Source organism: Hydra vulgaris, chromosome 14, assembly GCF_038396675.1.
Source record: "Hydra vulgaris chromosome 14, alternate assembly HydraT2T_AEP".
Classification (NCBI taxonomy): Eukaryota; Metazoa; Cnidaria; class Hydrozoa; order Anthoathecata; family Hydridae; genus Hydra; species Hydra vulgaris.
Window position 1 is genome coordinate 2441133 of NC_088933.1, and position 60948 is coordinate 2502080.

At 28.4% G+C, this 60948-nt stretch overlaps 1 protein-coding gene and 2 long non-coding RNA genes across 3 annotated transcripts; 1 reads left to right on the plus strand and 2 right to left on the minus strand.

Moving 5' to 3' along the window:
* Window positions 1–11037: 11037 nt before the first annotated feature.
* Window positions 11038–11517, minus strand: LOC136090821 (zinc finger MYM-type protein 5-like). The gene has a single exon (XM_065817796.1). It carries the CDS (start codon window positions 11515–11517, stop codon window positions 11038–11040), a length of 480 nt encoding a protein of 159 aa, XP_065673868.1.
* A 22157-nt stretch (window positions 11518–33674) lies between these two features.
* Window positions 33675–54579, minus strand: LOC136090744 (uncharacterized). Its single transcript, XR_010643682.1, has 2 exons — window positions 54486–54579; window positions 33675–34069 (listed from the first exon to the last, which is right to left on the minus strand). It is a non-coding gene; the product is annotated as an uncharacterized LOC136090744 (long non-coding RNA).
* A 1884-nt stretch (window positions 54580–56463) lies between these two features.
* Window positions 56464–57282, plus strand: LOC136090745 (uncharacterized). The gene is made up of 2 exons (XR_010643683.1): window positions 56464–56769; window positions 56898–57282. It is a non-coding gene; the product is annotated as an uncharacterized LOC136090745 (long non-coding RNA).
* The last annotated feature ends 3666 nt before the right edge of the window (window positions 57283–60948 follow it).

The window sequence follows — 60948 nt, forward strand, 5'->3', positions numbered from 1 at the left end:
TGCATAAAAAGGGGGGTCAATCGAATCCATTGAATCCCCCCCCCCAATGCTTTTCGGTACGGGCCTGCATTTACTATCGGACCTAAAAAAATAAATAAATTACAAATTTTGGGTTATAAGTTTTGAAAATAATGCCGAGAGAAAAAAACCAAAACAAGTACCAATGTCAGGAAATTATGTGTAATGCCTTAGTTCGTTCTGATAAATGGAAAAGTCACTCCAAAAAGAAACACGCATAGAAATTTGAGAGGTTAGTAATAATTAATATTTTTAATATATTCCATACAATTGTTCAACATTATAAATAGATTGTCAGTACTGGGTTAAATCCTAAATAAAGTTTCCCAAGTTAGCAAAATGAGAATAAAAAATTTGTATTGTTTTTTAAAAAAGAAACTTGGAAGTCAAATTCAAAGTAATTGGATCTAGGCAAAATGACGGAGAATGAGTTAAATATAGAGATGCTGTCAAAAATCCTTTGCTTGATGAGGTTGTTGTTAGTAAACCAGTTGCAGAAAATTTAACTGATGTGATTGTGGAATCCATCATACCCAATCAAGGTTTCCTTCCTGCAGTTTTAGAATTATCATCTCCAAATTCTATCGAACAAGGTCATGAGTCTGTAATAACAACTGAAGATAATGTTTACGGATAGAATCTGATATTGAAATAGTCAATTCATATGAAATTGAAAATAGCGTTGAAATATCATCTGTAAAATCTCAGAACGATATTGATATTGCAATGTTTTTAAATTTTCGTATTCTGTAATAAATCAATTGTTTTTTACAAACTATTTGCCCAAAAAAACGTATTTCCACGAAAAGGTGACCGAGCTTGTTCGCAACCTTTGTTTATAAAAAAATTACCTGACTGAGAGAAAAATATCAGAAAATGGCTTCGTTATAGTTTTTCGAAAGATGGTTTGTGTTGTGCGGGTTGTCTTCTATTTGGCGGACCATCAGCATCATTGAATTGGGTAAAAAAGGGAATAAAATATTGGAACAATGCATCAAGAGATATCGTAAATCAGGAGTACACTCGAAAACATCTACATCTTGCCGTTTAACAATAATTACAATAACAAAGTAAATAAATAAAAATATACATGATAGGTGCAAAAAGAAGACTATAGTTGTTTTATCACTAAGCCCCGTAATATATGCCATACATTGGGGTCATTCCACTCAAAGTGGTCCAGAGGTCCCCGCGCTACCATCTCCGATTTTAATAAAATTTTGACATATGTTGTTTAACATGTTTCATAAACATTACCAAAATTTCAGATCAAAATAATTATTATTTCGGATTTTGTGGTACTTTTTGTAAAGCTTACCCAAGCTTCAATATCTGTCAGTAGCTAAAAATTGAATTTTTGGGGTCCTCTATTTTTGCAATGAAAAGGTAATATATCTTAAAAACGTGGTTTCTTAGTAAACTGAAGGTGCAGATCACAACTAATTTATTACAAGTTTTATATTATGCCTACATTTTAGTCTATGGTTCGCCAAATATCGTCACAAACGCAACACTATAAATATTTTTTAGTTATTTGTAGGGTCATATATCTTAAACTAAAGGTTTTAAATATTGCTATTTTGTCTAAAGGTTCTATATACTATCATAATGATATGGATTCAAAATTTGCTATTTTAAAAATTTCTCTGCTGAGTTATTCTGAAAACAATATGGCGAAAAAAGTGAAAAACCCTAAAACAACGTGTGTTTGAACCCCTAAAACTTAATGCGGGCAAATTTTTTTTGTTTTTTTAATTGTGTTATTGAAAAGACCTTATTTCAAAATTTTAGAAACAATAAAAACTGTCTTAGAGAGATCTTTCTTATGAACAAAAAAAACTTGGTCAATATATAAATTTTTTGAATTTTACAATTTCGTCCTAAACATAAAGATTTATCATACTGCATCAAAACCAAAGCTTATTGTGTAAAAAATCAAAATATTTTAATGTTCAAAAAATATTTTTTAACATTTACTTGAGTTATTTCTAGGGATTTTTGGGTCTGGGTACCCAGACACGGCGAGTCTGTGGCTGAATACCCGGTCTATAACTCGGCGAGTCTCGTGATTTGAATGCCTGGACTTGTTTCGAACGCATCAGGGTGCTTTTTGAATCCCTAACCTCTCTAGTCATCTGTATGTGATGCATAATAACATGCTTAGATAATGCTGTAATTATATTATTGCTAGGGCAACCCACGGTAAAAAAAGTTCCTAAAATTAACGGTTGGATCAAAACTGTCAATTACAAAATAGTTGGGTAAATCTAATCCAGAAAGAGGCAAAATATGAATTGTAATATTTTCTAATGTATTTAAAAAAATTTTTGTATCATTTAAGAAACTCTTCAAGGTATTGGAAGTGTGCACTTTAAGAAAATATTAATATGGAACATGAGTTGACAATACGCTAAAGCCTATTAAATTAAATGTTGAAGCTTTTAGTAGAAACGCTGCTAATCTTGCAAAAGCCCGATTAGCAATTGATTTAATGTTTAAGAGAGCTATTAATGACAATAAAAACTAGAATATATAGCCATTAAATTCAAGATTTAGAAGAGCTATTTTAATCTCTTGAAAATGGTATTACGCCAAGGTAAAGAAAAAAACTTACAACAGGTTTATTGAAGAGATTATCTTATTATCTATAAAATACTGCCTATAAATGCATGTTATTGGCAATTTAAAATACTAGAGAAGTTGAAGCAACTGACTATGGGCACCAACCAAAAAGGGGCGCTTGTTTTTTTGTTATATATGTATTTTTTTAAATTTTATTACGAAATTTTAGGCGACGATTATTCAAATGCCTAAGAGCACCATCAATCCAACACGTCACAAATGCGGTCCTGGTTATAGATGGAAAATCTAGTTAAACGATACAGCTTTTACAACACATTTTCTGCAATAAAAAACTAAAAACAAATATTTTTATGTTAATATATTGTTTCTTATCTACAAAAAAAAAAATTTGTGATAGAAAAAATTCAGTTGTACGAAACTATAATCAACTTGATTCCAAATTACATATTTAAAATAGCTTCAAATTTGGAATTAATGTCTGAAACAACAATTGACGGTAAATTGTAATATCGACCTGTTGCAGAACTGATTGGATTTGGAATGACTGCAATAACATGCTGCTCAGGAACCCAACAATTGTCCTAGGTGTTAGGCTAGTAAAATGACTGAGCCATACCATGATGATGCATAAAATCAATGAAAATATCTTCCTGTTCTCTGAAATTTCACAAACATGTCCAATCCACCGATGTGCATCGTAAATACATGCAACAAAATTTCCAGGACTAAGATCAGACAGTGAAATTAATTTGGTTGAGTTTTTGTTGTAACTCTCATTAACGTTTGCAATAAAAGATGTATTGTCATTTGAAATACGACTGACACAAACCTGATTTTCATTTACAGGTACAAATTTGTAATTATCGCGAGTACCTTCAACTGTGTTTCCAGTACTAAATTGTTTCTCTTAATTGTCTTTAATATTGTCTTCTTTATCACTACCAACATAAATAAATGAAATACCCGTGATACTTTCCTTGCAAAAATAATATAAATTTAAGGACGTTAAAATTTGATTATCAATTGGCCGTTGAAGACTGGCACGTGCTGCTAAACGCTTCACAGTTCCTCCAATTCCATCACAGGGAAATTTTCCATGACTAGTTGCAAAAAAATTTCATTCTGCTCTAATACTATAGTCAGTATAATGGTGACATAAATTCATAAAATTTTTGAAGTTTTTGTACTGTGCAGCTGAACCGTCACTGAAATAAAAAATAAATTCAAAAGATAAAAATGTTTTAAGTTCAGTTAATAATTTACTAAGAAATACATGAATAGAAATAGTATCGTGATGCATGCAATTACTGATAACACAATAACATTTATTTTTAAGTATGTCATTAAGTTTGTAGTAAACAACAAAAGGTTTCAAAGTTGTTAGGCTGTTTTCCCAGTGAAACCCTTGAACAGCATCTTGCACAACAAATGAATAGTTTTCAGAAAAATCCATCAAAATGATCAACTCATTTGATTTCAGTTTATTTTTCAATAATTGCAAATAGTTGTTTTGGTTTTTAGCAATAAAATGATGCTTAGATAAAATAGATACTTTTGAAATTAAATCATCTATGAAGTCGTCTACTGGTAATTGCAAAGATTCTAAAGTTTCACGATCTACTTTTATCCATTGCTTGAATGTTATAGTTTCATCAGATTCAAAGTCTTTAAATTGCTCTTCAAGATAAGCCTTTAACATTTCATTCCCTGGACATTTATCGAAATGATGAAGCATACATTCTTTAGATTCAATATCACAAACTATTTTTTCAATTAGACATTTATAGTCTACTGTAACTGGGCTACTTGCAAGCATTAATTTTATATTCTGGTGAATAGTAGATACAAAAATACGATGGGTACCTGAAGATCTAACAGTTATACACCATTTTGGACGTAACTCGCAGAATTTAGAAAATCCGACTTCAGCTCCATTTTCTTTTTTAATGTCCAAAAAAAGTTCCTTTAAATTAACTAACAGTAATTTTTTTTGCATATGCACTTTTTTTGCACCAATGCGTACAGATACAAAATCCTTTTTCCCTGGACATGTTCTGCTAAAAGCTTCGTGTTCATAAAATTTCAAAATTTTTTCTTTAACATGTTCTGGCAATTTCATTGATGCATTTCTTTCTGGAAGTGCTAAGATTCCACTTTTTGCTTTTAACTTTTTTGCTGCTTTAGCCATTCTGTCTGATACTTTAGCCATTCTGTCTGATACTTTAAACTCACTACATATTTTTGTTCTTGACCTAGTTTGGTATAAGAGTTGAACTTATATTATAAAGTATAAAACTTGAACTTTTTCACGGGGATTACTGATTGTAGATATTTTATCTTTCAATTCTAATATCAAATCTGACCAGTCAATGCAATTCTCACACTCTACACTTGCACTGCTTAGTGGTAGGACACTATTATCTGGTGATAAACCACTAACAACAGCTATTTTTTATGCAACTGTTATTTGCACTTTCGAAATTTTGCTTTTTACATAACTAGCATGATCTCTCTTACTAACACGTTTTCTTACAGGTGAAATTCCAAGCTCAGACAGGCTAGTATTAATAGTGTTAGTTGACCAAAATATATCAATGATATATATCATCTATGCAGCGCTGGATTTAGGGGAGGGCTGAGTGGGCTGCAGCCCAGGGGCCCCCACAAATTCGGGGCCCCCACAATTTTATGATATTTAAATTAGAATACAGAAAAAATATTTTATTTATATTTACACATATTTAATTAAATAATATTGAACTTTTTTTGGACATTTAAAAATTTTTTATTTTACTTACTAATAATAGATGTATTTACGTTTATTGACAATGAATGGTCTCTAAAAATCAAGATAAGATAGTTTATGCCGTTCGCGATCGGTGTGCACCATCGATTGTAATAATATTAGTAAATGTGATTCTAAATATACACATGAAGGTTTTCGGAAATATAAAATACACATTACAGACTATCTGTCTGTAGATAAATTATCGTTATTTGTTCGTTGCGTTTATTGCATGTCAGACGTCAGTTAACAACAGTTGCATACACAATAGACAATAGTTACAGACTTTATTTGTTTCTTAAATTATAAGTTAACCAGTGAATAGTTTTTATCAACAATTATAAAAGTTGTGCAGAACTCATCAGCAGCTGACGAACGTCGAAGAACAAACTGCCTTCGTAGCGTCTCCACTTTGGATGACCTTTAGACAGAGTAGAAAAAAATAGGCTTTACCTTGAGTAAGAGTGGTTTGTACCTTCGTCGTTTACCACGACGTGGAAACACTTCTAAAGGAAAAAAACATGTCAACACGGTTCCAGTGAAGCTATTACGTCCAGAAAACTCAATGCGAAAAAAAAACAACAATAGAACGTTTGCAAAGTCATTTATTGACGACATGTTTGAAGTTTGCAAATTATTTGCACCAAAAGCTGTGTTTTCATTTCCAAAGATGGGTTCCATTGAGTCTTGCTGCAGCAAGACTTCAGGCGCTGTTGCTGATGCATATGGAATACAAGGTAAAACTCATGGATCACGACTTTGTCGTTGGCCCACAGCACAAATTGATCCCATCAGTGTATGGCATATGCGAAGTTAACAAAACTGGAAATGTATCTTACAGTGGGGACACTTTCATACGCATAAAAAGTGGGAAACACAATACATCAAATGCTTTTACACATGCTTTTGATGTTAGAGAGCTTTTTAAAACCAAATTGGTTGAACGTAGACCAATTATGTTAATTGAGACTGATGGAGCTTAGGATGAAGCACCGCGCTTCCCTAAAACCTTTGCAACTGCTGTTGATCTCTTCCGCTTGCTTGATTTAGATGCCCTTCTTCATGGTGTAAATGCAGCTGGGCTTTCAGCCTTTAACATCGTCGAAAGAAGAATGGCACCTCTTTCTCATGATTTGGGTGGAATAATTCTTCCTCATGATTATTTTGGCAACCAGCTTGATTCTTCAGGAAAAACAATCGACCAAAAATTGGAGCTAGAGGACTTTCAAAAAGCGGCTACCGTTTTAGCCTAAGTTTGGGAGAAAACAGTCATTGATGGGTATCCTGTTCATTGCCAGGCTGTACCAGTTGGAAAAGCATATGAACCACCTACTCCTGATCCTGTTTGGGTAGAAAAATATTGTCAGCAATCGCGATATAGCCTTCAAATTGTAAAATGCCAAGACAAGTCATGCTGCACACCATTTCAAACAAACTGGATAAAAAACCTCTCCCAACGTTTCATTTCATTTCCAGCCATTTACAAATACTGCGAGAATGGCTATAAAGCAATAGAGCCATCTAGATATTTTAAAAACGTATCAAACCAATTAACATTTGCACCACTGACACATCGCTTTTTGCTACATAATATACCTACAGAAGGATTAAAATACAATATAATACCATTTTATCTGTATTGCCCACTGCAATAAATACTGACCAAGTGAGGCTGCAATAAAACAGCATAAAAAAACAAATAAAAAATAAAAAAAAACAGTTGAATTGGAGTGTGAGGAGAGTGTAAGTGAAAGTGAATATATTAATAAAAGTGAAGATGTCAGAGAGGAGGTTGTCGATAATAGTGTGGAAGCTGAATTTCATGCCTGTATTTGATAATATGTTTGAGTTATTTAAGTCACCATTTGTGGAAATATAAAATATAACATTCTCGCAAGAATTCTTTTTTATAATATTATTCTTTATTTTTATTATTAACTTCTTGGTTTTTAATTAAGTACAGAGAAATGTCGAAATAGCAGCCGTCACGCAGTGGTTAGAACATTGGACTCGTAACCCAAGGGTTGCGGGTTCGTTCCACGCTCGAAGCAAATAAACGTTATCGGTGAAGTTGGAAACTGAGAGCTAACTTAATAAATGATATTCTTCTTGTGGCGGTGCTCCGTGATAAGACCATTAGGACATCTTAGAGCACCTAAATAACTAAAAAAAAAAGTTATGCATTCAGGAAGGGTGGCTTTATTTTGGAATAAATAATGCGTACGTACGCAAGGGGGAGGGGGTCGTCGAAAGCGTACAAGTGCGTACAAGGGGGAAGAGGGGGGTTCAAAATCAGTACTTTTACTGCGTACGTACTTAATGGATGGCCCCTTGCATATATTCTGGGATAAATATTGAAGTGGCAGGAGCAAATTGTGTTTGTTTTGGTTATTCAGTTTCAAGTTATTATTTTGGATTGCATATATATTTCGTATTCCGCATAAAAATAATGAATATAGCATAAAATAAAAGCATCAACTGTTGATAAATGTAGTTACGTGACAGAGGTTGTAGTGGTATAAATATGCATATTCAAACCATATAGCTTATATCATATAAGCATTTAAGTTATATGCTATATGAAAATATGTTATAGATGCAAACATTTCATCGACTGTATAACTTGATGGATGTATATGGGGTGTATAAATGCTCAGTATCATATATTCAGAGTATATTGATTTAAAATGTTAGCTATAGAGCTTAATAAACTCTATATTCTATATAAAGTTTACTTAGCTGGATTAGTTGATAATTTATATATCACTCTTTACATTATGTTAGTGTCTTTTCTGGAAACAAAAAAAAATCAGGTACAATTTTATCATTTTAGACTATTTAAAAGCACTTATTATTGTATTAAATTGAGTTACAGAATTTTATTTCAAATCTTGATTTTAAGTTTAAGCTACGATTTATCTATTTTGTTGAATGCAGAAAAATAATAAGGTTATTTTTAACTAAAATAAGATATTTCATGTTAATTATCTAGTTTCAAAGTCAGCTGTAGTGTATGATGATATACTTGACTAATCTAGCTGACTTTTACAACTGGTGCCACTGCATGACAAACGTTTCTTTTGCTTTAGAAAGCAATCAAAATTTGTAAACTAAATTTCTTAAAAGTTGTTGCTTGTAACTTGCAATGATGTTTCTGCAAATCGCAAGTTGTTGAAAAGGCATTTTAAATAATTCCTTTTTACCTAATCCACCACATTAAAATAAGACGTCTTGTTACTGTCTTACTTAAATATGATTTATCCAACTTAAAACATACGGGGAAAAAAATAATATATTTAAGGATGGTAAGTTTTTATTGTGGAACTATATTGCTTATATATTCTATGAAGACAGAGAATGTGGCTTTTGAATTTTACCTAAACTTTTGAGCATATAACGTCGACAAAATATTTATTAAAAAATATTAAACTTGCTGCATAAGTAATAAGTTTTTGCTGTATTAAAAATGTTATTACATGGAATAGCTTATTTGAAAATTATTTCGGACACTATCACTTAGTGCTTGCAAACATAACCCATCTGTTAATGACTTTGGCTTCAATAATAACAAAATAAAAAAACTAAAAATTTTTTTTAGTAGCTGGAAATGTAATGTATTTAGCTACATTGGTAATTTTAAGTGGTAGTAATATGGTACTAAGTCATGCCAAAAATAAAACGATGTTATTAGATTTATTCAAAACTAAATACCTTCTATATTTGTAAAATATAGGTAAAATAGTAGTGTTGTCATTTTTATTTTAAAATTAAAAAGACAATTATATTATTTTTATTATTCAATCTTCTATTGCTTTTTTATTATAAATGTACATCACAAAATTATTAAATATTCATGAGGTATTTATTTTACTACTCCAGGAGCTAATTATATACCAATAATATTTTTAAAAAATATGTGGCTATGAAAATAGCCGTTTTAGTAGGTTCAAGTCATCTCACTTTTTCTTTAATGTTCTTGTTCCAAAATAGGTGTTTTTTAAATGATGTTCTTTATATGTCAATTTAGTTTGACTTTTTTAAATCTTGAAAACTTTCAGGTTATCCTTCGCAATGTAAGATTCTTAATGCAATACAAGTATTGGGGAATATTTCTTTAAGATCACGTGTAAATGTAAATGTTAGAACATCTAGTGGATTTTTTTATCTGTTTTTCGTGACAACAAACAAAGTCATCAATTCTTTACCAGAAATATCATTTTCGTCTTTGTCGGTTAAAGTTTCTTCCAACAAATTACAATTATCTCTCAATATACCTTCTTTCATGTTTGAAATATTCGGAATTTCAAATAAGAACTGAAAAGGAGACTAGGTTGTTCTAAAGTCTTCAAAACGCTCCTTCATAGATTTAATGGCACGACTGAAAAGTATATCAAAGAAATTTTTTTTGAATTTTGATCTGGAATCTAAAACAAGAACTTGGTTTGTTTCAACTTCGTCGAAAAAATTTTTTTTCTTTCTGACTCTTTTAGTTGACAGATCGGTAAACTCGAATGTTAGACTCGAAGTTGCTGCCTAAATTTTTGCTGTGGTAACGTATTTATCAAATTTAGTCTCATTGTAACTGAATTCCAAAAATGCAATCAATGGAAATTTTGACATTTGATGAACTTGACTGAATAATTTTGTTTGTGCAGTTTATTTCGTTCAATACATCATGCCAAATAATAATTCCACATATGAATTCCAAAGTATCCATTTTAGCAGCAATGGATTCAGCTGATAATTTGGTGGTTCCATCACAATCACTTTTGGCAACTTCACGCAACGCTTCATAAATCTTTTGCATATTTTCCATTAGAGCTTTTACAGCTCTAATGTGACTCTCCCACTTCGATTCTAAAATACTCCAACGTTTTGTGGAACCGGAAAAAAAGTTATAAAGGTGTTGAATAATTCCGAAAAATGTCACAATTTTCCATCCAACTTTTACAGAATCAACAGCAACAAGATTAAGTGAATGTGCTGTACAAGAGACAAAGAGTGCTCGTTTATTTCTATCTAAAATTTTCTTTTGTTAGCCCTTGTTTTTGCTTCTCATATTTGCACCATTGTCGTATGCCTGACCTCTCATATCTTCAAGTGGAAGTTTATTTTCATTCAATGAAGCCACAATTTTTTGCTCCAATCCATGACCTGTAAAATTAAATTTTGTGTATATACGTTTCTTAACTTTTAACATATATTACATCAAAAAAATCAGGAAAATTTCAAAAATTTACAAACATGTGGTATCAATAATAATAAAATTTAAGAAACTCTCTCGGATGACGACAACCACTGAATCGTTATGTTTTCTATGACTACATATCGTATAATAAGAGTTAATTGTTACTGCTGACTGGCATCTGGTGTGCAATCCGCAATAATGGAGTAGTATTTGACTTTCCAAATTTTTTTAAGGATTTCCTCTCTTGTAGCACGAGCCACTAACGGAACAATTTCTTCTTGGTTATTTTTGCTTAAGTAATGAGTTTTGTTTGGATTTTCCGCTGCTTTAGAGACATGATATTCCATAATTGGGTCGAATTCTGCCATAAGTTCAACTATTTTTAGGAAATTCCCATTGTTTTCTTCATACAGTTTATCAGATGATCCTCTAAATGCTATGTTTTGTGATGCCATCATAATGATTATGGAAATTTTCTTTTTAAAGCATTATTCCATCGATCAATTTCATTCAAAAGTTGCTTTTCCGTTGAACAATCAACAGTTTTTGAACTTTGAAGTCTTCTTTTCAACTCAATCCGATTCCCAAAGTTTTCAATATGATCAACACTAACTTTATGCCTCGTTAAATTTTGTGATAAATGTCTCCAGTCAGCAGATCCTGTTCTCGCAAGGGAAGTATCTGTAATGTTAAATAGTTTACAACAAAAACAGAATATTTTATTTACTTTTTCTGAATAAATTAGCCATGATCTAGGATGACTTTCACCATTCGAAATTTTTCGGCAAAAAAAGCTTAAGCTGAAGGAACGATTATCATAATTTCTTGGGTAACTGTTTAATTGACGGTTTACAGGGCCATTTATAACTATTTCTTGAATATTATGGTTTGTAAGAGTCTGAGGCCAATCAGAAATTTCTTCCCATGTACAAAAAGGGAGCATGCCAGTTAAATTATCTTATTATATTTATTGGTACTAAAATATGCTGAATAAGCAAAAAAGAGTTCTGGAACTTTCTTCAGAGACATTTTTATAAGCAAATTGTTTACAAAATTTTAAATATTGAAATATCGATGTAATTATTTACATATATATACATAATAATAATTTTTATCAGAGCAAAGAATTTTTTTTAGCAAATTTTCATTTAACGTTGATCTTAAAATTTGCCGCCCCTAGAAATTTGCCGCCTGTGTGCATTGCTTTCGAGTCTATTCTGTAAGCGCACATTTCGAAATGCTCCTTTCGTGAAGAACTGTTTCGCAAGTATTCATTCGAAATGATTTGTTTCGCAAGTTTCTTTTCGTAAATAGTTTTTACGGAATTATTATTTTTTTTTTCGCATAATTCGCATTACGCATAATTTTCGCATAATTTGCATAATTCGCATTACAAAAGGTGAATTTACGCAAGTACAACTTCCGCAATAGCAACCTGAAATACGGAAGATAAAAATGCGAAATTTTCGTAAGTTTTTGTTTACGGCGAACAACCCTAGTTTATACTTAAATATTATTGGCGAACCGTAAAAATACTATATTGTTAAACTATTATAAGCGAACCTAGTTGCGTCAACGTATGAAGGTTAAGCATTTAAGTGCAGCTTGATGTCGTTTTCTTATTGTTTACAAAACAAAAGGTTACAAGCATAGTCCTAAAGAATTTAAATGCAGCTGAAATTTCATTTGTTTTATACTTCATTGGTCAAACCAACAGGATAAACTCTTATTGAGACTGTTAAGTAGCAGCAATCTGCGGTTTGTTATTATTAGCTTATCCATTCATTGAGTTAATATTTATTTTAAGAATCAAGAAAGTTAATTTATATATCTAAAAAAGACTAAGACCATTTAGGCTTCTAGACCAATACCAAGACCAAAATAGTTAAATATGAGTCTCGAGGCGTCTCAACGAGACTTTTGTCTCGAGACCTTCATCTCTGATTCTAACTACAAAAAAACATTTAGCGTTGTACTTTTAGCAACCGTATAATGCAAAATATGAATTCATTTTGGTTGATATAGGTGGCTCCGGGCGTCAAAGCAACAGTGTTATCTACAATAACAGCAAAGTTGGACTTGCAATCGACAATAATCTATTAAAATTTCCTGATCCATCATATATAAGGGCTTGTTCAGAATCCATAATATTTCTTTACACCTTTTTAGCCGACAAACCATTCGCATTTAAACCGCGTATGATGAGGCCCTATCCTCGAAGGACTAATCTCGATAAAACAGAAATTGTGTTTAATTATCGCTTATCAAGAGGTAGAACGGTAATTGAGAACTGTTTTGGCGTATTAGCTAGCAAGTTCTGTATATTTAAAAGACCAATCATATCAAAAGTTGAAAATGTAAAACTTTTTGGGAAAACAACTATGGCTCTGCCCAATTTTTCCATGAAGATACAAATAAAAACAGACAATTTTTTATATTGTTCAAATGATAATGTTAATCATGAAACACCAAATGAGAGTATACCTGGTCATTGTAGAAAAGAAATAAATAATTATCAAGGACTTAAACCAATTCAATTTTATAATAAAAGCAAAATCTTTTTGAAATAATTATAAAAATTACTTTAATTTGGAGATAGGTTCAATAATATGGAAAGATAGAACAGTTATTAGTACATCTAATCTTTTTGACGAAAAATATTAGAGATTTTTTACAATTATATCTGTAAGGCCAACAAAGTTTTTTTATAGACTTCAAAACGTCGTTTAGCGAAAGAGCTCATTTCGCAAGTGCGACTTCCGTAAGCGCTACTTTCGTATATATCAAAATAGTTTTCAACTTGCGAAAGGCTACATTTCGTAAGTAGCATTTGCGAAATGAACATCGACGGTTTTTTTGTTTCGTAAAATTCGGTACGAAAAAAAAAATTTCCTGATTCTCAATATATCTTTCCGAAAGAATTTTATTTTTCCGGAATTGTACGAAACCTTCCGGTTAACAACTCTAACCTAAACATTTATAACATTTTACAATTAAATTATTACAATTAAAATTGACGTAATTAGTAAACTAATTATCCGTTTACTATATCTAATTGAGCATTAATATTTTCATTAAATTTATATTTTATTTATATTATTATATTTTCATACTTGTGAACTAATATATTTGTATCCAAGTTTACTTGTTGATTTTATAATTTAAAAACTTTTGTAAACAAATTTTATATTCTCTAAGCATGTGATAGTTTTCAATTTTTCCATTAGATAATACTGTAAAGCAAAAAACTTTCCGCTAAGAAGCTCAACTTGTTGAGCTTTTATTTCCGCCAACTTTTATCATAATTTTCAGCTAGCTTTTTTTATTAACATTGTATGCGCATGCTCAACGAACTTTTACGCGCGGAAATTTCCTCCGAAGCGCAAAAAAATTATGAATGGAGAACGGACTTTATGCTTTGAGAACGGGCTTTATGCTTAATTGAAAGTCATTATTTTTTATTGCTTCAGCTTCTAAAATAGCTTGCAAGCTCTCATGATTAGTACTAACTTCTTCAATTATGTTTAAAAGTTCTGATATTTTCATGTTTATTCAACAACAAAGAAAGCTCTTGAATAATCTTGCAAACAAAGTACACTTTACAACAAATATTTTCAAAAATAAATCAACTTTAACTTCCTTTACAGAAAAGATTTTTATTTTTTTGAGTTATCATATTTGTAAAAAAAAATTGCTTTAAGTTTACTTTCTACTTAAAGAAAAATCGGAAAAAAACTTTGGCCACTTTTTCGCGATTTAGACTCACAGTGGTTTGTCTTAATAAAAGAAGTACTGGAAATTTTTCTTTATTTATGTATATTTATTCGACAGTTCGTGAAAACTTTTTGATCTGACGTCATTATATTTAAATAATCAGGGCCGGCGCAATGGCCATGCCAATTATGCCGTCGCATAGGGCGCCAGCGTGGCTGGGACGCCGCGCTTGCGTAGCCGACGTTACTTTTCTTTCTTGTTTTTTTTTAATCATGATGTTGGTTTAAAAAAAATAAACTTAGATAAAATTTTTGGCGTCCATAACGTATTTAAGTTCTAAGTTGATTATATATTAGGGGCGCCAAGTTTTATATGTTGCACTATTGGTTTCGAACATTTTTGCTTAGGACTTCAATAAAAAAATAATTAGATTAGGAAGTAGTAATTAGTTAATGTTTAAAGAATAAGTTTGTGAGTTAATTGTTTATTTAAATCGTGTTTTTTCTATGTTAAATGTTTATTCTAATCGTAAATTTACATTTAAGGGCGCCATAGTTAATTTTTTAAATTATTGATTTTGTATGTATTTGCTCTTAACTTCAATGAAAAAATAGTCACAACAAAAAGTTGTGGTTAGTTAATTATTTGAGAGAATAAGTTTATGAGTCATCATCGTGACAAAAAAAAACCTTCGGATTTTTTTATACAAAACAAAAATTAGATATTGAGAGAACACAAAAACAGGCAAAGACATAGAAACAATAATCAGTATCAATTGCAGGTAAGATTTGATGTAAGAGTGTATTTATTACTATCAAGTTGTTTAATAAACGCAAAATATTAATAATTTAGAGGGCTAATAAATTACCATTATTTTTGCCTTAACAACCATTGTGTTTTATTTTTATAGTTTTTTTTTTGATGTTGGGTGTTTGCTTTATATTTAATTATTTTATAAATCATAACAAACAAAAACTAAAACAACTTGTACTCTAGGAGCAGAAGACGTCAGGGAAAAGTTCACAATCTCAAGATTTAAAAGATATTCTCGATGAAGCAGTTGAAGCTGAATTTTTTTCTGTGTAAGAGCGAATTAATTTGCAACTAAGTACCAGTGCGAGTACGTCAAGTTCACCATTTTCATTTAAGGTTTAGACTTTTTCTTTAAAAAAAATTGAATACAAATACAGTAAAATGTCTTGTTTTAAAACAAAACCTTCACCTTTAAATCCTCTCTTTGTATTGTGTGATTCTTTGGTACTCGAGGTTTTCGTGGAACAGGTGTAACAGTTTTCAAAGAAAAAAACAACTTTTTAAAACTTGTTGAACACATTTTAAAATTTGACACTGTTTTTTTGAACATCTTCATCGGGTAACTGTCAAAGAAGCTCATGTATATTTTTAAGCAAAAAAATTCAAAATAAGTTTATTAGTCTTTGTTCTTGTAAAGTTACTGAGTTTATCTTGTGTGAACTGCAGTAAGCAGTTCACACAAGAAATACAAAATAACAAATCTTGTGTGAACTGCAGTAAGCTTGGTATTATTCTATAATTCTTGACTGCACTGCCAACGTAAGTTGTAAAGAACAAATGATACTTGTTGTTTTGTTTGTCTATGCAGTTCCAGGAGATAAAGTAAACGTGAGGAAACATTTTCTTGGATTTGTTCAAGTCTTAGATACATCTGGGCAAGGGCTAATAGCTTGCTTGTTAGACGAGGTTTTTAAAAAAAGGAATATCCTTTCATAATATACGTGACCAAGTTTATGATAATGAATCAAACATGAAGGGAAAGAATATAGGGGTACAAAAAAGGATCCTTGACCTTAATCTACGAATATTTTTTGTTCCTTGTGAACTAAACTTAAAATAACTTATTAACTTAATCATTTAGTAAACATAAAATAACTTAAGACAAAAAAATGTTTTATATATATTGACAAAAACTTTTAAATTTATAGCGGTAATAAATATTATTGATATTATGGCAGTTACACTTGTGGAAATTAAAAAAATGATAAAAGACTTGTTTACAAAATACAAAATAGAGACGAAAGCTGCACTAAAGCAACAAGAAAGCAACTTTATAAGTATTGTTTGTGCAAACACCAAAAACTTAAACGAAAGATTAGACAAAGAAGAAAAAAATATTTTAGAGAACGCTAAAAAAATATTAACACTTGTCATGAGGAACTTAATGAAAAAAAAAAAAAAATGCGTTAGATGTTTTCATAAAAAATAAATCTAACCATAATGAAATACAAAATAACAATACTGATCTCAAAAAAATTGACAGTATGGTAAGAGAAATTGAGAATAAAACAAGGAGGAACAATTTAAGAGTTAACGGAGTTAAAGAATATGTTAATGAAACCTGGCTGGAAAGCGAACAAATAGTAAAAGAAATATTTAATGAGTACTTGGGTGTAGAAAATGTAAAAATTGAAAGAACACATAGAGCTGGTAAAAAAGGCGTGAAAGAGAACAGAACAATTGTTCTGAAATTATTGGACTTTAAAGATGAGGAGGAAATTTTAAGAAATGCCTCAAAGTTAAAGAGAAAAAACATATTTATTAACGAAGATTACTGCACGAAGACGAATAAATATGAAATAAATTGCGTGAAAAAATGAAAATTGAAAGTAAATCGGGAAAATTTGCTTACATATCATACAAAAAGCTTATTGTACGCGAATGGAAGACAAATAAAAAGTAATTTTTTACTTATTTTATTTACGGTTTATTTAATTTTTATTTATTTTTTGAATATTTTTATTGATAATATATCAATAACGAAACCCTTTAAAATGAATCCGACAACGTTTGAATATGAAAGTCTTTTTGAAAACATTTCAGATAAGGTTTTTAAAATAAATGATCAAAATACTGTTGATAAACATGACCTTGACAAAAACTTTATGGATAACTTTTCATTAATGAATATGGATACACCTTACGTGTTTCCAGATGAAATAAATAAGTATTTAAAAGATGTTAAACCTTATGAGAGCCTTTCTCTTGTTCATCTTAATATTAAAAGTGCTGAAGCAAATTTTGAAAACTTTAAAAGATTTTTAGAGGAAACGCAATTTTATTTTTAATATTATTTGTTTAAGCGAAACATGGTTAACTGATGACGAATTTAACGAAAGCACGCTTTTTCAATTAAATAAATATGAAGGAGGAAATCGAAAAAAAGAGGCGGCGGTGTTGTAATTTACATCAAAAATAGTTTGCGGTATAAATTACGACCTATGCATATCTGATTACGACAGGGAATTTGTTTTTATTGAAATCATTAACAATGGCTCTAAAAATACCTTAATATCATGCTTTTATAAACCTCCACAAACATCAACAGAAATATTCTCGAATCGTCTTCAAAATATTATTTTGAAAAGCTTCCAAGAAAAAAAAAGCTTATTTATCCTAGAAGATTTTAATCTTAATGCTCTTAATTATGAAAATAATAAAGAAACACAAAGTTTTTACAATAATTTATTTCGATTTGGTGTAATTCCTCTTATAAATAAACCAACGCGAATTACAAAAAATTCAGCAACACTAATAGATAATATACTTACAAATTCTTTATTTAAAATCTCCTTAAAGAAAGGAGTAATTAAAACATCTATATCGGATCACTTTCTGATATTTATTTCAATAAATACCTCAAATAAAATTAAAATAAATTAAAAAAAAAAAATCACAAGGCGGCATTTTTCTTTGATAGCCCGGTTAACTTTAGAAGTGAGTTAGCCAATATTGATTGGTCAGATTTAGAATTCTCAAATGATTTAGAATTTTCAAATGATACCAATTTAATGTATAATACCTTTATATATATTTTTTTATTTCTTTATGATAAACATTTCCCCAAAGTAGTAAAAACAATTAAATTTAAAGACATAAATTCACCTTGGTTGAGTAAAGGTCTTAAAAAATCATCTAAGCGGAAACAACGACTATATATAAAGTACCTTAAAAAAAAAATACGATAAAACAAAATCGGAATACAAGAATTATGCAAGTCTCTTTGAGAAAATTATAAAACCGCTAAAGCTAGTTATAATAATAAACTACTTGAAACGTGTAAAACAGATTCTAGGAAAACAACACTCAGGTTTTTAATACCCACTTAAACATAGAGTCAATCTTTATCACTATGAATCGTGAGCTCGACAACCTCAATGAATGGTTGAAAGTCAACAAACTATCTCTAAATAAAACTCCCAAATATTTCAATAGAAAAAACTACAACGGGCATTCTGCATTAAATTTTTAGGTTTTTACTTGACGAACAAATAAGTTGGAAAGACCACATTAATTTAATAGAAAATAAAATTTCAAAGAGTATTGGAATTATGTACAAGACAAGACATATGTTGGATAAAAACTGCTTAAAACTTATCTACTTTTTATTTATCCATAGCTATATCAGTTATTGCAACATTGCGTGGGCCAGCATTTTATGTGTAATATTGCGTGGGCCAGCAAAATTAAAGCGTATCTTAAATAAACAAAAACAAACAAGCCGCCTTATATTAAATGCTAATAAATTTACCAGTGCCAATCCACTGCTTTGAAAGCTTGGAGTGCTTAATGTTTATCAATTAAATATTTACAGTATTCTTTTATTCATGTTTAGATTTAAATATCGTATGCTGCCAAATATTTTTGACGACCTTTTTGTTATTATAAATCATAAATATCAAACAAAGCATTCATTGCATAACTATCAGGTACCAAAAACCTTATTAAAACAGTCTGATTTCTCAATAACATACCGAGGGCCACATTTGTGGTACTCATTCCTTCCAATTGAAAGTAAAACTATAATTTCACTTCAAACTTTCAAAGTTATTTTAAAAAAACAGTTACTCGATTATGACATATCTCAAATTCTATTTTATTTTCAATATCTTCTTTTTTAATTCTTAACTTTTCTTTTGTTTGCTTAAAAGCAAAACTTTTTTTTGCTTATTTATCTAAACTTGTTTTTATTTCCTTTTTTTTATACATATATATTTTTATGTATATGAAAATATATTTTTTTTCATGTATACAAAAATGTAAAATGTTTATTTAAAAGTATTGATATTATTTTATTGATATTGTAAAATTTTGTGATAGGTTCATGATAGTGTAAACGATACAACGGGGCTAGATGATAAGACTTTTGTCTTCTGCCTGCTCCGGTCATACCTTAACTCAAAATATTTTGTAAATAGTTTATTATGAAAATTACGAAGTAAATTATAAAAAAAAAATGGCAATTACTAAATGAAATTATTGGTAAACCTAAAATTAACAAACCGTGCTTTCCTAAAACAATAAAAATCAACCACAAGACAATTGATGATGAAAACTTTATTGCAAATGAGTTTAACAACTTCTTTGTTAATATAGGATCTAAACTTACATCCCAAATTTCTTGTGTAAATAAATCTCTTGATAAATATTTAGATCGTAATAAAAATGAATTGAATAACAAAAAACTAACCATGTAAGAATTTGACAATGCTTTTAAAAGCCTAAAAAGAAACAAAGCAACTGGAATCGACGATATTAATAGCAACATAGTAATTAACAGCCAAAACGAGCTTAAAGTTCCTTCATTTAAAATATTTAAACACTCCTTAAAGGAAGGTATCTTTCCTGAAAAACTGAAAATAAAACCTATTTTTAAATCAGAAGATACAAGTGAAATAGGCAATTACAGACCAATATCAATACTTTCTACTTTCTCTAAGATACTTGAGAGAATTATGTACAAAAGAGTATATATTTTTTTTGAAGAAAGTAGTTTTATTTACTCCGAGCAATTCGGTTTTCAAAAAAATACATCAACTGAATACGCAATCCTTCACCTAGTTGATGAAATAAAAAGCTCTTTTACAAACAGAGAAGTTACACTAGGTGTATTCATAGATCTCTCTAAGGCTTTTGATACAGTCGACCACAAAATATTATTATCAAAGCTTAAAATGTATGGCATAAGAGGTAGAACGAACAAATCGATAGAAAGCTACTTTGATAAATGTGTGCAATCTATTTACTATGGAGATAATAAACTCTCTAATCCTTCTTTATTACAGTATGATGCTCCTCAGGGTTCAATACTTGGGCCTTTGCTTTTTTAATCCATGTTAACGATCTCTATCGAGCATCAAAAAGAATTTCAACTGCAATGTTTGCTGGTGATAGCAACTTTTTCATCTCTGGAAAAATTATAAACGAACTGTGCGTAGAAATGAATCAAGAATTAGAAAAAATTTCTGGATGGTTTAGGGCAAATAAACTTTCTATTAACTCAAGTAAAACAAAGTTTTCTTTATTTCATCCTTCTTATAAAAAATAAAATGTCGAATCTTCTCTTCCAACATTGTTTATTGAAAATAGAGAAATAAGTAGGGATAATAATACTAAATTTTTAGGTGTTTTTATTGACGAAAATCTAAATTGGAATAAACATATCGCCTATTTAGGTAGTAAAATATCTAAAAGTATCGGAATAATATACCAATCACGCTAACTATTGAAAAAGCCGCTACTCAAACAAATCTACTATAGCTGTTCAAAGTTGTTTAAATTACGGTAATACAGCATGGGGTAGTACCTATAAAAAAGCAAACTAGAGCCTCTCTATCATAAACAGAAGCATGCTGTACAAGTAATTAATTTTAAAAACAAAAAAGAACACACAAAGCTTTTTTTTGAACAGATGTCTTTGCTAACATTGTTTGAACTCAATATATATAATGTTTTAAGTCTTATGTATTATAGCAAAATGCAAAACCTCCTTCGATTTTGTATAGTCTTTATAAACAAAAGCCAGAGTATAAATACCTGTTGCGTACAAATAGTACCCTTTTAAAGCCTTCATGCAAAACTAAGCTTGAGCAACTTAAAATTACTTATTGTGCACCTCATATCTGGAATAAGATTTTATTACTTAATCAAAATATGAATGACTTTGAAAACTTAAATGGCTTTAAAAACACTATTAAAAAAACTATTAACATTTACTTATTGATTTTTTCTAAATTTGTTCACTGTTAGATTCTTATATAAACTCTTATTTTTTTATATACTTAAATATATTTTTCAAACATTGCGTTAGCAATAAACGTGGTAATATTAAGAAAAAGTAGCGATATATATTTGTATTATTAGTACCTTACATTTTAATACAATTTTAATGTAACTATTTAACGTAAAAATTTTGTAAATATTTTTATTTTTATTTATGTATATATATATATATATATATATATATATATATATATATATATATATATATATATATATATATATATATATATATATATATATATATATATATATATATATATATATATATATATATATATATATATATATGCATGACAATGTAAAGCGGTTCTTGATGATAAGACCTTTTGGGCCTTCTCACAGTTCGCATTACAGAAGTTTGTTTAATATTTATGTTTGTGATTTTTTATATTTATATGTATATTCAATATTAACGAATTTTTATTATGTAATCACGAAAATCTATACTATGGAACAAAAATAAATTAAAAAAAAAAAAACATGTTGTCAATAATACAGCACTTCCTGCACTATAGCTCTTAACTTTTTCAGCAATATTCAGGAGGTTTTGATATTTTTTTCCGGATCAACCCATAGATGGAGTATATTAACAAATCATGTAAATTATTTGACTGTAAAACCTCTAAGTGACATCCGTTGTGAGAGCAGGATAGACACTTTTGACCCTTTGCAATACCATATTGATGTGGTTTACAACGATGTCTATGAATCCAAGTTAGATTTTAATATTGATGCTTTTAAAAATTGTACTGCTACGAAAGAAAACTACAGATTTCAAATTCCTTTGCTGTTTGGTTACTTGATATGATGTCTAGCTCAAAGGAGTATGTCCTACTTTGATATCTTTTGGCCCATACCCACTAAATGTCTTGACTGGATTTCAGCGGAAATCAATTTTTAATTTTAAATTTTGAATAATATAATTTTCATTTTTATTTAAATGTTCTGCTAGATATCTTTTACCTGATAGCTAACAAATGTGATGTATTTTCGCGTATCATCTATAGAAAACTTTAGGAAATCATTTGTATCAAATGCATCGATTAGTTCAAATAGTTTTTTACTTTTGCTTTTTGTATTCAACATGAATGATTCTAATTCGTTTTTTAAAATAATTTTATTTTTCATTAGAATTGCGATATCTTTACCGTTTTTTTTTAATCTTCTATATAGTTTAGATAAAAACAGTTAATCAAAGAAACAGTTATTCTAACATCAGTCATTATATGAGGAAGAATTGCATTCCTTATTTTTTCCATAGATTTGAAAGATTGTTTGAATGTACCATTAACTGCCTCAACAACCCATCTGCATTTTGTAACAAACCTAGTATGGTTAGCTTGTAAACTAGCCCAGTAAACACACAAAAGTCTATTAAACGTCAAAACAACGTTTTGACAAAACATTCAGATTTGGTCGATTATCCGTTTAGAATAAAATTCAAATTAACGTTTAGAACAAACGTCCGTAAAACGTCTATACTCAAACGTATTTTAGACGTCTATTATGGAATTATTATACGTATATAAAGCGTTTAGATTTTGTCTAATTTATTTTTAAATCTAGTCTAATTAACGCATATAAAGCGTTTAGATTTAGTCTAAGTAAACGTACATTAAACTTGTCTATTAGTTTCTTTAATTTTGTTAACGTAAATTTAATTTATTTAAGTTTTAAAACTAATACAATTTAAAATTACGTCATAACTTATTAACTTTATATAAGTAATAAGAGCTATATAGGTCGTGAAATTTATAAATAGGACATAGTTGTTATGAAATTTATAAATAAGATATAGTTATAAATGACCTGGTCTTATTTTTTATATTTTTTATAACTATTATGATATATTCATAAACTTTTATACTATACTACGTTTACTATACTTTTATTTTATAAAACTATTTATAAAGATATAAACTTATATAAAACATTTTCAGATAGTGGGGATTTAGATAATAAATGTTTGTGCACTATGCTTGTTCATGTTTCAATAACTGAAAAAACTTAAATGATCAAGCATTTGGCTGTGGAAATATTATAGTAACAATTTCTATCAAACATTTAATCTCATTAGCAGAAAATAAAAGTCAAAGATTACTAATAAAATTAATACACTATAAACAAATATTTTGGATCACTGGTTTATGTATTATCAAAAATCTTCCTAGAATACCGTCTACCAATTGTTTATCATGCACCTGTTTGTGCAAAATCATCTTCTACATTCTTATCCTGATCGTCTGATTTCGTAACCTGATTTATATCCTCAAAAAACTTGGGTAAAATAGTTTGCATTAATTTTAATTTTAATTAAAATAATTTAAATGTACATTCATAAATTAAATTTTGGAATTAAACATAAGATCTATATATAGAGGATTTTCTGAAAGGAAGTTTGCAAAATTCTCTGTACCATCCATGTTTATTTTTGACAAAAATAAACATGAAAAATTTCGTAACGTCGCGTCATATTATATGCAGTGGCTTTTACCAGCTCTGTTCTACCAATTTTCTTTAGCAAATGTAACTAAATTAAGCTAAAAGGCATCTAAAATAAAAAATAAAAAAATTTATTTATTAAACCTCTTGAATAATGCAATGATGAATACCTACTGTTACACTATCATACTAGCGTTTGCAAAATGAATTTAAGCTGCTTTTAAAACTTACGAATAAAGTTCTTGCAGCAGGACTTTCATAACGAGAAACCAGCAACTCATATTATTTAACTGTGTCAATGTTGCAACCAATAATTTCTATAACATCTGAGTCCATTTAGTTGTTGGCATTTAGGAAGGTAGATTGTCGCGATAAGAGATTTTTAACTTTTTAGCTCCCGACACCCGTTTATTATTTATTAATCAGTCGTTTTACTTGCAGTTGTTGTTAGGAAGTGAATCTTGTAAACGCATCTAAATTAACTATTTGGCCAATGAATAGTAATTTTTTAATAATTTTTTTATTTCGTTTTAATTATGCCTATATAAACCACGTGACTTAAGCTGTTATGTGGCTATATTACTATATTGTAATATAATAAACGTTTTTAAACGCCGATCAAACGTTTAGAATAACAACTTATATTAGTCAATATTGTAAACGTTTGATTGACGTTTAATAAGCGTATAAATTAAAAGATTTAAAGCGTAGATTTTAAATCTAGAAATGTTTATATTTAACTAAGGTCGATCAAAGGTTTACAGTAATGACTAATGTAAGTCGATATTCTAAACGTTAGATCGAGGTTTAGTAAACGTATATATAAAAAAGTTTGAAATATACATTTCATATCAAACGTCAATGTTTAGTCAATAATAGATTGCTAAACGTTTTATCAATTTTTCGACCGATTTCGATTAAATATTGACCGACTCTGAACCAATCTGTGTTTACTGGGAGTTAACCGACTTTTAGAACAAATTAACATCATGGTAAATACTTTGTATGTAGTTTTCAATTCATCAACGACATCTCTAAAACCTCTAAATAAATAAATCATTGAACGGAACTAGTTCTCTTAAATCGTTTTTTTTTTTTTAAATATTACTTTATATAGTTGCGTCATTATTAGTTGCAGTAAAAGGTCTGTAAACATCAATAATAAAACCATTTGCAGTGCATACTACAAAAGGCTTAACTAATTTTTTTTGCTCACTGTACAGTTTTCGTTGTAGAGAATTATTTGAACTTTTTTACAGAACAAATAAGTACTATCGGCTATAATTGGTAGCTGTTCGTCTTTTAAGTCAAACAAATCTTTGATAATGCCTGAGTTATTTAATCTTTTAGTGATCGTGATTTTTCACCTAAAATTTTCCCAACAAAATCAGCATTAAACGAGGCTCTTATCTAATGGCAATATTTCTGAACTTTCAACCGACATGACAAACCAAAATAACAAGCAATTGAACTTTGATCAAGACCAGTCTTTAACCAAAAGAGATAAACTGCAAGAGCTTGTTCTTTCGAACATTTGAAAGAGTTTTTTATTGTTTTTAATTCGTGCACCAAGTATAGAAATTCATCTTTGGTAAATCAGTTTTGTTTCCGAAAAACCAGTATTTTGGAAACAAAACTTAGTTGTTACGTTATTTATATCACTAAATTTTGCGAATATAGATGCTGTTTTTGAATCTTTAGACCAAAACTTTTAAATAAATCTTGTATCATTGTTTGATTTACACTACCGACAAAAAGTTTGAGGCAGGCTAGGAATTTTTAGAAATAAGTGAATCAACAAACTTTTTAAAGTCTAATTTATAATTTAAATAATATTTTTACAAAAACTAAATATTATTGTATATTTTTGATCAATAATTTATAATTTTAACTAGCGTTTTAATTAAACTTTTGATTCGTCAAAATAACCACCTTTATTCTGTTTTACAGCTGTTCAGATCCTCGGCATACCATCAATCAATTTAGACAGTTTTTCAGGTTGTATTGCGTCCCATTTTACTTGCAATATGTGCCAAAGGTCTTTCACAGAAGATGGCTGTTCTTCTCGCACATTCCTATCAAGTTCTTCCCACAACAACTCGATCGGATATGTTGATTGTGGTGGTCATTCGATTATTTTTAATATTTTCTGGCTTTGAAGATCTGCTAAATAAGTTTTGCAGATTTTGCTGGTATGTTTCGGATCATTATTGTGCATAAAAACATACTGATCGGAAAATGACCTCTCACCAGAAGGCAGCATTTGATGTTCTAAAATGTCTTTGTACACCTCTTTAGTCATAATTCCTTCAATTTTGTGAAGGTTTCCAACATTCCCCCCACCAAAACATCCCCAAAGGACCACAGATTCACCCCCATGTTTTACAGTGGGTATTAAACATTTTTCCCAATACCTTTTCGCTGCAAATCTTCGCACGAAAACACGACGTTTCGAACCAAAAACTTCAAACTTGGATTTATCTGTCCAAAGGACGTTTTTCCATTCTTCAATTGACCAATGTTGATAATTTTTAGCCCAATTTAGCCTTTCTGTCTTATTAATTGGTCTTAATAATGGTTTTCTGAGCAGCTACACGCCCATGCAAGCCAAATTTATTCAATCGATTCTTCACAGTCAAAGTGCTAATTTTAAGATCATTAAATTGATTGTACACAGACCTGATTTTTTAGGCGGTGTACCATCTATTTGATAAACAAATCTTTTTTATTTCTCTATCTTTTAATTTATTAGTTTTTTTAGGCCTTCCAGTACGTTTTCTAGTTGCATTGTTACCAGTTTCTTTGTGTCATTGTAATGTCCTTTGAACATAACATCTTGAAATTTTCATTTTTTTTTGAAATTTCGACTTGTCAATAACCTTCTTCATGATAAAATTGAATTATTTCTCTTTCAGCAATATTTAATTCCTTTCATTTATCCTTTTTTTCACCTTTTTTACAATTTTTAGACAATTTTTGCCAAATTATAAATCAAATTTCTGTGCTCGTTATTTTTCTTTTACTACAAAAAAGTATACCACACACAAAGTTTATTAATTGTCACTTTAGTAAAGGTATTAAAAACACTATTTCTTAACAGCTATTTACTGAATAAATGATTATTTTGGCAAATCAAAACTGCTACAAGTACAACTAGAAAACACAAGTTAAAATTGGAAATTATTGATCAAAAATGAGAATAATATTTAGTTTTTGTAAACATATTAATTAAAGTATAAATTAGACTTGAAAATGTTTGTTTATTCGCTTATTTCTAAAAATTCCTAGCCTGCCTTAAACTTTTTGTCGGTAGTGTATGTTTACAATTTATATATTATCTTAATATTCATCTTTAAGCCACTTACTACCCAGCCAGCATTGTGACACGAATACCGTGTGAAAACCGAACGGGTTGTCAACTGGGCCCCATGTGGGTAGCTCTCCGGGACTGTCAATGAAACTGAAATCACCTATTATTAATTGGTATAAACATGTGTGCTTTAACAAAAACATCGATTATCCTTTCATTTGTTATTTTGCTAAATGGAGTTGAACCTGATTCACATTTATAAATAAAACAGATACGATGCGAATTTGCAACTCTATTGATTTTTATACTGATTGTATTTTCTTCAATAGTTTGATCGAAATAATCACTGTCATCGTCATCATCAACATAATCGTACTCTTCAGAATCATTATCACTCCTCCTAGCATTAAAATATTCATAATTTTCAAGAATAATATTCGGATTTGATTCATCAATAGAACTATCTTCAGCAAGTGTATTTTTCGAAATAACATTATTATTTCTATCATTCGTATCAAGCACGGTTTAAACGGCTTTATTCAAATATTTTAAATGCTTGAAACAAATGATCTGATCCTGTATAAGATTTAATCGATAGAGTTTAAAATTATCAACAACTTCATTCATCATACTTCCATTTTTAATTTCAACAATGTTTTTTGTACCTATACTATCTCCTCTCTTTTGACAAACACAACAATATCTATTTCTTAAATTTTTTTGATACCATTTTGTAATATCATCTCATTTTTAATAAATTGTAATATTATCTCATTTTTTCCATTTCCAGTGATATAAAAATCTTTAAATTATTTAATTCAAACGTAATAAAAAACAAAAATTGTATAACTTTTCTTTCCAGGAAATATTAGGATGTAATAAAAAACCAACAATGAATATTTTAAGCTTTTATTATATAAGCTCATATAAAATAATTCCATTTTAATTTTGAGGTGAATAATTTTTGTTATATTTCTCTTTAAATCATTTTAAAGTGCGGGTTTTAACCATACCAGATCAATTCTATCCTCTACAATTGTATATTAAATAGTTAAATAAACAGTAAATTAAGTATAAAGAAAAATTTGGAAGATTTTGAGACCCTAATGACACGTCTTTTTTTTTTTTGAGGAAGAGGGGGGGGGGGGGGAAGGGGGGACACTAACCCATTAACTACGGACCTGGTAAAACCTGTTTTTTATCAACTCAAAAAAAAGGCAGCCTGAAATATGTCGTACTCAGGGCCAGTATATAAGGGGTGGCATGTGTGCATGAGCACCTGCTGAATTTTTTAATGTTCCAGATAGTACACTTTCACACATCATGCACACTCCAAACTTAAGTATGTTTATACCTATGCCAAATAAGAAGGCCTTGCACAAAAGTGGGATGGCGGAGGCCTAGGAATAAAAAATCCTAAAACGCTTGCACTTCCTGCCCATACATGAGTACACTGATGTAGTAAAATTTTCCACATTACCATGTAAAACTAAATTTAAATTTATTAACAGATTTTAATTTTTATAGAAAAATATTGTAAACTACAAGAGTTATGACCATGTAAATTTTCCAAACCCCCAAAATAAGGGGGGTTTAAATTTTGCATGGTCATAACTTTTGTACTTTACAATATTTTTTTACAAAAATTAAAATCTGACAAAAAATTTAAATTTAGTGTCAGATGGTAAGTTGAAATTTTCACTACATTAGTGCCCTCACGTATGGGCAGGGAGGGAGGGGGTGGGGGGCAAGCGTTTTATTAACTTACGCGTTTTAATGATTTCCTATTAATAATTTTCTCTATGCACACACATGCATGGCGCCTGAGGGCGCCATGCATGTGTGTGCACAGAGGGAAATTATGCCCTCTACTCCCTATACCATACATCTTTTTATGTTGGTAAACTAGAATCTTTAGTCAGAATTTTAACTTTTATATTGATTAGCTGGTTTATTGTGATAAATTAGAAAATTGAAGTACATACTTTTAAATTGAACCCTAATCTCCCCCCCCCCCCCCCCATGCGCTTACGTGCGCTAATTGAAGACCTCCCCCCTCCCCTCTTTGAAAGAACGTATTTTATGGACGACCCCATATAGTTCCATATATGTTTTTATATATTTATATATATTTTTTCTTATACTTTTCTGCAATTAATACGCAGTAAACACAGATTGTTTCAGAATTGGTCAATATTTAGTCGAAATTGGTCGAAAAATGGATAAAACGTATAGCGACCTATTATTGACTAAAAATCGACGCTTGATTTGAAATGTTTAATTCCAACATTTTTTTATATACGTTTACTAAACTTCGTTTATCTAACGTTTAGAATATCCACATACATTAGTCAGTATTGTAAACCGTTAATCGACCTAAATTAAACGTAAATATTTATAGATTTAATCCTACGCTTTATCAGGTCTATAAGCATGAAGTGAGCGTCGAGTTACAAATGTATTGATAGAGAACATTTGTTGTGAACGGACCTTAATTTTGTTGCTATGACATCTGTCAAACATATTTAGTAAACATCAAGTCATTGTATAAACAACATCATATTTTTTAATCGTGTTAAAAATGTCGAATTTTGTACTAGAAAATGATGATTTGCGAAAAGCCCTAAATTTTTGTTTTCATTTGAAGAAAAGTGCTGCAGAATCGCATCGAATGCTTGTCAAAGCTTATGGTGATCATGCTCTATCGGAAGCAACATGCAAAAGATGGTTTCAACGGTTCAGAGATAATGATTTTGATGTGCGAAATGAAGAACGTGGAAGTCCACCAAAAAAGTTTGAAGATACAGAATTGCAAGCAATACTGGATGAAGATGACACTTTAAGTCAAAAACAAATGGCAGAAATGTTAAATGTTTCACAACCAGCAATTTTTGACCGTTTAAAAGCTATGGGAAAGATCCAAAAGTGTGGGAAATGGGTGCTAAATGAATTGAATGACAGGCAGATGGAAAAGCGAAAAAACACATGTGAAATGTTGCTGTTACGACACGAAAGGAAGTCAGTATTGCATCGAATTGTGACTGGTGATGAAAAATAGATTTATTTTAAGAATCCCAAACGCAAAAGATTATAGGTTAATCCAGGAGAAGCATCAGCATCGATTGCAAAGCCTGATCGGTTCGGAAAAAAGACAATGCTCTGTGTTTGGTGAGACCAGAAGGAAGTGGTGTATCATGAACTTCTAAAACCTGGCAAAACTATTGATACGCAACGCTACCGACATCAAATGATTAATTTGAACCATGCATTGATTGAAAAACGACCAGAATGGGTCAGAAAACACGGAAAGGTAACTTTGTTGCATGATAATGCTCCGAGTCATACAACAAAAACGGTCAAGGAAACGATAACATCACTTGGCTGGGAAGAGTAACCTCACCCGCCGTATTCACCAGACTTAGCTCCTTCCGACTACCATTTGTTTTCATCGATAGGAAACGCATTAAATGAGAAATACTTCAATTCCTACGAAGAAGTCGAAAAATGGGTCTCCGAATGGTTTGCCTCAAAAAACGATCAGTTTTATTGGCATGGTATCCACAAATTGCCAGAAAGGCGGTCAAAACGTGTAGAAAGCAATTGCAAATACTTTGAATAAAATATTTTTTACTTTTCCATTAGAAAATAGTGTTTTATTTTGAAAAAAAAACGTTTATTTCATACTTATAGACCTGGGGCCGTATTCTCATCTCTCCGTTAAGCTTAACGGAGCGTTAGTCAAAAATTTCTCTTAAATTACATTAATAAAAAATTTATTTAAAATTATTATTTTTTAAGCATAAATGTTTTATTTTGGTATAAGTTTTATTTTAACGAATTTATATAAATTTTCGTCATTTCTTTACTTAGAAATATTGTAATGAAATTTCAGACAAAAGCTCCGTTAAGCTTAACGGAGAGATGAGAATACGGCCCCTGGTAAATATTTTAATGTATACTTTTATTAAAAGTCGATCAAGCGTTTACAATATTGACTAATATAAGTCGTTATTCTAAACGTTTGATCGACGTTTAATAAATCTTTCTTAAATTAATATAGTAATACAGTCATTGGTCAGAAAACTCACATAACAGCTTATGTCACGTGGTTTAAATAGGCATAATTAAATTGAAATAAAAAAACTTATTAAAAAATTGTTTTTATTGGCTAAATAATTAAATTAGACTTAAATGCGTTTTCAAGATTCACTTCCTCACAACAAGGCGAAACCACTGATAAATAAATAATAAACGAGTGTCGGATGCGCCATTTTAATTCATAAAAGTTAAAAAGCTCGTATCAATCTACCTTCCGAGAGGGTAACAAATTAATGGACTCCGATGTTTTTGAAATTATTGATGGCGACGTTGATACAGTTAAAAAATATGAGTTGTTGGTCTCTCATTATGAAAATCCTGTCACAAGTTTTTTTTTCGTAAGTTTTAAAAATAGTTTAAGTTTTGTAAACGCTAGTATGATTGTGTAACAGTTGGTGATCATCTTTATAATAACCAAGAGGTTTATAAGCAAAATATTTTTTTTTTTTTTTAAATGCATTTTAGCTTAATTGAGTTACATTTGCTAAAGAAAATTGGTGGAACAGAGCTGGTAAAAACCATTGCACATGTTATGTCGCGACATTACTAATTTTTTAATGTCAAAAATAAACATGGATGGTACAGAAAATTTCGGAAATTTCCATTCAGAAAATCCTCTATATGTAAAGTTGTTCTGCATAATTCCAATTTTGATTTAATTTTGATTTTTGATAATGCATAAACCAGAGAAAACAGTGATCCAAAATATTTGTTTGAGAGTTTATTAATTTTATTAGTAATCTTTGACTTAGAATCTTAATGTAAACTTTTATTTTCTGCTAATGAGATTAAATGTTTAATAGAAATTGTTACTACAATTTTTCCTCAGCAAAAAGCTTGTTTATTTATTTATTTTTAATTATTGAAATATAAACGAGTATAGTGCACAAACATTTTTTCTCTAAACCCCAACTGTATGAAAATCCACACTGTATGAAAATGTTTTATATAAGTTTAGTAACTTTATATATAGTTTTATAAAATAAAAGTATATTACAAGTAGTATAGTATAAAAGTTTATAAACATATTATAATATTTATAAAAAATATAAATTATCAGACCAGGTCTTTTATGACTATATCTTATTTATAAATTTCGAGACCTATATAGCTCTTATTACCTATATAAAGCATAAAAGTAATAAAGTAATTTTAATTTATAGTAGTTTTAAAACTTAAATAAATTGAAATTATGTTAACTAAATCAAAGAAATTATTAGACAAGATCTAAATGTTTATTATACGTTTACTTAGACTAAATCTAAACGCTCTATATACGTTAATTAGACCAGATTTAAACGTAAGTTAGACAAAATCTAAACGCTTTATATGCGTATAATAATCCTATAATAGACGTCTAAAATGCGTTTGAATATAGGCGTTTTATGGACGTTTATTCTAAACGTTAATTTTGATTTTATTCTAAACGAATAATCGACCAAATCTGAACGTTTTGTGAAAACGTTATTTTGATGTTCAATAGACTTTGTGTGTTTACTGAGAGCAACTCCGTTTGATGTTGTGCAGACAATATTTTACAAAGCCATATTAAACTCTTTTAGCCTCTTTTCAATTAGTTCTGCGCTTTTATCAGTAAGTGCAGATCCATGAATCCGACTCAATCCAAGATTGCAAAAATTACTGTCGTTTCCATGAATAACGATATTTATTTACCGGCGGTTTCAACTGGATGCCCATTTATCTGTCGTAAGGTTAAGCGCTTTTTTATTTAGCATATTCTGTAATATTTCATTTACAAAACACTACTTTCCTTATTATATTGGCATAATCCATTATTATTTGTCATGGATTATGCCAATAATACTGTTTTTTGGGCGATTTAGTATCTCTATGTTAAAATTTGTTAGAAAAGAATCTTTTGCAACCATTCTTGAAAGTAAAGCTTCATGAGACTCGTCAAAAAATGAAGTAATTTTTGATGCTAAAGTAATTGCTGGTTTTTTTGAGCGTTCTTTTATATTTCTTTTTAATACATTAATTTTAAGTTGACTCTTTTGATGGCCATGTAAACTACAAGTACTTTCACCTGCTGTTTTAATTCTTTTTGAGCATTGTTTACTTACGCCTATATCTCTCGTTTCTTCACAATGATAGTAATTCCAAATTAAACTTTTATCCTTTAAAAGGTATCAAGAATTTTTGGTGAGGAGATGTTGAAATATTTTTGTATTTTGTACCACATTTGCGTCTCCTAAAAGAAAAAAAAGTCCTCATTTCTATAATATTTTAAGACTTTCAGATTTTGGATGGGGGTATGGATGCATAACACCCATCCCCGCCCCCCTGGATCCGTCACTATTCACAGGGTATGTTGTGTAAGCACAATTATACTAATACTTGCATATGTAGATTTAAAAAAACGTAATCTTGGATTAAAAAAAGTAATAATTAATCAAATTTGTGAAACAATACAACAAATATTCAAAGTTTTTTTAATATTATCATCTCATTCATAAATTTACTATCATTTTTTTGTGCATGGGTCTACTTCCTTTTTCGCAAAAGCAGTATTTGCCTTCGTTTTGTAAAAATCTTTGCCATGCTTAGTGTTGTTGCACGATTTACAGATTGGGGCAATATAATAATATTTTTTTGAAAGCTTTTTTCGCCATAAATGCCCTCCTACTTCAGCATCACTTGAGCAGTTCAACATCGAACATATTGTAGGGGTTCTTCTAGTTACTTTCTTCCAAGTTCTTAGCCACCCACCAGGAGTTTGAGATTTATCACATGCAGACTTTTTAACATTTTGGACATAAGCGTGACCTTTAAATACCACTTTTTTCATTTCCAAAATTTTTTTCACTTTTTTCATCTGCAAATGCAAAGTTTGTTTCTTTATTTAATTTCAAGGATGTATATATATATATATATATATATATATATATATATATATATATATATATATATATATATATATATATATATATATATATATATATATATATATATATATATATATATATATATATATATATATATATAGATATATATATATATATATATATTTATATATGTATATATATATATATATATATATATATATATATATATATATATATATGTATGTATATATGAATATATATATATATATATATATATATATATATGTATATATATATATATATATAACTATATGTAATTTAAGTGGCATCTTTAAAAGTACGGGTAATAATATTATAAGCATTATATATATATATATATATATGTATGTATATATGAATATATATATGAATATATACATATATATATATATATACATATATATATATATATATATATATATATATATATATATACATATATATATATATATATATATATATATATATATATATATATATATATATATATATATATATATATATATATATATATAACTATATGTAATTTAAGTGGCATCTTTAAAAGTACGGGTAATAAAACATCATATACAGTTTTTGTTTCTTTTTTTATGTGAGCTTTCGGCTCATATACTGACACAAGAAAAATTCGTGAGGCCATTGAAATACAACGCGTACAATGTTCAAAACCGAAAAAAAACCGTTTTAAATGTGACAATGGCAGTTTGGTGACAACTCACAATTTTACAGTGGGAAATCAGATGGCCAAAAATCAAAAAAGTGCCTAAATTTAAACATTATGTCTGATAGTGGGTTTTGTTACTAATGCCCTTACTAAAAATTTTCAAATTTATGAAATTCTAAATTCGACAGGCTAAACGAATGTGGTTTCTTGAAGTTAGATTTTTATAGAATTTTTGATAAAAATTCTCAAGATGCTTGAATTTAGTAATTATTATTTTTTTAATATATAGATCATTGAAAATATGACAATAATTATTATTTTTTTAATATATACATCATTGGAAAGGTTATAATATAGACTGTTAAAATTAAAAATGAAAATTTCTTGAAAAAGTTAGTACCACTATTTTTAGCATATAAAGTAAAAAATTTATCAAAAAAGTACTAAATTTTAACTTTTATGAAGAATTAAAAAATTTATATTGGTACCTTTTCCGTATTTTGATATTTTTTAGTCTATAGTGTCTACTAACTTTCCTGAGAAGCGTGGCTGCGATCATCCGTTATCTTGAGCGCTTAATAATTTTTGAAAATTTGATGCTTTTTTGAACAAATAAAAAACTTCTTCGAATAAAGACAATTTTTTCCATTAATTACGAAAAGTAAAAAAAAAAAACTACTTTAAGGCATGAAAGACTAAAGTAAATTTGTTTCGTGTTGTTCTTAAAAGGAAAAAAGTTATTTTTTATTTTAATTTCATGTGTTTATGGTTTTAAAATATATAATTAATATAAGAAAAAATGGGGTAATTTTGCCACTTAAGAAATTTCGTCTCCAGTTGGTGTATATCTACTTTTATAACTATAACTTTACTCAGGAATGAGATTTTTTTATAATTCAAATTTCTATTTAAAGAATAACAAATTTCTCATCAAATTATGTAAAATAAAGCTTCTATTTGTGAAAACTTGATAAGAAAATTAATTGACAAAAATAATCTATAAAAAAACAGGAAATTTAAAATTCTCATAAAAATCAAATTATTTATTTCCATTCAAAATATAAAAGACTAAAATGTTGGAAATTTTTCAAAGAATCTTTGTATTGTTTTTTTCTTTCTAACTTTGACCGATTCCAAAGTTATTACTAAATGGGGGAATTTCGCCACTTATTTATATTATATAGAAATGCGCTTTGATTGGATAATTAATATTATGTTCCTTCCTCTTGTTTTGGTAATTAATTTTTCAGGTCATGTTGGTCTTATCATCGATTCAAATTAATAAAATCGATCAGTTATCAGCAAAACTACAAGAGAAAATCCGTCACCGATTATAGCGAAGAGCTAATGGAAAAAGCCGTTGCAATAGTTAAAGTTGACGAACTGAGTTGCAAGCGAGCTGCAGATTTATACTGTATAGTATAGTTCTTCTCCTAGTTTCCTTGAAGGACACTAGGAGAAGATCTCAGTATCCAGAAAAGATTGCTGGGGCTGGTGCAGTAACAAATCTCCTAAAGTATCCTACATTTCTAAAAAAAAAAAAGAAAAAAAAGGTAAAAAAGGATTTAACAAAATTGAATAAGCGGGAACATGCCCTGATACCTCTCGGTATCAATGCGCATGCCCCCACTTATTGAATATTGTTAAATTTCTTTTATTTAACTGATTGTTAATGTGTTTTTAAGGTTTATAACGGGTGATGCGGAAGTTATCGGACAAAATAAAAACGTCAAAAACATATTTATAAATAAAAAAACAAACTACTATTATATTTTTTTTAAATAAAGCATTTATCTTTTAATAAAAATATATTATTTTTTATATGAAAAAACACCACCATCTGCAGTTGATCTCAATTTTGCTCTGACGCCTTTCATATGCGACTGTAAAAAATTTAAATCAATTTCTTGTAGTTTTAGTTTAATGCGATCAATCAAAACTTGCTCTGTTGAAGCTTGCCAATCTCCCTCGTAAACCTTCTGTGCCAAATGTCCCCAAAAATTTTCAATTGGTTGTGCTTTAGGCACATTTGGGGGATTGGATTCTTTATCAACGCAATAGACATATTGGTCCATCCAATTTAGAGAATCTTTAGAATAATGAGAGCTAAATCTGGCCAAAATAAATAGTTAAAGTCTCCATGATACTTGTGAATAAATGGAAGAAGTTGTTTTTCTAAACATTCATTAATATAGATTGATGAATTGATCGCTACAGCCTTGGAAGTGCGAAACAATGGCTCGGACATACCACGGTCAGATATGGCTATTCACATTATTAATTTTTTTGGAAATTTCTCTTTTCCTATAAAACGAACACTTTCTGGGCATGTCTTTTTTTTTTTGTGTAGTATCCAGAATTTCCAGGCATGTTGTCTCCTGCAAAACAAAAGTATTTTTCGTCATCGATGGCTAGAAGCGATTTTGTGTTATAGAGTTGGTTAACTAGTTTCCTGCTTCTTTTCTTTGCCTTTATTTGTTGTTCAATAGTGTGTTTTGGAGTCTTTTCACGTTTTCTATATTTAGTATTCATTTTTTTTAACTGACGACCAATTGTCGATTGATTTACACCGAATTTAATACATATTTTTCTCTGACTTGTCAATTTTCGATTGTTGAACAGTTTCAAGTCTTTTTAGGTTATCATATATTGTACTTCGAGCAAATCCTTCCTTTTCAAAATGATTTACGATTTTTTTTATTTTTATTTTATATTAGGTTTATTTCCAAAAAACATTTTTAGTCGCTTTCGAAAAGATTCTCGTTCAGCTGCATTTAACCTCATTTTAAATAATTGTGTTTCAAATAATAAAGTTTATATTTTATAGAACGTTTATGCTTACGCATAAAACCACAAAAACTAATTATTATGCTCAAATAATGAAATTAGGATTTGTCCGATAACTTCCGCATCACCCGTTAAATTAAAATAAAAAATTTATGTTGTAAATAACATAGAAATTCGCCAAATTAAATTTTATTTTATTTACATAATTTCCACCACATTTTTTCTGTTCTAACTATTTTTAAAAAAAGTATGTAAAGTTTATAAAAATATGTTAGCAATAAAAAAAACTGAATTCTTGATTTCAAAAAAACTTTTTGATTTCGAAAAAACTGAATTCTTGATTTCAGGTAAAGCACAAATACAAACCAATACGATAACGATATCTAGTAATAAAATAAATCTTCAGAATAAACTTAGACATCTGGGATTCACATGGGATACTAAACATTCAACTTTTGCTTCACTCAATAATACAAATGTTGATGAAAAAATTTCAAACTTTAGAGTTGTTGTTCAAACTCTTATTCAATCTGGAATCCGGTTTGCCCACCCAAGTTCTATTTCTTATATATATAAATTATTGGCAGTCCCTACCTTAACTTATGGTATGGAGATATGTGAAAATAATTCTGATTTGATGAAAAAGCTAGATGTAATTGGAAGGAGTGCACTAAAATCGCTTTTAAATGTTTCAAAACACAGTAAGAACTATACAAATTCGCTATTTAAAATCCAGGAAATTTCAAAAAGTATTCAACAAAATAAATTAAACTTGTTCCTTCGTCTTCTTAATAATAAAACAACTTCAGACATTATCTTTTCACAACTGAAACACCCCTTATTTAAACATTCGTTTGTTGGCGATATTCAGGACCTATGCCGTTTTCGGATGCTAAATTTTCAAAACTTAATTCAAAATAAAAAGAAGATAAAAATAGCACTACAAGTGAAATTCCCTCCGAAGTTGAACAAACTTTGAAACATGCAATAGAGTGCTGGAATGCGAAAGAGCAAAGAGGAATTTTTAAACAAATTCTGGAAGAAAAAATTCTTAAGTGAAAATCACGAGAAATAACTTTCTTATTTTTCTTTTTTACCTTGTAAATTACATTAGGTGTTAAATAAATGAAATAATAATAATAATAAAAAATAAATTCCATTTTCATTTTTAGTTCTCAAGTTATTTAAAATGACAGACTTTAATGATCTTTTTTTTTTGTTTTTTTTTGTTTTTTTTTTGTTTTTTCTGTTTAACAATAAATAATCAACATATATATATATACAAGAAAAAAATAAAAATATGTCCGTAGATACAAAGACAGTACGTCATCGCAATCTTTTCATAGAGCCCCTTTATACATTTTTAATAGAATATAGATATTAAATTAAAAAACCATAATGGGCATAAAACTGCTGCGCTAATCAGTAAATCAAAAAAAAGATCAAATAAAATAAATACTAAAATAATTAAAATTACTTGGTGATCCTTTTAAGCACAATTGATTCTCAAATTTTAAAAATTTCCTTTTTTATTAGAAACTTAAATGAACTTAATGATTTTGCCATACATTTGAACCTTTTTTGATAACTATTCTTTTTTGATAACTATTCCTCGATATGCAATGCTATATTCAGCATATTTATAGAAGTTTTGAGGCAGTTTATATGAGTTAATAATATTTGCTCATAGTTAATAGTTTTCATTTATGTTTATTTCAAACTTGTAATTAAAGTTTGCAGGAGAGAGATTATTATTGAATCGATACATAAAAATTAAATGCTGATAGATATTTATTTCATAAACATCCATCATTTTCATATCTTTCATTATAAGTTTGGCGTGTTCACGCTTATTTTTAGAGTAAATGATTCTGCTAGCATGTTTTTGTAGATTATAATTTTTTTTAAGTTTTGATGGTTGCGTACTCGCCCATGCTATGTTAGCATAGCTGATGAAGCAATGAATCAGTCCAAAATATATTAGTTTGAGACTTTGTTTATTGATATATGAGCGAACTCGATACATCATACCAATTATATTAGTGATTTTAGATTGAATATATCTTATTTGAGGAAGCCAGGATAAGTTCTCATCAACAAAAACTCCTAAGAACCTAATACTGGCTTGTTTTTTAATTAAGTTATCATTTAAGATAAGGTCAGGCAACTTAAGAGGAAGGTTTTCTTCTCGTGTTTTTTTATGGAATAATATATAGTTTGTTTTCTCTGAGTTAAGTGAGAGTTTGTTAGCCCTAAACCAATTATTTACTTTATTTAGTTCAATATTCATATCTAAGTATAATTTCTTGATATCATTGTTAGTAAGAAAGATATTTGTATCACCAGCAAACGTGACTGAATTAAGTTTTAAATATGCATTGCAAAAATCATTTATATAAATTAAAAATAGGAGTGGACCAACGATAGATCCTTGGGGGACTCCACATAAAACATTTAAAACTCCAGATTGTATGTGTGTAATAACACACATATTGTTTTCTATTGGTAAGATAACTTTTAATCCAATTGTAAATTTTATTAATTATACCATAGTGTTTTAGTTTAACTAATAGGATGCAATGGTCAACTGGGTCAAAAGCTTTTGATAATTCAATAAATACTCCAAGAGTAAATTTGTTTTGTTTAAAACCATCAGTTATTTGATTAACTAATTCAATGATTGCATGCTCTGTTGAGAGGTTTTTTTGAAATCCAAACTGGTTTGGGTAAAATAATTTGTTTTTAGTGAGATGATTATAGATTCTATTATAAATTACATGTTCGAAAAGTTTTGAAAATACAGAAAGTATTGATATAGGTCTATAATTGGTTATGTCTGAATGTTCATTGCATTTAAAAATAGGAATTACTTTTACTAATTTAAGTACATCAGGGAAATCCCCGATGTTATTGATAGCTTAAGTATATGGATCAGAGGTCTGCTTACTTATTTTATTGAAGATAACTAAATCAGATTTGCATTTAATGATTTGATTACTGTAGTATTATTTTTAGCCTTTTTGATAAGATTTTGGTAAAAATATTTATAATTTTTGTAGTTTATCTCATTTTTAGTGTTTTTATATTTTTTGAATTTATTAAAGATTTTTTGCTTCATTTTTGAGCATTTTATCAGTGATTTATCCATCCACGGATTGGCAACTGCTTTTGTCTTAATTTGTATGTACTCTTTAGGACAGGTTTCATTAAAGCAATCTAGGAATATATCTAAAAAATTATTAAAAGCTTCGTTAGTGTCATGACATCTATACACGTTGGACCACGTTTCTTGTTTTAGTCTAATCGATAATTCATTAGTATTAGTCGTTTTAAGAATGCGTTTTTTCAAATTTATATTTTTTGGTTCACAATCAGACATGGCTTTTAAATTTCTTACTTTTATAAATATCGGAAAGTGATAGCTAATATCAGACATAAATATCCCGGTTTCAAATTCCATTTCCAGGTAATTATTAATTAAAATATTGTCTTTTGCCGTTGCCAAGGTTTTTGACACTCGTGTTGGCTTATTAATTGCTGACAAGACATTAAATTTAAGAAGCATATCAAAAAAGGATTTTGTTTTCGGAGACTTAAAATAAGTAAGAGAATCAAGGTTCATGTCTCCAATAACGTATAAAGTTTATTTTCTTTATTTATTTTTTCAATCGTATTTTTGATAAAAGTTTGAAATGATTTGATTTTGCCTCTTGGTGGACGATAAACGCATCCAATTAAAATATTTCGAAGTTTTTTATTTACAATTTCAATGAAAAGGCTTTCATAATTATCGTTTGAGAAGCATAGTATGTTTTTTACCTTATAATCATGCTTTTTTGAGACATAAAGCCCTAACCCTCCACCTTTTTTTCGACTTCCTCTTGTTTAACTAATAAGTTTATAAGATGGCAAATTAAAAGTAGAATTTAATTCAAGAGAATTTTCAAAATCATGCCAAGTCTCTGAAATAGCTATGACGTCGAACGTGTAATTTATAATATTTAAAAATTCTTTTAGTTTCTCAAAATTTAAAGTTCAAAAGATATAATTGTAGTAACTATAATAAAGTTTTCACCCTCCCCAAAATGAGGGTGTTGTAAACGTTCCATGATCATATTTTTCAGAGAATAATAGATTGTTTAATAAAAGTTAAAACCTGTCAATGAATTTATTTTTAGAATGAGATAGCAGAAAAAATCTCTTTTTGGACTCATTGCCCTCATTTATTGGAGGAGGAGGGGTAATTTTTATATTTTAACTTGAGCATAAACATAACAAGCTTGGAGCATTTGAAAATTTTCCATTATTTAAACAATGCCCAAAAGTATCACATATAAAAAATCCAACTGGGCCCCTAGCACTCATGTGGATACTTCCCCCTCCCCCCTCATAGCTGCGCCTATGATCTCGTTAAACAAAAAAATAAAAAATATTATCTTAAATATCAATTTTACTCAATAAAGGCTTAATATCCACATAAATACAACGGTTATATTTTTTGCAACCTATTTCAGTGGAATGTTCCGATGGTGCATTCGAAACCATTTTTTAGACAAAATTAAAAAATGTTGAATATCTAACGTTGCAATGACATCATTTTGTTACGTTCATAACTTTTTTAATGGTTTGTTTAACGATTTTATTAGTTTGATAATAGGCCGGGTGAATAAAAAAACAATTGCTCACAAGCAATTGCTATAAGTAAAAATAAAAGCTAAAATGCGAATGCTCATAGCAAAAGCAATTAGTAAAAAATACGTTATAAAGTTTTGCTTTTTTGTTTAAAAATGACTGTTTTAGTGTGTGTATATATATATATATATATATATATATATATATATATATATATATATATATATATATATATATATATATATATATATATACCAACCGAAGAAAAAACAAAATATTAGCTAATCACCGGTGTCAAAATAAGATAAGTGGAATTTATTTTTGTGCCTGCATTTTGAAATCAGCTCATTTCGTTTATTTTACAAATTATCACCTTTATATGTTAAAATAAGGAATTTTTCGTACGATGTTCTTCGATTGTTCATGGGACAGATGGATTTGTTGACACAGTTGCATGTTTTTCCCTCATCTTTACCTTGGCTATATAATATCCTGTGGTTGTGCGAATTAATGATGGACTTGATGTTTGGCATACATAAGTAGCTTATTTTAATGGTATTTCGATTAAATATCTTACAAAGTTTGTGACCAATCGAAAGGGCAGGTCTACCATGTTCAAAAATCGACTGCCTATTTTTGTTGCAACATTGGTACTGAAAGGTAGGTTGTACCAGATTATGTTTCGGTTGTGATTTTTGAATGGGATCGGATTTTTATTTGAATGATAATTGAATGGTAATTTAAATAATTTGATGAAAAATGAATAGTTTGAATGATAACTGAATGGTAAGCGAATTTGCAAATAAAACCTGATTTTAATAGTGCACCTCGATAAGGAGGAATGGATTGTTTAAAAATATTTTCGTTAGAAGAATTGGTTGACAATCTTAGTTCGATAGTTTGAGGAAGGCTTTTTAGTATACTAGGAGAGTGGATAGAGTCAGCATTTATATAACTGATGGAATTACTAGGCTTACAGTAAGGTTGGAAAGAACTGTCATTAAGATTTTACGTTAGATCCAGATATTTAACAATTTAAATGGATATAAGATATGGATATAAGAATGATGGATAAACACAGATCATTACTTTTAAAAATTTTACAAAGTGCTTTTTAATTTTTTCCATCTGTTGGTCACTCCGGTTCTTAAACACTGCTAGACCATCATCTCTATACAATCCGAGTTCATCTTTATTGTAAGACTGTGATAATAATTGAAACAAGATAAATATTCCAACTGACTTACAAACTTCTGCACCATCAAAGGCTCCCATGGTGAAATCATATAAAGCTCCACTTTTTTTAATCCAGGTTTCACCATTCTGGCGTGATATATTAACTTTTTTTCATCTTGCTTTATAATTAAGTATTTTTCAGCAAAGGTTATAACGTTGTTCAGTATATTTTCATTAATTAAAGGATCAGTGGAAATTAATTAACCGAAGGATAAGTGGAAAATTGTAAAACGTCGCAATCTTTATAACGCTTTGTCAAAAATTTGCAATCTTTTCTTATACGAAAAATTCCTTATTTTAACATTTAAAGGTGATTAATTGCTAAATAAACGAAATGAGTGGATTTCAAAATGCAGGCACAAGAATTTTAACTGAAAAATTGTATCACTATGGTATACGGGGTATCGCTAATGATTGGTTTTCATCCTATATTAACAATCGCAATCAGTTTGTCTCGATTAATGGATTTCAATCGACATGTAAAGTTATTAAGTATGGTGTACCACAGGGTTCTGTTCTAGGACCTTTACTTTTTTTAATATATATTAACGATCTGCCTCACTCTATAAATAATTCGATTGTTCATCATTTCGCTGACGACACTAATCTTCTATGCATAAATAAATCACTAGCGCAGCTTTGTGAAAAAGTTAATTTAGATCTCCATGATTTGTGTCATTGGTTAAATAGTAACCGTCTTTTCCTAAATATCAATAAAACTGAATTTATTATTTTTCACCCTCCAAAAAAAAAAGATTGATAGTAATAATTTGAAAATCAGAATTAATGGTAAAAGACTTTTCTTTTACCATTAATTCTAATATCAAAAAGATAGTTTTCTATTACATCGTATAAACAGCTTTCAACACACTTCCTTAAGAATTATGACATTTTCTCCCTTACGTTCTAATATCGAAAATAGGTTTTCTGAATTAAAAATTCTAAAATTTCAAGATCTTGTAAAGCTTTATAATTGTCTCTTTGTGATTGATTTTCTTCAAAATAAGCTACCAAATTCGTTCAATAATTTTTTTATTAAAACAAGTGACACACACAAATATTACACTCGAAATACTGAAAATTTTAACTTGCACACTTCCTTTTTCAGCACTATCAAATATGGAAAGCTCTCTATTAAAAATCAATGTATTTCTCACTGGAACCAAATAATACCATTTATAAAAAAAAAGATTTTAACTAGATACCCTTTTATTGCTAACATTCTTCTTCTCAATCGAAACCAAATTAAGAAATTTATATTTGAGTATATATTTAATGAATATTAATTTTATCTTTTATTACTATTGCTTTTTTTATATAACTGTATTTATAAAACTATTATAACTTTTATTTTATACTGTCTTTTTTAACTCTACTAATATTACTATTATCATTAATTTATCTTTGATTTTAAATCTTATTAATATTATTTATAATGATAGTGATAGTGATTCAATTGTAGTAATAGTTTTTATGGTTATTGCCCTAATTTTTGCAATTGTTATGTTTATTTATTAATTTCTGTCGTAGTTATAAACTTTACTATAATTATTTTTACCATTATAATTTTTATTAAAGTTATCATGATATAGTTACTATTTGTTTTTTTATTCCCATTATTATTAATATTATTATTTTTATTATATTATTATTGCAATTAATAATATCATCTTTATTTATTAGTGCTTTATTTTCCTTTCTTTCTTTTTTTTTTTTTTCTTTTTTTCTTAAAAATTTTTATTTTTATTTTTTCTTATTTATAATTTTTTCTGTGTTTTATTTGTTGTTTTATTTGTTTGTTTTTTTCAGGTGTCACTCCATTGACTAGTTTTTAACTATATAAGTGACACCTAACCTTATTTATGTGAGTTTATAAATATTATTGTAAATTTTCAAATTTTTATGGTTAAATAAAAGAATAAATTCCTCTTATTTTTTTTTGACACCGGCGATTAGCAAATATTTTGTTTTTTCTTTGGTTGCCATCAAGTATGTCTTAGCTACGTAAAGATCTTACTACACAGTATTTTGTAATTTTTAGCGGGTTTATTTTTGATTTTGCATTTGTATTCAATCGCTGATAATCGCCGTTAAGGCATAAAACTTAAAGTACCATAGAAAATGTTGTTTTTCTTCGTCAATATATATATATATATATATATATATATATATATATATATATATATATATATATATATATATATATATATATATATATATATATAGTCAAAAAATAGTTAAATAAAGTAGTAAAGTAATCAATTTAATGAATTTGAAGCAATTGCTCGCCGTTTTATAAGTTAGAGCTTTTTATTAAAGCCTTTTTTTCTTATATGAGCAATTGCTCAGAGTAAAAGCTTTCTCTCAGAAAAAAGCAATTGCTTAAAATTTTTATTTACGTAATTTGAGCAACTACTCCAAAAACTCGGAGTAAAAGCAATTGCTCAGTTTTATTCACCCGGCCTAATGGTTCTCACTATATGAGCCGAAATATCACGTAAACAAGTAAATAAACAGTATTATACCTTACATGAGTTTTAATGCGTATGATATATATGTATATATATACATATACATACATATATATATATATATATATATATATATATATATATATATATATATATATATATATATATATATATATATATATATATATATATATATATATATATATATATATATATATATAACAGTATGATAATATATATATTTGATATATATATAGTTATATATATATATATACATATATATATATATATATATATATATATATATATATATATATATATATAATATGTTTTAAACAGTTTTCTACAAAATAGAGTGATATATATATATATATATATATATATATATATATATTTATATACATATATACATATATATATATATTTATATACATATATATATATATATATATATATATATATATATATATATATATATATATATATATATATATATATATATATATATATATATATATATATATATATATATATATATATATATATATATACAGGCCCGTACCGTGGGGGGGGGGGGGGGATGGTAAGGACGTTGCGTGCGATTGACCCCCCTTTTTATTCATATGCCTTTTTTGATTTCACGCCAAAAATTCTTTTTTGACTATTTTCGATGTCAAAATTAGGGTTTCTCATTTACCGTAAACTTAGGATCCTGAATGTTTAATTTATTTATCCCGGGATTTCCTGGCATAATTTTTAATATAAAATCAAGCGGTTTCTGACAAACTTATCTTAGCGCGCTAATCTATATTACTATTTAAAGTAAAATATTGTTTTAAAAAACATAAAAAATCAATTAATTTGTCACTTAATCGTGAACGAATTTTTCCCATAAATAGACACGCGGCAGAAAAGGCTCTTTCTGATTCAATAGATGTCGGCTTGATGGTCATTAATGTGGAGTATATTCTTTCCAAACTATGGCTACGTTTTCCAGTTGCCTCAAAAAGTTTGATTTCTTTTGTGAAGTTTTTTAAATTGCTAATGTCTTCTAGAGCTGTTTTTTCTACTTGTTTGACATTACAAATAGTCGCATCCAATTTTGTTCAAGTATCAAAATACTTGAACAAAATTGCCGAATAAATTTGGAGCAACAGGTTAAGGTATTGACGGGTCAGAAACCACTCTTTCATTATCACAACTCACTTCAACTATTTTGTTATTTGATGAACTAGTGCTAGCATCATCTATGTACAACCTGGTATAAATTTTTTTACCTGTTGATTTAATACATGTTTGGACGGTAAGAGTAGTTTGGAGTAGATATTTGATTCCTGATTATAACTAATTGGGTTGTTTAAAAATTTTAGTAGTCCAATTAAATTGGCATTTCTGTGTTCTTCAATTCTCTGCTGCAAAAATTGAAGTAGTTTATTAGCTATCAAATTTTTTTTCCGCTAAATTGTCCAAGATGAATATCATTACACCTTCCGCGTCAAGTAGAATAGCATTATTTCTACCAAGTCTTTCTATTCCAACTTTAATCGGTTGCAGAGAAATTGTTATGGCGTTCATAATCGCATATTCATCTTCGGAGATATTCAGAACTTCTTTTAAATCGATCATTGGTTTTAGTATACATGTTTTTACTTTAAGGAGTCTTTCTAGCATTTCAGCAAGACTTTTCCACCTTGTTTTGACATCTAATATTAGCTTCAGTTCTTTATGAAACATAAATTTTACGTAGATTTGTAAAACGTCATTTTTAAGAGATGACTTGCGGAACATTCGAACCACTTTTCGAACCTTCTGAATTGTTATGGCTATATTTATGCTATTTTGTTAATCATCAATAAACGTAACGCCTGTTGAGTTCTATGACTGATCATTACAGTCAAATACATTATGAAACTCATCGGAATCACTCAAACTTTTATTGGAATCATGCAACTGCGACTCAATATATTTTGCTGAAGAGTCTAACTTTTGTAAAGAACATCACATACTACCAAATGAAGTCCGTGGGCATAACACAGCTGATGTTCAAAACCACTTAGCCGTCCAAATTTTTTCATTACGGATGCTCCGTCAGTGACACAAGCTATGATGTGCTTTTTAATTGATAAATTAAAATCTGGCAGTTTATTTTCAACCAGATCAATAATTTTATCTGCAGGAAGTGTTCCAGCTATCGGAGACAATCCTAGGTTCAGAAACTTTGTTAATAAGTGTAAATTTACATTTAAACAACGTCGATTTTTTAAAGACGTATATTCGTCTAACGATAAAGAAAATCGCGACCCGCTAGATATTTCTTTTGTCTCTAAAACCACAGTTTGTTTAGCTAAATCATATTGTTTTTTTATCTTGCTCATAACATGGGATGTTTTTTTGGTAATAACATGCCTTTTTCAGACAATGATTTTCTAATAAATTCATTTTTTGTTATGGGATTTATTGAGAAGCCTTCCACCGTTGCTAGCTTTGACACAATTTCCTCGATAGTTTGCTGTTTAACAAACAATGTGATTTTCTTTTGCACAATTTTAATTTCCGAACCAGTATCTTCATGTTGACGCTTCATATTTAAATCCAAATCTTTATATGCGTTTTTTAAATGACGAAGGAGCCCACTTGTCGAAAATCCTTTGCACATCTTTACATTGCACTTTTTGCAAATTGCAGATTCGCCAGATTTTCTTTACAAAAATACTGCCATGCTTTCGATCCATTTACAATTGACATGGTATAACTAAATTGAATCGTAAAGTAACTTAAGGTAAAGTTATAAGTATTTCTCACGTATGTATGTTATCTTACGTATGACTTTATATGTCTTTGTTTGCCTTTTTTTAAAATAAAAAAATTATTAAATATTTCAAAACAGAAAAAGTTTAATTTTTCAATAATTTAGAAGTTTAAAAATCAAACTTACTGTTTTCGTCGCAAGAAATTCTTTTTTATTTTTTACTCATATTTTATAATAACGAGAAAAAAGAAAAAATCACATTGCAAATTGCAATACACTACTTGAGTTAGATAGTTTAAGATAGTTTCAATAACATTTCTTGTTGTGCTAGGTTTTAGTATAAGATATGAATGCATAAAAATGCAACTAAATGCAATAATAATTTTCTTATTTTTGCTCGAAATAGTTCAATCAGTTATCATATATAAAATTAAAAAAAATTATGTTCCGGGATATAAAAGTGAAATCCCGGGAAATCCCGCTGCCACTTTTATCCCCGGGATCCCGGAAAAACGGGATCCCGGGATCCCGTTTGAGAAACCCTAGTCAAAATATTTAATCAAAGTTTTTATGGTAATTATTTGATTTTTATGAATCATTCTCATGAAACAATTTTTACTTTATTGTTTCACAAACGTAAGGCGTCATTACAAGCCATTGCTTTGTGAAATCTTTTGTAAACGAAAAATGAAAAATAGTCTTTCCAGAGTTTATACTGTAATGACAATTCTCTACTAATACTAATTTACGTTTAAAAGCAAACGATAGAGTTAACATGCCTAACCAAATTAGGAAACGGGCATCTGATAGAAAAGAGCTTCAAAATGCTGCAAAGAATTGCAAATCGTTAGCTGGATATTTAAAGTAAAAAAGTTATTTTGATCTTCATTTTATAATAACTAATTTGATATTAACTAGATATAGATATTAACTAGATATAGATATTATCTATTTGTTTAATTTTTTCAGGAGAGTACTTTTTTTATTACTTGTTTTTTATTGTAACGTTTACGCGAATTTTTTTAATTTTGGTATAGTTTAAGATCTGAAAGTATATTATTAATTACTAACGTTTCAAGTGTTTTTTATTATCGACAGTTCTCAAAATGAAACCGATAAAACATTACCCAAAGTAGAAGAAAAAGAGGAAGTCATTAAAGATGATAATTATGTTAATTAAAGCTTGTCATGCGAAGTAGACCAAACATATTTAAAATAATATGATTTTAAAAAAGAAGAAAATTGACGAACTCTTGCGTGGAAATCAAGAATTATCACCACATGAAATATGCAAAATGTTCACGAATAACTTGAAACAGAAGATACATTTTCAATTTCCCAAAATATTAAAACATGGTTGCAAACGCGAAGAATATTTTCAGAATGGATTTGTCTACAGCAAAAGTGAAGACGCAGTCTACTGCATATACTGCACTTTATTTCTAAAGCAAGATAAAAAAAAATCTTTGGGAGCTTTTGTTAACCGTGGATATAAGGAATGGCCCAATGTTTTAGAGAAACAAAAACTACATATAGGCAATAGATACCATAAAGAAGCTATTGAACAAGCTAATGGAATTTGTTGTCGTTTTGAAGATCCAAGACAAACCATTCCTTTACAAAGCAATAGCGATTTAAAAACCGAAAACAAATGTATCCGTACATTGTTAAAACATTAGGTAAAATAGTGCATTTGGTGGGGGAAACAAGGACTTGCATTTCGTGGAACTTATAAAAAGTGCATAGAAAACTCAGACCCAAAAAGGTAATCCTGGAAACTTTCTTGCAATTGTGCAAGAAATAGCTCGCCATAACGCTAAACTTAATGCACATATAAAAACACCATTACGCAAAGATGTCAGCTACCTTGGCCCCAAGAATCAAAATGAATTAATTGATATAATTGGAAAGAAATGGATACAAGAGCGGCTAATTAATGAAATCAAAGCTGCAAACTACCATTTAATTTCAGCAGACGAGGTAACAACTGCAAACCAACAAGTTTATCAGTATGTATGAGATACGTAAACGGAGAAAAAGAAATTAGAGAAGTATTTCTTAACTTTTTGAATCTTGATAGGATAACAGGCAAACATATTGGGGAAAGCTTGATGAAATGTTAAAGCGAAAGTGTAATTGATCTTAGTTCTTGTAAAGGCCAGTGTTATGATGGTGAAACAAACATGCAATCTTTAAAAAAAGGTGTTCCCGGCTATATTTTAATAGGATCACCAAAAGCAACTGTAACACATTGTAGCTCACATAATTTGAATTTATGAATTGCTGCAATATCAAAAATACTAATCATTGATAACATTTTTGAGTTATACAGAAATATATCCATTTATTTCAATACCTCTCTGAAAAGAGATCACTTGCTGGAGCATGTTGCAGAGATCTGTTGTAAATCAACTGAAAGAAAAAAGATTTTGATAGGGATGTGCAAAAAAAAAAAAAACAGAAAGAGATGCCGCATATGAACACTATTATTTAGCTATACCATTTATGGCAGAGGCATTAGAGATTATTTTAGGAATACGTTCTAATATTAAACAGTTCAATATAGAGTTTAGTATGGATTGGGTGCACAAGGGAAAAGAAAGGCCAACTCACTCCTTAATGCACTCACTAAGTTCGAATTCATAATTGGTATTATAACTTTGTACCGCTTACTTCACCCGTTGTCGTATATAACAGAGAGGTTACAAGGGCGCATAACTGATATTGTGTATGCATACAGTAACATTCAAAAAATAATTGACGATTTCAACCATCTACGGAAAAGTGTTGAAAAAGAAACTTACGCAATTTACCAACAAGCTACTCGTATGGCAAGGAAATTATTTGCAGACCAAAGATTCCCAGAATCACTATGAGACAGGCCTACAGAATTAACGTACGGGCAGAGAGTCCCTATTAATACTATAAACGGGCTTTAATTATACATTTTCTAGTTAGTTAAAGTGTATAAAAGTAATCTTCCAAACTCAGAAGCTACAGATCAATAATTCATGTTTTGGAAAAGATAATGGTCTACTATTAAACCTGAAAATAGGCCTAATACTCTAGCTAAAGCCATTAAAATCTGCAATGTAAATCAATATCTTAATCTCTTTGAGCTTCTTAAGATCGGATGTACACTACCTGTAACGTTCGCAGAATGTGAACTCAACTTTTCAGCAATGCGAAGATTAAGAACATGGTTGAGAGGCAGTATGACTGCAGGTAGACTTGGTTCATTAGTCATCATGAATATCCACTACAATGAAATTGTTGATTATAAACAAGTCTCAAAATTATTTTTTACTTTACATCCAAGAAAATTGTATGAAAAAAGTTTAGTTTTTGAATAAAAGAGAAAACCATTAATCGAAGTATTATTAATCTTTGTATCAATACCCATTTTCTAACAAGGAGCTTGCTTATACGCCTACGCAATATAAAATAAAATAAATGTTTGATGAACAATAAATTCGTTTATGTAAACATTGTTCACACAAATACGTTTCACGAAAATTTTATTAAAGAAATTTAGTAAGATATTTGCATGGTGTTTTAAAACTGCCTCTTTTTTTCAAAAACGACCCCCAATAAAAAATTTCACAGCATGACCCTGATATATATATATATATATATATATATATATATATATATATATATATATATATATATATATATATATATATATATATATATATATATATATATATATGTAATATATATATATATATATATATACATACATATATATATATATATAATATATATGATATATATATATATATATGTATAGGTATATATATATATATATATATATATATATATATATATATATATATGTATATATATATATATATATGTTTATATCTATATATATCTATATATATATATATATATATATATACATATGAATATACATATTTATATACACTGAGGCATATTCGTTTAGACGCATCAATTTTTTTCTCTTTATCTTAATTTTTTTCTATGTATTGTCAATTAATATGCATGCAAGTTATTATCAAAATAATTGTTGTGTTGTGGGCTAATGAAAACCACAAAAAAAAATTTTCTTTGTGTCTTTATTAACATGAGAGTATGTTTGATATACAAAAGCACATTTTTTAATTGGAATATATCTATAGACGCAATCAGGTTAATAACGGTAGTTATTGATTTTTAATCACTTTTACACAAATAAATTGAAAATTTTTAGTGTAGCTTGATCTTTGGCTCTGCCAGTATCATTTTTATTGCATTTTACAAAATACCTAAAGGAAAGTATTTGACAGATGCTGAAAAAATACAAATTAATTTATATCGTGGCTCAGAAGTCTCGCCAGCACTTTCTATACGAGAAATAGCTAGAAAAGTTGGAAGATCTGACCATGTTGTACGAAACTGCATTACAAAAGGTGACAATTACGGTGTAAAAAAAGCAACAAACGGCAACAAAGTATTAACAAATCAGCAAATTAATCGAATTCGCTTCGAAGCAACTAAAAATAAATTGAATGCAACACAAATAAAGGATAAATTATTATTGCCTGTCACCAATAAACATGTTGCACATATTCTACGTACAACACCAAACGTAAAGTGGAAGAAACCACACCAAAAACCAATGTTAAAAAAACACCATAAAATTGCTAGACTACGGTTTGCTAAAAGCCATATACATTGGACTCATGAGTGGCAAAACGTAATATTTTTAGTTGTAAAAAAGTTCAATTTAGATGGTCCGGACGCTTACAGTTGTTATTGGCATGATCTAAGAAGAATAAATGGCCCACAAACAAAACGAAATTATGGAGGAGGAAGTTTAATGGTTTGGGGTGGACTTTTTTTATTCAGGAAAATTGACTCTGTGTTGTGGTTTACCTAAAATGAACTCGATAAAGTATACAAAAATGTTGGATGATGTTCTCATAACTTATATGGATGAAAACATGGACGATAATGCCATATTTCAGCAACATAATGCTGCAATTCACACATCTAGGCATTCTATGAAATGATTTAAAGACCACAACGTCCCGGTTCTCGAATGGCCAGCTTGTAGCCCGGACTTAAATCCAATCGAGAACGTGTGGGGAATGCTATCAAGAAAAGTTTATGACGCTAAAGCAGCCGGACACCAATTTAAAACTGTTACTGAGTTAAAGTGTAAAATCCTTGAAGCATGGTCCGAGTTGGATCAAACTACACTTCAACAACTAGTGGAGTCAATGAAAGGCAGAATTTTTGAGGTGACCCAGTGTAATGGAGGACATACGCATTACTAATTTTCATCTTTTAATGTCAAAAATATGACTGCGTCTATAGATATATTCCAATTAAAAAAAGTACTTTTGTATATCAAACATACTCTCATGTTAATAAAGACACATAAAAAAAATTTTTTTGTGATTTTTATTAGCCCACAACACAACAATTATTTTGATAATAACTTGCATGCATATCAGTTGACAATACATAGAAAAAAATTAAGATAAAAAGAAAAAAATTGATGCGTCTAAACGAATATGCCTCAGTGTATATATATATACTTATATATTTATATATATTTACATATATATATATATATATATATATATATATATATATATATATATATATATATATATATATATATATATATATATATATATATATATACATATACATACATTATTTAAGATAAGTAATTTTGGAGGTGTAAAACAATCTAGTGTAAAACAATTCCTGAGTGTAAAAGAATTGTAAAAAAAATTTGTAAAAAAAGTGTAAAACGATTCCTGAGGCTTTAAACTAATGGATTGTAACCGTTTTCAAAAACAATTAAATACCTTTTAATAAAAATTGAAACGCTTCCTAAAATTCTTTTATAACACTATTTATTGAACAAACTGTTTTTTTTTGTTTGTCTCTGTCTAATAATTTATTAGACCTTAACAAACAAAAAAGCATTAACTTGAAATAATGATAATAAAAGATATATTTTTTTCGACCAATCATATTTCTAATTTCGTTATCTCCAAATTATTTAAATATTGAACAAACAATAGAAGTAAACTAAATTAAATCTGCACTAAGCTTAAAAAAAAAATTAACACCAGATAAATGAAAAAATGATAGATAGATAGAGAAACAGACAGAAAAGCAGACAGGCTATATTTATTTTATTTTAATTAAGCTTCAATAAAAATAAATAAAAAAATTATTATTGAAAAAAAAGAAAAAAAAAGCAGTTAGAATTTAATAAAAAAAAATTTTATCAAAAAAAAGTAAAGAATCCAGAAATGGAGGGCTAACCTTATAATATTAGTTAATTAAACTAATATTACCTAATATTACTTTACATAACCTAATATTACTTTACATAACGTGCCTATCAAGAAAAGGAAAGAATCAAGTAATGGAGGGCTAAGCTTATCCAACATTACTATACTCAACGTGCCTTTCAAGAAAATGAAAGAATCTAGAAATGGAGGGCTAACCTTAGGCAAAATGACAGAATATAGATGAAGTGCAAAGTCCTATGGCTTACCTTCTTGTTGGTGCACTTTGTTAAGTAAATTAGGCTTAAAATTACATGTTTAATTTACGAACGAAAATAGCCAAGGTAACATTTTTAAAACTTCTATTAAAAATAGGTACTACAAAAGCAAAACAAAATAAATTATTCAATCTAATAAAAAGCGGCAATGTAAATAGTTATTATTCGATGAAATAAAAATCGGCGGCACTCCAAAAATAAGCCGTCCAGGGCATGTCGGCCCCACACTTGCTACGCCTTTTTCTGTTTTTCCACTTTTTAAATTGACTGCACTTAAACCCTAGCAAGGTTGGAAGGTTGTTGATAAAAAGTTTGGCATCACCCAATTAAAATGCTAGATCCCCCCCCCCCTGATATATATATATCTATATATATATATATATATATATATATATATATATATATATATATATATATATATATATATATATATATAATATATATATATATATATATATATATGTATATATATATAATATATATATATATATATATATATATATATATATATATATATATATATATATATATATATATATACATTCATATATATATAGTAGAAACTACAGGAGCACCTAAGTTTTAATGTATTTACTATTATTTATCGTGTACCACGACGTGCACCTAAATCAGAATAAATAAGTTGTTTTCGATACTTACTAATTCATATGAACAGCACGACTACAAGGCTATATAGATTTTCAATCAGAAATATGAACATCTATTTGCATTTATTACTAAATAAAATTTAAAAAACAATGCCTATGTCAAAATCTGTGCATTGAATGATAAATCATGGTGCTACTTTCCCCAGTAAACACAGATTAGTTCAGAAATGGTCAATATTTAGTCGAAATCGGTCGAAAAATGGATAAAACGTATACCGACCTATTATTGACTAAAAATCGACGCTTGATTTGAAATGTATATTTCAAACTTTTTTATATATGCGTTCACTAAACTTCGATCTAACATTTAGAATATCCACATACATTAGTCAATATTGTAAACCGTTAATCGACCTAAATTAAACGTAAACATTTATATATTTAAAATCTACGCTTTAAATATTTCAATGTATACATTTATTAAAAGTCGATCAAACGTTTACAATATTGGCAAGTAAAAGTCGTCATTCTAAACGTTTGATCAACATTTAATAAATCTTTCTTAAATTATAATATAGTAATACAGTCATTGGTCAGAAGACTCATATAACAGCTTATGTCACGCGGTTTAAATTGAATATACATAATTAAATTATTGGCTAAATAATTAAATTAGACTTAAATGCGTTTTCAAGATTCACTTCCTTACAACAACTGAAAGCAAAACGACTGATAAATAAATAATAAACGAGTGTCGGAGGCGCCATTTTAATTCATAAAAGTTAAAAAGCTCTTATCACGACAATCTACCTTCCTAGATGCCAACAAACTAATGGACTTTAGAAATTTTAGAAATTTCTAAAGTTTTACTATGTTTTAGAAATTATTGATGGCGACGTTGATACAGCTAAAAAATATGAGTTGTTGGTCTTTCGTTATGAAAATCCTGTCACAAGAACTTTTTTCGTAAGTTTTATAAATAGTTTAAGTTTTGTAAACGCTAGTATGATTGTCTAACATTAGGTATTTATCTTTATAATAGCCAAGAGGTTTATAAACAAAATATTTATTTTTTTATTTTAAATGCATTTTAGCTTAATTGAGTTACATTTGCTAAAGAAAATTGGTGGAACAGAGCTGGTAAAAACCACTGCATATGTTATGTCGCGACATTACTAATTTTTTAATGTCAAAAATAAACATGGATGGTACAGAAAAATTCAGAAATTTCCATTCAGAAAATCCTCTATATGTAAAGTTGTTCTGTATAATTATAATTTTGATTTATAAATGTAAATTTAAAATACTAACTATTTTACCAAGTTTTGTGCGGTTACAAATCAAGTTATGAAATCAGACGATCAGGATACGAATGTAGAAGATGATGTTGCTCAAACAGGTGCATGATGAACATGCGGTAGACGGTATTCTATGATGATTTTTAATAATGCATAAACCAGAGAAAACAGTGATCCAAAATATTTGTTTATCAGTGCATTAATTTTATTAGTAATCTTAGTAATCTTTTTAATGAGATTAAATGTTTGATAGAAATTGTTACTATAATTTTTCCACAACAAAAAGCTTGTTTATTTATTTATTTTTAATTATTGAAATATAAACGAGTGTAGTGCACAAACATTTTTTCTCTAAATCCCCACTGTATGAAAATGTTTTGTAACTTTATATATAGTTTGTAACTTTATATATATGAGTTTGTAACTTTATATATAGTTTTATAAAATAAAAGTATATTATAAGTAGTATAGTATAAAAGTTTTTAAACATATTATAATAGTTATAAAAAAATATAAATTATAAGACCAGGTCTTTTATAACTATATCTTATTTATAAATTTCAAGACCTATATAGCTCTTATTACCTATATAAAGCTAAAAAGTAATAAAATAATTTTAATTTATAATAGTTTTAAAACTTAAATAAATTGAAATTATGTTAACTAAATCAAAAAAACTATTAGACAAGATCTAAAAGTTTATTATACGTTTACTTAGACTAAACGCTTTATTTACTTAAATCTACGTTAATTAGACTAGATATAAACGTAAATTAGACAAAATCTAAACGCTTTATATGCATATAATAATCCTATAATAAACGTCTAAAATGCGTTTGAATATAGACGTTTTATGGACTTTTGTTCTAAACGTTAATTTGAATTTTATTCTAAACGGATAATCGAATCTTAACGTTTTGTCAAAACGTTTAATAGACTTTTGTGTGTTTAATGGTATTTTAATGCATATTAAAATAATAGCTGCTTGCAGTTGTCTTTACTTCTCTTTGCTAAGCCTAACCGGGCTTTCATCTTTTCTTTTTTTTTTTTTGTTATTCACTACATGATTTAAAATACAAACGTTTAAGATATCAATATAAAAGAGAAAAGTTACACTTGAAAAGTTAAGGAAAAATATAAAGAACGCGGACACTCTAATAAGACCATATTGTCTTGTCGGAGAGAACCGCTGTTGAAGCTTAGACATCTCTTTCGTTATAGTTTTAAGTAGTTTGCTTAAAGGTGCTTGCAACGAAATTACATATCTTCCGAATGACTGTCTTATGCGACTTTTGTCTGTGATTTTTATATAAATTTCACTCAAAATCAAAACAAATGGTCAAGTAATCTTCATTTAATGATTATTATTTGATATTTCAATTGAGTTTTTCTACTTCATTTTCTATAAATAATAAGGATGTTACTTTTTTTGTTTATAGTATTGATCTTTATTGTATTGATAAATATTGCACTTGATTTTATAGTATTCATAAATATTGATCAAATACTTGTAATGTAATTTCATGTTCTTACTTTGTCTGTAATAACGTGTATATGTGTGTATGTGTATACACATATAAACATACCTACATATACACGTACACATATCCAGATACATACATACATACATACATACATACATACATACATACATACATACATACATACATACATACATACATACATACATACATACATACATACATACATACATACATACATACATACATACATACATACATACATACATACATACATACATACATACATACATACATACATACATACATACATACATACATACATACATACATACATACATACATACATACATACATACATACATACATACATACATACATACATACATACATACATACATACATACATACATACATACATACATACATACATACATACATACATACATACATACATACATACATACATACATACATACATACATACATACATACATACATACATACATACATACATACATACATACATACATACATACATACATACATACATACATACATACATACATACATACATACATATATACATACATATACATACATACATACACTTATGTATATATATCCATATACATATAAACACATATACATATAAACACACATATATATATCCATATACATATAAACGCAAACACATATAAACTTATATACGCACACACATATACATATGTATAGATACACTTTTATTTTTATTTTTTTTACAATTTAGAAAGTTCGTAGTACATATACAAAATAAGAAATATATATAAATAGTTGATAATACAAGTTTAAATAAAGACCAAAAACTAGCGTAGCAATTGCATTTACATTTAAGGTTGTTCAGTATAAAAGTGTAAATAAAATAAAAAATTTATAAACCAAATATCGTAGTAAATGCAACCTTCAATTATATTCAAATAGATGTATATAAATAGTAAATTTAAATTATTATTGGATAAAATCAATCAATATTTAGGTATTTAAGAGCTAAGTATAATTTAAAAGTTTGTAAGAATATTATCAACTGAAAAAATTACTTAAGTTTTCTCTTAAATAAAAAATAACTCCACTCATGAGAAAACTCAAAATTTTTTAACACAATTTTGTTCCATAAGAAAGCTCCACAAAATGAAATACAGGCTTTACCGAAGTTTGTTTGGATGATTGGTTGTTTAATAGAGTTATAACTTCTTAAAGAGTATTTATTTATTTATTTGAAAGAATATGTGACATTTTATTTCAAAAAATTTCAAGTAAAGAAATGACAAAGAGTTTTTCCTTTTTTTTATTTCATTTATTTTTCTGATTAACAAAAATAATCAGCATACATATATTCAACATACATATATTCAAGAAAGAAAAGATATGTCCGTAGAACGAAGAAGACAATAAAGTCTAGTCAACAAGCACCGTTTTTGAATATACAATATAAAATATAAACTTTTCTATTTATAATGATCTTTATAAAATAAAGAGTTAAACAAACAGGGGCTCAAAGAAGATGAAGATGGCAGTACGTCATCACGATCTTTTCATAGAGCCCCAATATATACTTTCAAGATAATATAGATATTATATTTATAACCCTAATGAGCATAAAACTGCTGCGCTGATCAGTAAAAACTGAAAAAATAAAATTAATTAACTTCAAATTTACTCAAGCACAAATAAATCTCAAATTTAAAAATTTCTTTATTGATTTGAAACTTAATTAAACTTAATGACTTTGCCAAAAATTTCAACTCTTTTTGATAAATATTCCGAATATTTGGATCTCGATATGCAATGTTCAGTAGGGGTGTTCAAAAAAATAAAATTTTTAAAACGCGAATACACAAGAAGCCAAATTTGGGGCCGATATAAAAAAATATCATTATAGATTTAGCGTGCTCATGTTATTTTTAGAGTAAATGGTTTTGCACGCATGTTTTTGTAAGCTTTAAATTATTTTAAATTTTGATGGTTGCATAGTTGCCCTTGATATATTTGCATTGCTGATGAAACAATGAATAAATCCAAAATATAATAATTTGAGACTTTGTTTTTTGATATACAAACGAACTAGATACATCATACCAATTATATTGGTGATTTTAGATTGAATATATCTTATTTGAGGAAGCCAGGATAAATTCTCATCAAAAAATCCTAAGAATCTTAAACTGGCTTGTTTTTGAATTATTTTTTCTTTTAAGATAAGGTCAAGCAACTTAAGAAGAAGATTTTCATTTTGTATTTTTTTTTTATGGAATAATATGCAGTTTGTTTTCTCTGAGCTAAGCAAGAGTTTATCTGCCCAAAACCAATTATTTACTTTATTTATTTCA

Bases quoted from the DNA above. Each gene is read 5' to 3' on its own strand.
- LOC136090821 (XM_065817796.1), bottom strand. From the start codon at position 11,517: ATGCTCCCTTTTTGTACATGGGAAGAAATTTCTGATTGGCCTCAGACT.